This window comes from Erythranthe guttata, chromosome 3 (genome assembly GCF_056151865.1).
Source record: "Erythranthe guttata isolate IM_541 chromosome 3, IM_541, whole genome shotgun sequence".
NCBI classification, from domain to species: domain Eukaryota; kingdom Viridiplantae; phylum Streptophyta; class Magnoliopsida; order Lamiales; family Phrymaceae; genus Erythranthe; species Erythranthe guttata.
Window position 1 is genome coordinate 644,512 of NC_142535.1, and position 68,747 is coordinate 713,258.

Sequence of the window (68,747 nt, forward strand, 5' to 3'; positions counted from 1 at the left end):
AAACTAGGAAAACGAGAAAATTACCAAAAAAAAAAAGGAAAAACCTAATCAAACTAGGAAAACGAGAAAATTACCAAAAAAAAAAAAAAGGCGAAAAAATTAAAAATAAAATAACTCCTAAACCTAATAGAATACCGAAAGTTGGAAACAACCCAACTTGCGGAATTCAAATCCTAATCAAACTAGAATTCCGACTCCGCCACCTCTGCATCACGTAGGGTGCGAGAAGAAAAAGAAAATGGCAGAGTTTGCAATTGATGATGCTCAAACACGGACCGTATGAAACATCAGACACGGACCGTATGAAACAAATAATGTATTAAATTAAAGCAGTTTGCACATAATCTTGTTCAATTTTATTCTTCTCCAACAAAAATCGGACAATGTTCACATAGAGAAACCTTCATATTCGGAGACGAAAATGACTACAAAAACATAATTCAAGATTTTATCTCGGAGTTTACTATTCTATTAAATAAAGAAGATAAAAAAAAAATTCATAATCATCCGAATCGATCACATTATGCTATGTACATGATTCAACATGCTAAGTATGAAACAACTTAATAAAAATACAAGACAGCCAATTCGAACAGTCAACATCTATCGTGTATAAACGCTTATGTTTTTTTTTTCGTTTATTCAAACTCGACTCCGATAAACAAAGATCAAAATTTCTCAGATGATTTTGCAACCTAACATAACTTATTCAAATAATTTACTCAGGTTTTTTCTCTCTGTTTTTATTCCCATACACCAATCCAGTTTCCTGCAATAAATATTCAGACCAAATAAATAAATAAATAAAATCCCCAAATTTCATAAAATCCAAAATTTCGCCGGAGAATATGAAAATTCAGAATACCTGAGGATCGGGAATCGGTTTTCTCTTCTCAACGTAGCGATAACGGTCGGATTCCGCCGCCAACGCCGCCTTTTCCTGAAAATCCGGCATAGAAAATCAAATTCAGAAGAAGAAGAAGAAAAATCAAAATAAACACAAATTGAAGACGAGTGTTTTGCCTGTTGTTCTCTCCGGAGCTGCTGAGAAGGTCGGATCCATAGGTAATAAGCTAGGGTTCCGGCGACGACCCAGGAAGCTAAACTGCTGCTGCCCCTCAGACCGCCCATTGAATTGCCGACAAAGGACCTCGCATTTCCGAAAGCTCTGCTCCAACCGCCGCTTGACATTTGAGCTGAAATTCAAAATTCGATTGTAAAGTCAGATTAGGTTTTGAGGGAATTGGGGATTTGGTGAGAACATCAAATCTGCAGTTGAATTTATTGGTGACCAATTTACAGTTTTGAGAGTTGGAGGTGAGAATAATCGAATCGCACTCTCCTTGGGAACGAGGTTAAAAAATAATCCACTGTGGTTAAATTAACCTGTACCTCTTTGACGTTTGACGTGGCACAATATTATTGGTCCACAACATTGGACTTTTAATTTCTGGTTTATGTACCAAAAGGCCAAAACTATGTACGTGTACTCGTGGGTAAAACAAAAAAGAATTGAGTTTGTTTTTTTTGGGATGAAGTTGGAACAAAATTTTCAATTTTCGTCGGTTCTGATCCAAGAAATTTCGATTTTGAAACAATTTTTTTCATTTCGATTTCCAAAATTCCGGTTTCCGGTTTTTTATTTATTGTAATTTAAATTATATATAAAATATTTGGAATTTTCAATTTTCGATCGGATTTAATTTTCGAAATTACCTCCGAAAATTCCCTTTTTTCCCAAAAAATATATTTTTTAATATGTTATTCTATTTTACTACTAGTTTAAATAAATTAAGTATTTACGTACATTCTTGGTCATGTTGGAAAGGCAAAGTAATCAGTCTAGATTCGTTGTGGGTTACTTTTCAGAAGGTGAGCTTGTCGGATTTTGGGCCTGGATTCGTGAATACGCCTACAAAAAAGAGGAAATCCGGGCTTAGACCAGAGTTAGCACTCCGACTATCAAGTCAATAACTTCCTAGATAAGATATTGCCAAGAAGATACGGTATCCAAATATACGATGTGTGTAGATGATTTTGTACCTCACCTACCTTTTTGTTCAATGCCCCTATTTATACTAGAAGGGACGGGCGTCAAATACTTTTCCAATTCAATTTATCTGTCCAATCGCTGTAATAAAATATCACGGACTTCATATTACCTTCAATGCAATTTAATCCGTCCTTTCGTTGGAGGCTGTACCTGTAAAAGGCAGGGGACTCGGATGACATTTCGCTGACTGTCAGTAAATTAGACATGCATTAAATACCTTCACGTGTGGTCGGCAGCGACTCGGCGAGTGGGCTTTATACGGCCAAGCGAGAGGGGGCTTTACATCTTCCGCCCCTCGCCAGACGAGGTGTCAGCTTCTTAGGCTTTTCTTCCTTAGTGGGCCTTTGGGGACCCCTGGCCCTGCTTGGATCATTTGGGCTGGAATTGACCTTAATGGTCCTTTGGACTTAATCAGGCCCGTTGGGCGAGAATGGGCCGGATCACAAAATATTTCATTATTATTTCTCACGTACAAAAACATCTACTAGGCTATGTTTGGTAAGCTTTTGGGCTTTCGTTTACATTTTATTCTGGAGAAAGATGTTTTGGGAGAAAAATTTAGAAATAAAATAAAGTTTGTTTGTGTTTTGAGAGGAGACAATTTGTACTGTAGCAAGTCAAATCATGTCTGAAAGGTGTTGGGAAAATGTATTTTGGAAGAAGAATTTAAAAGATAAAGTGATTTGATTTTGTATTTTAGTGAAGACAATTTTTACTGTAGCGGTCAAATCATGTTTGTTAGAGAGAGAAATATTTGAATTTGTTTTGGGGAAAGTTTTTGAAAATGGTGTAGAAAGATAATTATCATTTTGGGGAAAATGTAAAAAGAATTCGAATACGTTACCAAACATAGCCCTAGTTGCTTCTTAGTTTTAACTTCTACCATTTCGAGAATTTAGAATTTTACGGTTTTGAAATGAAAATAGATGTCTATAAAGTGCAATTGAAATCATTACGGGCATTTTTGAAATATTATAATTTATCATATGAGTGCCTAATGCAATTGAAAATAGTATATGTATTTTTAAAATGTTAAAATTTTATCACGCGAGTAGTTTTAGTTTTATAATTTTATGAAACATGGTGTTCTTACTTTTTAAATTTTATAAAATTTTGCAAATTTTTTTAAAACTCGTTTAAACTCGATTAAGGGGGTGTTTGCAAACGCTTTTGCAAACAACTTATGAGCTTTTCTTGCCTCATAATCTATTTTTTGGTGTTTGTGACACAAACTTTTACTTTTGCTTCTCTAAAAATAAGCCATTTTAAGCTATAATCTGAAAAGCAGGCTTGACCCAACTTTTTCGGTTGATGACATTTCTGTAAATAAAAATAAGCTGTTTTAAATATTTTAATTCATTTTTACCCTTTTAATTAATTTAATTAACCCCACGTTTACCCAGCATTCCCCTGTATTCACGTCAAAATATTGTCACATAAAACACCTCCACCTCCACCTTCACCTCCACTCTGTTTCAGCAAGAAATTCACCGACACAATCACAATAGGTATGAACCTTCATCTTTTTTTTTTTCCGTGTTGTAGTTTAAGGATTAATAACATTAATTCTATATATTTGCGAATTACGCACCTGTGTTTTTCCTCAAATATATGTAGCAATTTGGCTTATATGATTTTGGGTTTTCTGATTTCTGTAAGAATATGGCTAAAATCTTGTTCCACTAACTTTGTATTTTGAATATATATTTGAGTTTGTTTTAATTTTAAACATTTGTCCTCATGTATTCTAACATGGGTTTTGCATTTTTTTTTTCATGTACTTACGCAATATGTTGCAATCTTTGTGTTTAGCTATGGAAGTCTGTATGAAAGGGCTTTTAGGAAAAAAAATATAATTTGCTTATCTGTAATCTACACATCAATTTTAGTTTATCCAAATTATGGTCTATTTGATTATAATCATTCTTTAATGTTAATCTTTGATTTTGTTTTATCAGCACAACACAGTGTGTGTCTATGGGTTCTTCATTTAATTATTTTAACATCTCACCTACTGTTTCTGAGAATCTTTCATCGTATAATGACGAAGACTCACATCCGATTAATGTCACTAGCCACAGAGTTCGTGTTGGTAAAAACTCTGACACGGTCAAGGCTAATTGGGATAACAAAACCACAGAGGTATTCATTAGGCTGTGTGTCCAAGAAACCACAGCGGGAAATCGTCCTGGTAGCCACTTTAATAAAATCGGATGGGATAACCTCGTTAAAAAATTCTCGTCTGCTACAAACCGCAACTACACAAGAATCCAACTTAAGAACAAATGGGATACAATGAAAAAGGAATGGGGTCAGTGGAAAGCTATTTTACATGGTGAGTCGGGATTAGGCTGGAATCAAATAAAAGGCACAGTTGATGCAACTCTAGAGTGGTGGCATAAGAAGATACAGGTAGCTTGAATTTTAAAGAAATGTGTTTAGTTTCTTTATTTTATTAAAGTAGTATTTTAAAAATGTTTGGTTTGAATTTCAGGCAAATCCACTCGCAGCCAAATTTCGAGAGAGGGGTCCTTTGTGTCTATATGAGCAAGAGATGTTATTCTCGGATGTGATTGCAACTGGAACAAGTTCATGGACTCCAAGCTCTGGTATATTGCCACCCCATATGCAAGAGGAAAGAGAACAAGAATCTCAAGGTGAACTATTCGAGGATCTTGAAAGTGGATATCCGCAGTCCGAGCCTCCAATATATACACCTACACCTACTGATGAAACAACCGAAATATCGACTGAAGTGCCAAGAGAAGCACCACCAACTAGTTCGATGAGAAAAAGCACTGAATTTCTTAATCGTATCCGTAAAAAAAAAAACTAAGAAGGTCTCTAATGCTGACAAGATCTCAAAGTGTCTGGAAAGAATGGTTGATGCAATGGAATATGACTCATCTCGCCTTAATGGGGATACAAGGCGTCAATACAGTATACAAGAATGTCTCGAGATATTAGAGAATATGCCCGGAATTGATGAAGGTGGTCCTCTGTGGATGTATGCGACTCGCATTTTCTTAAAGCCAGCTATTCGTGAGTTGTTTTTTACCATAAAAAAAGGTGAGATCCGCTTGAAGTGGCTTGAGGAACAAATGGAACGGGACATTAGACGCCGCAATACTTCAACTACATTAGTTAATGGTTCTCATGAAAATGACCATGCATTATCTGGATGAAAGAGAACACTTGATTTAATACTCTAGAATTGGATGTTATTTTTTTCTAATCTACTTTCTTGTTTGTTTGGTTTGTTGCTGTTTGTTGAGAATTGAACTACTTTAGATGTTCATCATATTTGGTTTGTTAAGATTTTTTAAGATTTATTTATTAAATGTCATGGCAGTTGAATTTTTTTTTCTAAGTACTTTCTCTTGTTATTGACAGAATGGATGATACTGATGACGACTCAAACTCAAACATGGATTCACTTTCTAAATCATCAGGTAGCCATGATTTAGATTCTTTAAGCAGTGATGAAGAAACAAAAAGTGTTATATCAACATCTAATAAAACTGGAGCTCAGGTTCTAAATTCTATATGTATCGCGGTCGTATCTTACTATCAAAACTATTTACATAAAACTCCGTGTCACAATAGAGAGTATAGCGGATGGGCTGCTTTGTTGTCTATTTTTAATGGAAATCCTCGACGTTGTAAGGAAAACTTAAGAATGAGAATAGAGACTTTCTTTCTACTTTGTAAGTTATTAGTTGATGAATATGGTCTTGTACCAATGAGAGGAGTTGCAGTTGAGGAACAGGTTGCTACATTCCTTATGCTAGTGGGTCCAAGATGTGGAAATAGACAGTGTCAAGAAATGTTGCAAAGATCTGGATTTACAATAAGTAAATCATTTCACAGGGTCCTAAAAGCATGTACATTGATGTCCATCGACTGGGTTATTCCATTCACAGATAACTCTGTCACTCATAAGTACATTCGAACTAATAAGAGATTTTATCCTCACTTTAAGGTAATTTTTTTTGAAATAACGGTTTAAGTAAATCTTGTTCTTGTTCTTTATTTCTAAGCGACTGATATTCATTTTATTAAGGATTGTATTGGAGCAATTGACGGAACTCACATTAAGGCGGCGCTTCAGAAAGAGCAACAAACTCCTTTTAGTGGAAGAAAAGGAACTCCCACTCAGAATATTATGGCCGTATGTGACTTTGATATGTGTTTCACGTACGTATTGCCAGGTTGGGAGGGAAGTGCGCACGACACCCGAATATTTTATGACACTATCAGAAATCCGGAAAAAAAATTTCCAATGCCACCTCCTGGTTTGATTATTTTCAAGCTCATATTTTTTTATACATTTTAGCTTGTCTGTGTAGTGCATTCATTATATATGAGTCTTCTAATATTTGTGATAGGTAAGTACTATTTGGTTGATGCCGGTTATCCAAATATATCAGGATTTCTTGCACCATACAAAGGTGAGAAGTATCATCTTCCAGATTTTCAACGAGCTATTGCATATACTAATCAGTATGAAGTGTTCAATCACTTGCACTCGTCATTAAGAAGTACAATCGAACGAACATTTGGGTGCTGGAAAGGAAGATTTTATACAATAAAAGATGTGCCCGTCAATATTCCTTGGAAAGACCAAGTTGCGCTTGTCCCGGCTACAATGGCAATCCATAATTTTATTCGTAAAGTCGATGCACTAGATGAGGATTTCTTACAATATGACAATGACCCAAACTATTTGCCAAATGAGAGAAGCATTCCTCAATCTAATGCCAATTTTCATGGACCAGATTTGGGCGTCCGTGATGGTGGAATGGACAAAGTTAGAGACGATATTTGTACTTCTATTGCATTTTCTAATTTCTAGAATTGGATTACATATTCATTAGTGGTTAGGTGTAGTTATGTTTTTATTTTCTTATTGTTCATATTGTTCAGATTTCAGGCTATTATATTTGAATATACAAATCAAAATATTCCCCAACAATTATAAACTATTTGGTAGTAATCCATAGTCGTATAGAAAATCTAAAATAAGAACTTAGCAGAATTCATGATATATATATATATTCTTCTGTTGAAAAAAATAACAGAAAATTGATTATAAATGCATTAATTTATATATTTATTTGTTTATTTATCAGGGTATTTAGTACATTTTATAAATAATAATTTGGAATTTTAAGTTTGTTTGCAAACACTGCAACTTTTAAATTAACTGCTTAAAGTTGATTTTATAGGTGTTTTGCAAACACCCACAACTTTTGCAAATAAGTGATTTTTTAGAGCTTAACTCATAATCACCAACTTCTGATTTTACATAAGCATTTGCAAACACCCCCTAAGTTGCTTATCTAACATAGTTCAAGCACAGTTTTAAAAGCTCGCTAAATAAAATATAAATATTAGAAAAAATATATATTTATTAAAAAATAAACTAATAATGTTTAATATTAAAACAAAAACTGTAAATGTTTATTTATTTGACATATCGTGACATTTATATAAGAGAAAGAAACAAAAAAAAAAATCGTCATTAAAAGACAACATTTGATTTTGTCTTTAATTGTGGTGTTTGTTGGATGTGATTTTTTGGATTTATAGATAATTAATTAATTTCTCCAGTAATTAAACAGAAAAGTAGCAAAGACTGAAATAACCCCAACTCTAAGCAAAATAGCAAAAATAAGCCTCTAAATTATTGTTTGATTCCATGTGATTTGAGTAGTTAATAGTGGGGCTAATCCTCTTTAATTGTGATTATAAAAGTGTGACAATGTGAAGTGATGCCATCAGTAGAGTTAATTATTGTATTATTTTTGAGATATTGCCAAATTATCATGAGCTGGGAATCAATCCATTTATTCAAAATTAATAATCTTTTTTACCATATTAAATTTGAGAAAATGACCATTAAGATGCTCATAATGTTGTGAATTATTATATTATATTTTGTTGGGTCTGTTTTTATTATAATACACAAACATAGGATATAATTGTTTTGAACTTGTACTTATGCATTATAAAAATAATTTGTTTTTTATATTTATGATTGACAGTATTGTATTAAAAATTGTGTTTGCTTTCTTTCTATCTCTAGAATTAATTACACATAAAGATTTTAGACCGCCTCCACCTTGAAAATCGATTAATTAGTCGTCTCGACCAATTTTTAGAACACTACTAAATATATGCTATAAGTTCTCTAGGAGTAGACAATTTTGTATTACTTGGAAAAAAAAAAAAAAAAAGTCTACTCAAAGACTAGGTTAACAAAAAAATTATACAACACATTTTTGGGTGATTTTATATACCATTCCAATTCCATTCCAAATAAATTTTGAAACCGGCACTTCGAAAATCAAAATGAAAATTACGGTTCCAATATGGATATTTTCGAATCAGAATTGGTTGAATTCGAAAATCCCATTCCCATTTCCACCCCTAATTGTGGGGGACTATGGCCTAATTATTTATTATTATAAAAATAATTTTCCTTTAACCACCACTACCACCACACACATGTTATATGAACAAGTAGAGCAAAATTGGTGGCACACTAAAAGGACAAGACTTTTCTTGCTTATTTTCTCCGAGCTGATATTCTAACATACACGTGTATAAATTCGTACGTCATGTGTAAATTGTACACGAATCAAAAGTATAAAATAAAACTACATGTCCGGTGTATTTTACCTGATGTAGCTTTACATAGTTGGACAATAAATAATAGCAAGGACACTAAATTTGTCATTCATTTGGGAAATACATAATTTAAAAAAATAAAAATAAAATAACATACACACACAAACACACAATAGTCATTCTTACCATTGAATCCAAACTCTAAGAAGCCCCACACATAATTAATTACAAAGAGACCACTAAACTTTTTGAACATAAAATTTGACCAGGTTCAATGATAATCTACACAATTTCTCAACCTGTACAAAAAACAAATTGTTGCATTACAAAATATTATAGAAATGCTTTATTGTAATATATTTAAATCGAATACCTGGGAGCTTCTGTCTAAACCCTAGGAACCGATTTTGGTGATGTCTCTGCTCGATCGATTGTATTTCATGTGACTTTTAACGAGCTGTCCGGCCGAAATGGCAGACATTAGTGAGAGCTCTCCTGCCAAAACTGAACCAGCAACAATGGTGGCCAAAAGCCGGGAATTAGAACCAGGTGACTCTTTGTTAGCACCCTTTACTCCGAGAAGGTTTAAACAAGCAGATTGCGATGCCAATTGAGTTCCACCTCCAACGGTTCCAACCTATAACGGAAACAGCAATCGCGTTTTCAGAATGTTGATACGCAATTTACCATACAAAAACATATAAAGGTCTCTCTAGATTAATATAATCATACTTCGTTTTTTTTTTTTTTTGCAAGCGGGAAAATCGGAAATTCGAATGAAGAACTTGTTCCAAATTCGAAAATTTTCGGAAATTTTACAATTTTTAGGTCACCTAAAATATAAAATGCATAATCAGAATTTTCGGAATTATTTCCGTAAATTAAAATCCGAAATGGGAATTTCGGAAACTCGAATGAAAAAACTTGTTCCGAATTTGCAAATTTTCGGAAGGAATTCAAAATTTCCGACCTTTTAGTCATCTAAATATAAAATGCATGATAGTATTGATGTTATAATTTATAATTGTAGTCGGAATTAATTCCCGAAATTAAAATCGAATTCGGAAATTGGAATCTCATATATATATATATATATTCCAAAATTCTAATCAAAGAAAAATCAGAATGAATGTTGTTCCAAATTCAGAAAAAATTCCGGATCGGAATCGGCGGAAACCAGAAATTACGTTCTAATTTCCACCCCTAATACGGATACACAATATACCATACGAAGAAACATAAAGGTCTTGCTTTCTCAACGAACGGGAGTAAATATAACACAATTATCGACAATACGCGAATTATGATGTTGATAAAAATAGTACCTCAATAGACGGCATCGTAACAGAGATATGAAGATCCTTGCCATTATTAACAGGCTCCATCATAGTAATACAGTGAGAGCTTTCGATGTTTTGAGCTGGATCTTGTCCAGTTGCTATAAATACTGCAGAGACTATGTTTGCAGCGTGTGCATTGAAGCCGCCAAGAGCTCCGGCAATTGCGGACCCAGTGAGATTCTTGAGCATGTTCAACTCAACGAGGGCCGGTACGGTGGTTTTCAACACCTTTGCCACCACATCACCGCTAATAACAGCCTCGCATACGACTGATTTTCCACGCCCTTCGATCCAGTTCACTGCAGCTGGTTTCTTATCGGAACAGTAGTTTCCTAAACAACCAAAAAGGACAAAGTTAGTCATAAACGACAAAAGAAAACGGAACGCAAAATATTGATTGCATGCACCGAAAGTCGTTATAGCATGATAATCTTTTTAATATAAGACAAACTGTAGTAACAACAAAACAAAATTGGAATTTTCCGAAAGATTTCTGGAAATTAAAATCCTGATTTATAATCGGCATCTCATAATATATGTTCCAATTGCAATCCAAAAAAATGGAAAATATAATGGAATTAAAAAATATTGTTCTAAAATCGGAAAAATATCGGTTCGAATCGGGGAAATCAGCAATCCAGTTCCAACTTCCACCCCAAAAAATAGGAGTGGAAATTGGACAGATCGTATCGGAATTAGTATTTTCGGAAAAATTGCGAATTTTCTTTTGAAGTAAATAATTAATTCCAATTCCGTTCCCAAAAAAAAAAATCGGCAGGATCAGAAATCAAAATTTCTAAAATTGGAATGTAAAAGCTTATTCCAAATAATAAAAAATGCCTATTGAATCGGCAGGACTCGAAAAGTTCTAATTTTTAGTCAACCAATATATAAAATGCATAACAATATTGATATGATAACTTTAATTTTTTGAGGGAAAAACTCGGAATATTTTTGGAAAAAAATCAGAATTGTTGGAATATTTTCGTAAATTAAAATCGGATCGGAAATCAGCATCTCATATATATTCCAATTCCGATCCAAAAAAAAAATCAGAAAAAGAAAAAACAAAAATGGAGTTTCCGGATTTCAGAATGGAAAATATTGTTCCAAAATCGGAAAAATTCGGATCGTAATCAGCAACATAGCACTCACCGGAAATGCCAATAATATCCATATCGGGGAAATCATTCTCGAGAAAGTCCAACACATTTTGAACTCCCTTAGAAACCATGTTCATCCCCATAGCATCACCTGTGCTGCATCTGAATCTTATGTACAGATTTTTGCCAGCAACTGCACAATTTATACCTTGTAGTCTTGCAAATCTACTTGACCTGAACAATAATTAAATCGATTCAATATTTTATCCGATTTCGATTATAACAATTCAGATTACACCAATCGACATCAGATTAGCTCAAATCCAAACAAATAAGATGACATGCATTGATATAAACTTAACCAGATTGGTCAATTTTCAACTAATTTCAAAATCGCTTACTTGTTGAAAACGACAGACAACGTATCGAAATTGAGAGGATCTTCGAGGAAGAATTTCAATTCGGACGCTCGTTTTGCCGACGAAAACCTAACAACCGGAGCTCTGGTCATGCCGTCTCGGAGAAGCACGCAAGTTGCGCCGCCGGATGCGTAGATCGCCTTGCAGCCTCTGTTGGTGCTCGCCACCAAGCAACCTTCGGTGGTGGCCATAGGCACGGAGAATTCGCATTGGTTCAGCAAAAGGGGGCCAACAATCCCCACCGGAATCTGCACATACCCCACCGGCATCTCGCAGCACTGCCCTAAAATTGAGTCGTAATCGAATCCTTCCAAAGGCAAACCCTCGACGGACCTCCCCGCCAGCCGCTGCACCGCCTCGCGGCGGATTTTGGCCGCCTTGTAGCAGTCGCCGAGCCTCGATTCCAGAGAGTACGACGGGATTTCGCCGGAGACGACGCATTTCACGAGATCCTCGTCGTCTGGAGGAAGTTCTGCCGCCGTAGGGGGTTTCTCCGGCGGCGGAGGAGAACAGTGGATGCTCCGATCTTCGTGGAGGACGAACTGGTGGTGGTCGTCGTCGGTTTCGGATTTACAGATGAACGATTGGACGAAATCAATGCCGAAGAAGCCGATGAGGTAGATGAAGGAGGCGACGAGGCAGATGATTCCGGCGAGTTCGGAGAGAGTGAGGACGTGGAGGAGCGGGGTGGAGTTACGGATCTTGTCGCGCCACCGGTTGAGGAGGAAGTATGCCACGGAGAAGAAGAGCGTGAAGAAAATGCCGTTGGTTAGGTACAGAGGCAGCGGGAGTGCGTCGGAGGCTTTAGGAGACGACGATCGGCAATCGACGGCGGCGGCGGCGGAGGCGGAGGCGGAGGAGCCTTTAGTGTGTGAGGGTTTGACTGGCCTCCGGCGGACTTCCATAACTGCGGCGGCGGAGAGAGAAAGAGGGGTAAAAACTGAAAAAAAAAAATGGAAAATAAAAATGGAGAAGGGGCGGAGGAGCGATGGTTGCGGGGGTTTGTTTGAATTCTTTATAGTGAGAGAGTGGCGGAGCATCAAATAAGTGCTGCCATTTTCGTTTTTGTCTTTTTTTGCTAATATTTCTCCTCCAATTGCGTTCTATTGCAATTACCGTAAATTACACCTACACCCCTAAAGTGTGCTAAAATAACTTTAAGGTCCCTTTGGTATTGGTAGTCAATATTTCAAGTTGTGAGGACCGATATGCACTATTTTGTTTCTCGCGGGGGGGGGGGGGGGGGGGGGTTAATGCTACCATAGATAAAAATTTATAAATTTTCTATAGAATTTAAGAAATGTTAGAAGAGTCATAGCATCCCTTAAATCCATGTTGGCTCCACCACGGCCTGAAAGGCTGAAACTAATAGACTGTTATAATTCTAATGGAATAATTTATTCAATGCATTATAAAGTTAGGGTTTCTAACAATGTTTCAGGGGGCGATTGTAATTACTAATACTATATGGATATTTATGTTATTTTAGCAGACTACAGGGGTGTAGGTGCAATTTACCCTTATGATTATATATAATTTCCTTTTTCTTCTAGAAACAAATATGCCTAGTGGTGGTGCTCTTCCCTAATTAGAGAAATAAAGAGAAAATTGCTTCCAAATATAACTACAATTGAGAAATTATTACTTACATTATCACAAATGATTTTGTTAATTTGCTTAACTGTTAGGAATTTACTTACTTCATTTGTTTGTAATTTTTCATTTTTGTCATTATTATATTGGTTGAATTTAGCTCTCGAACGATAGTTTGCAAACTATAAAAGAGTTGTTATGTAGCACGGAAATTGAAATGGTTATATAGGGAAACAGGAACAACATATCTAAAAAATGAGGACACGGGAACTTGGGAGAAACGTGTAAACATTAAAAGTATAGGCGTATAATTATAAATATATTATATAGTCATATATAATTTTTATTTATATGTAAATCCTTTGATGTATTTGGATACAAATATTTTCAAAACAAATATTATGTTCAACTATCGATTTGCAATTGATCATTAAATCATGTAAATAACTAGGGAGTCAATAAAAATACTTGAAATTTTGCTCTTCAAACATGTTTCTAAGTTTTTAAAAATTACAAAATAGTTCATAAGGTATCCGGTCCGGCAGGTGTCCTTGAATGTCGGACATGAAACATGTCCGAAGCACACAAACGTTAAAAAGTTAAAATTTTCGTATTACATAGAAAATATGTAAACCAAGTAGTTATAAGTTGCAGTCTCCCTTCCTTAAAAAAAACCACCAATAGAGCATTCTTGCTAATTAGAATAATTTTGAGGTTAATTTTTTTTTTTTTTTTGAAGTTAATTAATTAGTAAAATTAAAAGAAATTCAAATGGGTCAACAAGCCTATTTAGGCGAATATAAATTTATTTTTTTAATCTCAATTTGAACTACTTTTATGTTGTGTTGTATTTTATATCCACTTAGATTAGAGATCATTATTGAAGAGGGTTGGAAATTATTAATATAGAATAAGAGATTAGATTATTTAGAGTGATTTGTTGGCAAGATTAATAGAATAATTGCAAGTCTTAAACGTAATCACCCTTTGATTAGCATAGGTAGCTCATTCACTCCAAAATTTACATGCTATACTATGGGCCTATGGCTCATTCAATTTATTGGTCAACACAACATTTTTAATTAAGCCCACTACCTAAATCTCAAGAAAAAAAAAAGTTTTAGGAGATTCATTTATCATATTTTAGACACATTACATTTTTGTTAATGTAATTTTATTCAAAATTTATAAATATTTACATGTATTATTGTCACTTAACTTGTTTTGCATTATCTAATACTCACACCATTTCTTTTTAAGTGTCACTTTAGCCATAATTTTATTTTTCATATTAAGTGTCACTTTAGAATTTCAAGATAAGACAATTTTTTTGTTCAATTTTACCCTACAATTAATGAGAGATTAATGAACTTATAAATAAAGATTTAAAGCCACAAAATGGCTAATTTTGTAAAATATGAATTATTTTCCCTGAAATCAAGAATGTGTATTAACTTTTTAATTGGTGTGCATTAACCTTAAATGACACTTATTTTGAAACTGCGGGAGCGGGAGTAACATATTTAAGTTTTGTTCTGATTGAACAATACAAAATGCAATTGAATAAATAGCATAAGTTAGTAACAAATTTGATTAACAAAATTTGTTCTATTGTACCTCAAATCTTCATGAAAAACGTAAATAATGTGTAACTAAATGTGACTATCAATCGAAATAATAGAGAAAACGTGTTTTATGTAATGTCACACCCGATAAAATACATTGGGCGATTATTAACCGACAATTACACACACTGACGTGAACGTTTGTTTAGCACCAGAAAAAATTGACAATTTTATCCCATCCTCATTGGCAAAGGGCATCTCCGGACACATTAATCACAAGAAAGATGACGTGTCAACAAACGAAAAAAACAATAAACATTTGACCCAAAGAAAATTGGAAAAAAAAAAAAAAAAAAAAACGAATATTAACAATAACATGTGTTGCAAATTGATGAAGTCATAAAGTTAGTTTGATTGTAACATTTCACCAGGTGGTCTCGTCTTCGCATGCACGTGTTTATTCCCTGCCCTAAAATCCACGTCACTTCCGACACACCCAAATTATATTATATTATACATATTAAATAAATAAATAAACACACGCGTACAATACACGTAACTCCACTCGCTGAACTTCTTAGAGCAACTCCAATGGTAAAGTATCAAAATCGATCATCAAATATTAATTTGATACTCGTTTTATTATTTTGATACTCATTTACTCCAACCGCAAGCATTAAATGAATCATCTAATTTTAAATATAAGCATAAATATATTTAATAATGACACGTGTCAATTTTTAATTGGTTTGTTGGGTAGTTAATGTTTTGATACCTCTTTTTCCAGGATGCATTTTTGCATCTCGGGAAGTTGAATATCAAAATAACTACCAATTTAATTCCCCCATTGGAGATGAAAATTTATGTTTTGGAGCATCAAACTAGAAGTTATTCCATTTAATTCCCCATTTAATTTCTCCACTGGAGTTGCTCTTATAATATAGTATATTTTTGTAATTATGTTTAATATATTTTATTTTTTTAATGTTTCATATTAATCGGTGCATGTGTCACTACTTTCAAAAATACTAATAAATTTTGTTTTGTGCATTAACTCTTCAAAGATAAAATATGATTTGTAATTTTCAAATTTATTTCCTATTAAAAATTGAATGATTTTCTTCTTTTTTTTATAAATTATACTTTTTTGTTGAGCTTACAAGGTACGAAATAACATAAAAACAGATTTATTTGCAAAAAAAGATTATGGACCTTCTATTCTATATTCCAAATTATTTATTTTTTGACCGGAATTGATAAGAAATATTTCAACTCGATTCATTCGATTTGATCCTAATGTAGTTGTATACCAACAAAGGTAACTATTCCGATTTAATCGAAGTTACAGATTCGAGTAACTTCGATTAAATAAACTTGTAGAAAAGAGCACATGTTTTTTTTAGTATAGTGTGACGGGACATCAATTTGAATTCGGTTTTGATTGTGATCGAAAATTGGACTAATTGGAACCAAAATCGGAATGCAATCGAATCGAATTTTTCATCCCCAAGTCAAAATGGATTTGATTTCCCGATATTGTAATTTCCACGTGTCTGATTTCCGCACAGGCATATCGCGCGCACACACAGATAGAGAGAGAGAGAGAGTGACGTCATTGATGACGCAAGCGTACGAAGCCACCTGGAAAATAAAATGATCGGAGGCGGTGCATCGTATATATGCGGTGGTGGTGGCAGAATTAATCGGCTGTATTATTTTTTCAATTGAAGGAATTACAAAAAAATGGCAGGAAAAAATAGCAGCGTAGTATGTGTAACAGGCGCCGGTGGGTACGTGGCTTCATGGTTGATCAAGCTTCTCCTTTCTCAGGGCTACACCGTCAATGGCACCGTCAGAAACCCTGGTCTCTCTCTCTCTCTCTCTCTCTCTCTCTCTCTCTCTCTCTCTCTCTCTCTCTCTCTCTCATTTTAGTATTCAGTTTTAGTAATTGTTTGATGATTATTCTGCAATATTTGATTTTTGTTTAATAATTGGGGATTGAGTAGGCCAGTACGGATGGAAATTGGAACGAAATTTTTTGATTTTGGAACAATACTATTTTCCAATTTTCCCTTTTGTTTGGATTAGGGTTCCGATTTCCAATCTGATTTTAATTTCGAATATATTTCCAAAAAATTCGATCCGAAAAATTACACTTAATAGTGTCAATATTATTATGTATTTTTATGTTATAGGTGAATATAGAAATGACATTTCTGATTTTCACCGATTCCGATTTTGGAATGACTTTTTTCATTTCTATTTCCGAAATTCAAATTTGGGATTTTTTTCGAAATTTTCGGAATGGAGTTTGAATTGGTTTTTTGCTTCCGGAAAATTGATTTTTTTGCGGAAGTGTAAATTCCGATCCGATCTGTCTGAATTCCACCTATACGTGTGGTTATTGTTTGATTTGAAGGTTTAATTGTTGTACTTTTGCTACCAACTATAAGTTTCCTTGTTTTTTTTTTTTTTTTTTTTTTTTTTTGCAGGAGATGAAAAAAATGTTCATTTGAAAAAACTCGAAAATTCAACCGAAAGGCTGAAAATCGTAAAGGCAGATTTACTCGATTTCAACTCCGTTTTTGCGGCTGTTAAAGGATGTGACGGAGTGTTCCATGTTGCGAGTCCCGTTCCTCCAGGCTCCGTTCCAAATCCAGAGGCATGTTTAATCAACTCTCGACTTCAATCTCAAATTGTATTAATTAATAGTTTAGAGTTTGTTAATTAATTTTGATTTTCCGGGGAAAGTTTATGAATTTGAGGCTTGTTTTAAGTTAGCAAACATTGCAGTCAAAATCGGGATTTTGAGAAAAAAATCAGAAGTAGATTGTAACTTCGTAATGGTGAAATCGTGATTAATAAGTCAAATACGAAACAACTTTTCTGACATAAATAAACATTTCTCGACATAAGTAAAGCATGTGTGATTGGTATTTAGTCATTCGTCTTTGTTGTTCGTTGCATCATAGTAATCTAATTATTCATTATTTTAATTTTAATTTTTTTTATTTTTTTAATGATCATGTGAATACTGGTACAGGTGGAATTGGTTAAGCCTGCTCTAGAAGGTACTATTAATGTACTCAAAGCATGCTCCGAGGCGAAAGTGAAACGAGTGGTAATCGTTTCATCAGTTGCTGCAGTTTTCATGAACCCAAAATGGCCCAAGGATCGAGTAATGGACGAGACTTGTTGGTCGGACATTGAATACTGCAAGGCCAATAACGTAATTTTGGTCGCCCCTTTAAAATTAAATTTCATTTACAAGATTTTTTATTGCTTTTTTAGAACAAGCTTGATTTTTCTTACACATACATGCATACAGCAATGGTACTGTGTTTCGAAGACAGTGGCAGAAGCCGAAGCTTGGGAATATGCAAATAAAACGGGGCTTAATGTCGTCACTTTGTGTCCAACGCTCGTTTTGGGACCTATGTTGCAGCATGGAACAAACGCTAGCAGTTTGGCTCTCGTTAAGATATTGAGAGGTCTATTTTGTTCCGTATAAGGATTAGATTCATCGATCAGAAAATACCATATAAGTCGACTTCGTTTGAAAATTCGGTTGTCTGAATTGTTTTCCAAAAGAGTCTGAATTGACTTACGATATAATATAACGTCTCTTTCTTAATTGATTAATCACGCAGAAGGATATGAGGAAACGGAAAACAACCTCCGGAAAATAGTAGATGTGCGCGATGTAGCCGAGGCCTTGAAATTAGTATATGAAAAACCCGAAGCTGAGGGTAGATACATATGCACAGCCCACACGATCAAGAATCGGGATTTAGTTCAAACTCTCAAGGAAATCTATCCGAACTATAACTATCCCAAGAGGTAGTAATTTTTCCTTCAAAGTAGTAATTTCTCCGTTTTTTCTCGTTTCTTCAAAATAATCTCGTTTCTTGTTGATTTGCAGCTTCAAAGATGGGGGAAATATGTCAGAAGTGAGTTCAGAGAAGCTGCAAAGGCTTGGCTGGAAGTATAGGCCATTGAAAGAAACTCTTGTGGACTCTGTTGAGAACTACAAACAGGCTGGACTTTTGCACAATTGAATACATCACTCGATTCTCATCACTCGAATCTTTGTTTTCGCTTCGTTTTTTAATCAGTATCCCCACTGAGGCACGTTCGAGGTGTTACATCGTAATCCGATTTCCGTGTTACATTTGTTTTTATGTTTTTAAAAATGAATAAAATACCATCATAGAAGTGTTCTACATGTAAAATAAATTATAGAATTTCTATTATATATATAAGGCCATCTGGAAAAGGAAAAAAAAAATCACAATCATTTGCCAAAACAAATAAATGAAAATTACACTTATTACCAACAAAAATGAGACAAACTTTTCTCTGTATATGTTATGTCCTGACAAGAACATATATCTCTACCTACAGACAAACTAATTTGTGTAATGAAAATCAACCTGTGCTCAGACAGCCTCTTTAACCACAGCTTTGCGTTTGGGGCGTCCACACCTCCTTACATCGTCACCCTTTAGTAGCTCCAAAGCTTTCTCTAAGGTTACGTCATTTGGCTTCATATTCTGTAACCATTAATCGGATTGCAAATAATCAGGTTTTCGAGTCGTAAAAGATTTTTTTTTTTTATAAAACCCAAAACGAAATATAAATAATGCGAGTGATAAAACATGAATGGACTTTTAACCTTGGGTACTGAAGCAATTGTGCGTCTGTGTCTAATGGTATATCCGACGTTGGCAAGCTTTAAAACTACCGGTTGGTCATCGTCTGGATGGTTTCCCTGATAATTAAAAGATAAAAAAAGAAAAAAGTAAATTAAAAAATAAAATAAAATAAAATAAAGAACGTATGTATCTATAAGATCGGTTTGATGATGTGAAGTTAAATATAGGAAAAAAAGGCACATTGCACTGAAAATCAAAACATACCAAGGTCAATGGATACTTGAGTAATTCCAAGGCATCTTCCAATGTGATGGAGTCTGCATTCTTTATCTAGTGTAATAAAACATGAATATTGGATAAGTGACGCGAGAAACGAACATATTGCAAGCACCATAATTCCATTACTAAATTGAAGAGTTTGTACTGCCTAAGAATTATGGCATATGGGTAGTGAGAAAAGAAACATTGAGAAATTTAAAATTGGAATGTAAGATACATAAGTATCAATGATAAAAGTTCCAGTTTATCGAGAGGTTTCCAGAACTTTTTTTTTTTTTTTTGACTAGGTGACTTCAACCAGGGAATCAGACAATCAATGTGGCCTTATGTTTCCTATATATATGTAATATATACACACACACACGGAGAAAAAACGGGTTATTGAACCATAACCACTAAAAACAAATACATACTTGTTTCGCCGAGGCTCGCTTAGGTAAGTGCCCCTTCCTATCTTCACCAAGCTGCACATAGTGTCCGTATGGGCCACACTTCAGAAGAACCTAAGAAGGTGGTGAAAAAAAAAAACAAAACAAACATTAACAAGAAAAAAATCAGAATGATCGATGAACATAACAGTTATTAGAATACAATCCACAAACACAATCGTATTATCAGATGAAAACCTTCTCGTTTGATCCTGGATTTAGACCAAGCAGCTTCGGCTCCTGCACGTTGTTCTTCTGATTTTCAGGAGTGATTTCTTCATCATCTTCGCCGTAGAGTGTTTTAGCAATGTACCTGCACAGATGTCAATAACATAATTCACAAACCATACATAAAACGAAACCCACAGAGGCATTACGAATGAAGTCAAATACTCACTTGCACTTTGGGTGTTGATCACAGCCAATAAAGTACCCTGCACCGAACCTGCTAACTTTGAAAACCAATGTTCCTTCTCCACAACTTGGGCAAGTTTTATTTCCATCGCGAAGCGACGCGAACAAGAAATTGCCAAATGTTTTCTCCAACATCTTCTCCACCTGATGGATATGCACACTGCCAGCGCACTCGCAGTACTTGCTAAATCTAGTCCAATAATCTTTTAAAAGGCCTTTCCATTCAGTTAATCCAGCCGAAACATTATCGAGTTCGGTCTCCATATCAGCAGTGAAACTATAATCCGTCACCTCAGAAAAATAGTGAGAGAGGAAAGCCGAAACCATCCGCCCACGAAATTCTGGATACAGTGTCCTGCTTTTAACTGTTATGTAATTTCTGTCTTTTAGCACCTTAATAGTGGTTGCATAAGTAGAAGGTCTTCCTATGCCAAGTTCCTCCAGCTTCTTCACTAACGATCCCTCGGAGTATCGAGGTGGATGCTGCGTAGAATGTTGATCGAGTTCTACTTCAGTCACGCACAATGGCTGCCCACATTTCAAAGAACTCAAAACCTCGTATGTTTCACTGCGGTGATTCTCTTCATCCTCGATATTTCTGTCTCTGAATGTTTCTTGGTCTTCATAAGCCGCTTGAAAGCCTTTAAATTCCACTCTCGAGCATGTTGAACGGAAAACAATGGACTGGTTAGCATTGCCAATATCACATTGTATATGCTCAATTACAGCAGGTTCCATCTGACATGCAGTCGTACGACACCATATGAGAGTGTACAACTTGAGGGACTCTTCATCGAGCACCGCAGCAAGCATTGATGGAAGTCTTCGGATATCGGTGGGTCTAATGGCTTCATGAGCCTCCTGAGCATTTTTCACCTTCTTAAAATATTTGCGTTTACTCTTTGCTGCAAAATCCTGGCCATACTTCTCCACGATAAAGGATTGGATATCCTTACTTGCTTCGTCTGATAAGTGCAAGCCGTCAGTTCTCATGTAAGTTATTAGTCCAGTAGACTTGCCGTCGGATAATTGGACTCCCTCGTAAAGCTTCTGTGCAACTTTCATTGTATGTGACGCTGCAAAATTCAATTTGTTTGCAGCATCTTGCTGAAGAGTTGACGTTATGTACGGCATTGGTGGATTTCTCCGACTTTTGCTAGTTTTAGAACCGGTGACCTCAAACTTGGACATGTTAATCTTTTCTTCAATATCTTTTGCCTCTGTACTAGAGCTAATCGACAACTGACTCAGCTTTTTGGAATCGAAATGGGTTAAATGTGAGGCGATAGAAGTGTTCTTGGCTGAATTTGAATCGTTCTTCTGGAATTGAACATCGATTGACCAATACTCCTGAGCTTTGAATTCGTCGATTTCTTTTTCTCTATCACATATAAGAGCTAAAGCAGCTGATTGGACACGCCCAGCGGACTGGCAACCAGGTAATTTCCTCCATAATAAAGGAGAAACATTGAAACCAATCAGATAATCAAGTGCACGCCGTGCGAGATAAGCATGCACCAAGTCTGCATCGATCTCTCGTGGGGACTGCAGAGCAGTTTTAATGGATGATTCGGTTATTTCGTTGAAAACAACTCTTGCAACAGTAACATCATCGCGCAAAGCATCCTGTTGCTGCAACATTTCGAGTATGTGCCAAGCAATTGCCTCTCCTTCACGATCAGGGTCTGAGGCAAGAATAAGATTTTCTGCTCTGGAAACAAGAGAGGAGATCAGACAATAAACAAACCAACTGACAAACAAAATTATTCAGAGAGATAATTCAGTGAAACTGCATGTGCAGAAATCTAATTTGAGCCTTAAAAATACTTTCAAAACCAGGCCCAAGACTCGAAACAAAAAAAGTGAGTTACAATATAGCAGTAAAGCAAAAGATTTAAAAAAAATATAAGTAGAATGAGAAAGAAGTTAATAATACTATAGCAAAGTAGGCGTCGTAATCGGAGAACTCATATTGGAATTTGCACTTTCAAAAAAATTCCATTTTTTTTGGAAGTGAAAAACTAATTCCAACTCCGTTCCAAAAAATATTCGGAAATATCGGAAATCGGACTTTTGGAAATTGAAATGAAAAAGAATGTTCGAAAGTTGGAAATTTTCAGATTGGAACCAGCAAAATTTGGAAATTTCCATTTCTTTAGTCACCTATAGTATAATAACATAATAATATTGATGTTACAAGCGTAATCTTCAGAAATTTTCTAGTAGTTTTCTAGTTTTATTCCAAAAAAGAATCTGAAATTGGAACTTTCAGAATTCGGAATGAAAAATATTGTTCCAAAATTGGAGATATTCGGACAGAGAGCTACATACCCACAAAGTGCAACCTTAATACTCTTAAGATGAGACCACGCAGCGGATGGGACTTCCCACACCATACTGAAATCATCGTCAGGTCGTACAGATCCTGATCTTGCAGCCAAATCTCTAACATGGCCATAACTTGCTACAACCTCGTACATTTCACCAAGATATCCTTGAATCACTTTAGCCTTTGTAGCAGATTCCACCACTACCACAGATTTAGCAATAGGTGGATATAATTGATTCCAAACCTTTGGGCCTTGAGACTTAGTTTTAACGACCACGTGTGACTCTTGGCTCGGTACTTTGACATCTGATTGTACAATAAGTTCCTCGTTAGATTTCAGAGGAGAACGTGATTTTGTATTTGCTTTTCCCTTTTTAGTTGCTTTCTTCTTGACAATCTTGATTGGAATATTACTATCAACCACTTCTGTTGTACTTGAAGTCGAATTAACCTGCAACCAATAGTTAGTTAAAATAACAACACAGTAACTAAAAATCCAATTAGACTAAAAGGTATGCATGCTTCTAACCTCTAACGAAATAGGAGTTTTCTTGCTTTTGTTATTCTTAGTCTCCTTTGCTTGAGAAATCTTTACGGGGTTAATTGGCATGTCCGATGTGTCATCAGCAACAGCACTTTGAGTTTGCTTTTTCTTGCTCCTAGATTGAGGCTTCGCTTTCTCTTTGCCTTTTGGTGTTTGTATATTTTTGCCGACTAAAGATTTCTCACTATCCTTAACAATTTGACCGTTTAAAGGGGACAAAATGACATCATCAAAAGCTGCTGCTTTACCATCGGAGCTGCTGCTTGGCAATTCCTCAGTCGGAGCTGCATTTCCTTTGTGGGCAGCAAGACCCTTTGGCCACTTCCTCTGCTTATTAAATATTTTGAATAAACTGTTCTTCTCACTGCCCCCACTTTCTTTCGTAACAATATTATTTTGGGCACTTGCATTTGGCATCTGCGAAAATGCTCTGCTACTACTACTGTAATAATTCGAGCACATTCCACTTAACATCCCGTAATGAGAAGCATTTACGGGTACTTTAAACGCAGAAAAAGAGGGATGCGTATTAGCGAAACTTCTTAGTGGATGAATCTTCTTTTCTGGCTTGTTTCTGAGAGCACAAGATAGCCTAACACTCGGAGGAAAATTAAAATTAACGGATTTCTCAGCATTCGAAGACGAACACTTTAAACAGACCCGACGATAGTTTCTCAACGATCGATTCTGCAACTAAACAGACAACAAACACAAAATCAAAACTAATAAAAAAGAACAGAAATTTTCAAAAATAAGCTTAAATAAAGTACAAATTAAACAATTGAAATTCCTAAATACAGTATCGGAGTCCAAATTATGCACTTCCAATCTGAATTAAACTTGAACAAATTGGATAGAAATTCCCAATCAAAATCAAACGAAAAGACCTTAATTGTTTTATTCTGCATTTATCATTTCAGAATTTCATTCTACAATGGAGTAAGGAAAAAATGAACCACAATCTAGGGTTTGATAATCAGCAGCAAATTGGAATCTGACCTGAAAGACTTGGCCGTGTGACCACGTCATGCCGATAACCTTAACTACCATCGCATGCTTGATTTGCAAATCCATTATGCAGAAGAGAGAGAAAGAGGAGAGAGAGAGACTGAGCAGAGATAAGTGATGGTCGGAAACCTAGGCGGCTAATTGGTGGTTCATTTATTCAGCTTTACTTCCGGCCGCCGAGAGTAGGAAATTCTGTGGTAATGGGGTAAGGGGTTTGGGTGGGGGAGGGGTTTATGCTTTCTTTTTTTAATTATAAATAAATATATTTATTTTTCTTAAATTTTTAACAATGGAGTTTATTTTAAATTTTGACAAAACTTTCAACTTTAAGAACTTTTACAAATAGATTATGAATTTTATTTTTATTAAAAAGAGAATAAAAATATTTACTACCAATAAGGTTTTCCAAAACAAAGGTTAATTATTTCTCTTTCTAATATTATATTTATAACATATATTTTATTATTTTTGACATAAATAATGAAGAATTTATGACATTTTTATTCATTATTTATGTCATTTTTAATTAATCTTATATATAAAAGAAAGAGACGCTGGACAATTCTAAAAAATCATAATGGTATTTCTGTAATTATTTATTTTTAATATTTTTTCTCTACAATTTTTTAACTACCCTCATGGTATTTCTGTAATTATTTATTTTTAATATTTTTTCTCTACTAATTTCTAACTATAATTTTTAATAATTATCAAAATTAAAACTAACCCTTGAAAATTTTTACCTTATTGATGTAATTATTTATTTTTAATATTTTTTTTATATTAATTTTTTAAGTATAATTTTCAACAATTATTGATCTCCTAATTTTCATCAATATATCTCAAATTTTAAGAGATAAAACTAGAAATTCAATATGAATTATATTACATTATTAAATTTTACTATATTAGTGTACTATATTTTCTTATAATTTCACTATTTAAATAATATTTCGTGCATCTACGAGAGGAAAATGCTAGTAATAAATTTGGAATTAGAAGAATTTATGTCATTTTTTTCCAATTAACAAAAAATCGAAATTGAAACCTAAGCAAGTGATAAAACCTACACAACTCTCCCAACCCACGAGAACGGCTATAAACACTTCCCGTGCCTACTCTCGCCGCCGCCGCCGCCGGTCCGCTCCTCAATTTCTCTTCCCGCCGCCGCCCTGCTTCGTGCGTAGATAAATTTGTATTCGGTACGTCCTTCTCGCTAATCACCTATTCATTATTTCAAAATTCGTTCTGATTTGTGTGGTATGGTGGATTTATTGTGTGGTATCTAGGTCTAATATATTTCCTCCAATCTGTTATAATTTTCATATACTGGAGTTTTCATTGCTAATTTGTTCTCAGAGTCGAAGTTAGTTTTAAATTTCGTTGTAAAATCAAATTTCACCCCTTTTTCATTTTCGCCCATAGTTTATGCAAACAGTTCTGTTTAGCTATGGATTCATATTTTCAATTCAATTGTGTTTAAAATACTGCTCTCAAAACCTTGTCTTAGTTCTGTTAAAAGATTAATCGATTTTGTGTGTGTGTGTGTGTGTGTGTGTGTGTGTGTGTGTGTGATGACTAGTCTGTGCTGGACTTGTTGGATATAAGGGGGCAATATCACATAGAATATTTAAGTTCTCTTGAATAAATCGAATACAAATATACGAGCAAACAATCTGTTTGGCATTTATTCGTATTATTCAAGTGTGTTAAAGCACTACACATGAATACCTTCTTCATTAAAAAAAACAGAGAAGATGAAGGAGACTTTGCTTCCATCGTCAATTAAAAACAAAGAGAAAAGATCAGCAGTCCATGCGAAGTTGAAGCAGCAAAAGAAGGTAGAGAAGAAGAGGAACCAAAAAGTTCGCGAAGCTGCGGAAAAGAAAGCCTTGGAGCTGGGAGAGGACCCACCCCCCAAGAAAACCCCTCGGACAATCGAGAACACTCGGGAATTGGACGAAACTGTATGCAAACCCGACGACGAGGAGCTATTCGCTGGAAACGATGCCGATGAATTCAGCTCCATCTTGAAACAAGAATGCATACCTAAGATATTGATTACCACCTCCCGATTCCATTCATCTGTATGGTTTTACTCGCAAGTTTTGATTTTTTTTTTAACATGATCTCGTTTTTTTTCCTTTGCTAATGATGGTATTTTATGGTGTACTTCAGAGAGGACCCGATTTTATTGAAGATTTGCGCTCTATCATTCCCAATGCTCATTACTACAAGAGAGGAACATATGACCTCAAAAAGGTTTCTGAATTTCTCTCCCTTTTATTTTCTACCCCGTCACCAATCAATTAGATTTGAGTTTGTGTTTACAGTTTGTGTGGCATAGTGTGTGATTCTTTGTAATTTTTTATGTGAATGCAGATTGTTGAATATGCAAAAAAGAAGGATTTCACATCGGTCATAGTTGTCCACACCAACCGACGGGAACCAGGTCAACCCCTGCTCTGATCTCGACTCGCACATTAATAATTGTTCCGCTATGCTTGAAGTTTAAGATGTTAGAGTGGTGACGGTTGATTCAATTAAAATAAGTGCTTATTTTTTTATTTTTTTAATTAAATCTTGATCAGTAATTGATAGAAATCGGGTAGGGTTTTGAGGGCATATTAAGATGAATCAACTTGCAGATTCCGTATCATCCTGGATTTTCGATTTTTGTTAATCTTTGTAAGTCGATGCAGATGCTCTGTTGATTATTGGGATACCGAATGGTCCTACTGCTCACTTCAAACTTTCGAAGCTTGTTTTGCGAAAAGACATTAAGGTAGGATGATTTTTTTTTTACATTTAGTCCCTCATCATTCTCTCGATTTCAATACAGCCCTTGTTAGATCTGTATTTCTCATTTTCATCACCACTTGCAGAATCATGGAAATCCGACCAGTCACCAGCCTGAGTTAGTTTTGAATAATTTCACCACACGTTTGGGGCATCGTGTAGGCAGGTAATTTTTACTGTAAATTAATTAATGAAGTTGTGAAAGATGAAAATACAAGGCTAAATCACACACCCTGTATGAATTATTCAGTACATTAGTTTCCTTTTCTTGTTGCTTTCCAACGTTTTCTGCGATATTATTTTCTTTCTTGGCTGTGGGATGATGAATCTTCGATAAATAAAAAAATTACTAAGGTTTGGTAGTATGCTGGCTTGATTTGAAGTTCTAATTCTAGTATGATTTTCAACCCTCTTGCAATATGGGACACGTTTCAGTTCTATATCTATAACATTTGTTCACGCGTCTCTTGTTGCTGTTTCATTTCTCTATATTCGAATGTTTCGAATAAAAGTTGACATTGTATTTTTTTTTTTGTCTAAATTAGGCTAATACAGTCTCTATTTCCGCAAGACCCTCATTTCAATGGCCGAAGAGTTGTTACCTTCCACAATCAACGCGATTTTGTATTTTTCCGCCATCACCGGTGTGTATCTTGTTCGTGCATATTGCTCTGTAGTTTCGTAACTTATGATTTAAATATCTTAATTTTTTTCCTTATATTTATTATTGCATGTAAAAGTTACATTTTCGAAACAAAAGAAAGCAAAACGCCGGAAGGTAAAGACAAAAAAGAAAACAAGGCTGCTCGTCCGGGGAAAGTTGTTGCCAGGCTTCAGGTTTGTAATACAAATCCCCTGGGCCCCACCTTCGACATAGTTATTTGCTTCTCTTGCCTTTTTTCTTACATATTCATTATGAAATCTTGGTCGAAACTCGGTTGCACAAACTGCAAACGATGGCAATTATGTAAATATCAACCTTGCAGGAATGTGGACCCCGCTTCACCCTGAAGCTAACAAGTCTTCAGTATGGAACATTCGATACACAAGGAGGTGAATATGAATGGGTACACAAGGTAAAATATATATATTTTTTTATCTCTACTAAAATTCATTAATTTGCTCAAAGTATTATTACTTTTTCTCGATCAAGTGGCTTATATTTTATTCGTTGCGCCCACAGCCTGAAATGGATACCAGCCGAAGGAGGTTTTTCTTGTGATAAACTCGGAGATGCGATTCTTCGGAAATTTTGAAAAGCTATGTGGAAGTCTAATGAAGTTGAGGGTACTAAGTAAAACATGAAATTGCATCCAACAATTTGTGCTATTAGCTTTGTTTTCTTCATTTTGAACTGTTGTAGTTTTTGAACTCGAGCTTTATGTTATATGATTTCAGAGAATTTACTATATTTGTTTTAAATATTAAAATTACGTTACAAGTTAAAAAAAAAAAAAGTAGGGAAGATGCAGAATTTGTCACGGCATAAAATCATTAGCATTGGTGTATTGCATCCATAAATGAAAAGAAAATAAAAGCTCATTAATTATTAAATAGGAAATAATCGAATTGGATTAACACCAAATTTATTGATTTATTGGCAAAATATACCAAATAATAAACTATAGATTACGACCATGTTGAGAGGTAATGTCAAATTATGAAATAATCAGAAGAGGTAAGGTTAAATTATGAAAAAATCTTTCATGTTTGTGTAATTACAGCTATCCCTTAATTACGAATCTTTCTTACACGTTCACCTTTACGATGTCAAATTTAGTGGAATATTCTCCGGTTCGTATCTGTTTTACCACATTCTAGCTCTACATTTTAGAACAAGATGATTAAAAAAATTGGAGTTATTAGCACATACCCCCCCCCACCCCCCCCCCCCTGCGTATCGCTAATTGTAGAAAAATTCCCTACGTTATAAAAAAATTAGCGATAAGCCCTCTATGTTACGTTTTACAAGCACACAGTTCATCACATCAAAATTGATTTTTTTACTTAAATGAAATGACAAAATTGCCCCTACTATTTTTTTAAAAAATATTTTAAGTTAAATAAACTAAATAATCATTTTTTTAATATTAAATATAACAGAAAATTATGAAACTTTTATTTTGGGTCTTACAAAAATTATGGGGTGAATTTATAATTTTATAAATTTATGTTTTAAAGGGTATTTTAGTCTTTTAGGTCAAAAAAACATACCCCAAATCGCGCGCGGGTGCAACACACATCAGCTCGTAGCGGCTTTATTGGCTTTGACTAATTTTTATAGGGGTGTTTTTGCTAATATTTTTAACACAATGGTTTTCATAATAATTAGAGATTACACGGGGCGATTCTTGCAAAAATCTCTTATATTATGTGTTTCCTTGCTCGTAAATATCAGATTGTGGTGCATCATAAACTGCATTTATGTACAAAACGAGTACAAAGTAGAGAACATTTCACGAAATGTGAAAGATTATACTGAATTTGACAACACAAGGGTGAACGTGTAAGAATATTCATAATTGATGGATATTGTAATTACCCATACACGAGGGAGTTTTTCGTAATTTAACCTTACCTAAAGGATGAGAGTAATTTACCTAAATAATATAGGGATAATTAGTGAAAACCCCCCACATCATTTACATATATTAGGGTGGGTTTAACCCCTTTTTCATAATTAGTGAAACCCCCCTCATGTATTAAATTCGAATTTTTATGAATAATTTCATAATTGACATTTACATATTCACCCTTGTGTAATTAATTTATTTTAAACACGTGATTTGAAGAAAATCTTTGAAATTAAATTAATAATCCTAATTATAATATTAATTATTATAAATAAAGAAACCTTGCCAACTGTATAACATCAAATCCTCTAAATCACTACAACAATGGCGGACGCATTGTGGTTGTAAGGTACGCGCACACAGAAAACTCCTTTCCGCTCCGTTCAAATGGCCGGCGAAGGCGCCACCGGCTCGGCCCTCCGCCTCATCTCCGACGTCGTTCGGATCTCCGGATCCGGGTTCTCGGGCTTCTTTAAGAAAGATTGTACGGACACGGCGAGAAGAGTCTCGCTTTTGGCCCATTTGGTTGAAGAAATTAGGGATTCGAAGAGATTTCAATTAAATTGTGAAGTCGGAGCCTCTTCTTCTCTCTCCACTCCTTATTTTGCGGATCTAACGCTAGCTCTTGAGGATGCTAAAAGGCTCCTTCTTGCTGCTAACAATTTTGATAACTCCAAATTTCCTTCTGTAAGTGTATATTGATTATTGCATTGCCTAGGGTTTCATTTTTTCTCTACCTCTTTTGTTCGCGCGTGTGATTCATGTTCTGTTCCGAGTTAATTTCTCTATGTGGGTTGAATTTTGGTGTTGGATTTTGTAGATGAATTTTGAGATGGGATTTTGTTGTTTTGTGAATCTGCGATTAAGATTAGTTACAATTTTTTATTTAGGTAATTGTGCTGCTTTGATACGATCTTGATTTTTGGAATTGGGAATTGTTCAATAGTTGTTCTGGAATGCAGATGAAACTCATTGTTTGTTTTTCAAACTGAATTTATGATCTGTATAATGTAAATTAAGACATACGAATATCGAACTGAAATGATGTTATATGTAGATGATATTTTATCAGAGATTCATATCTGCCTTATTGCCTAAAGTTTGATGTTCGATTTTTTCTTTCTTCGTTATCGATTGAAGGATGAGGCCACAAAGAAAATCTTCTTCCAATTCCAAACCGTAACGTGGAAATTGGAAAAAAGCACTGGCCATATCTTACCTTACGACGATTTCAAAATATCAGAAGAAGTTCAAGAACAGGTCAGTGTTCCGAGCATATTTTTATCCGGTTAATTGTACCGTGATTCACTTCTGAAATAATACCCTTTTTACAGGTCGAATTAGTGAGGTCCCAATTGAAACGTGCCACCGAAAGATATGGTGTGCCCACGCCTTCTATCTTATTACACAGGGCATTGTCTAATCCATTAGTAGTTGGATTAAACAGTTCGAATATATGATTTAAGTAGTTGGACTATTGTTTTGCAGTAACCAATTTGTTTAATATTATAGTTGATTTTTTTATAGTCGTTTAATTATAGTTGTTTATGCAGTAGGTAATAATAGTTGTTTAATGCATATTCAGTAAGTAATTATAGTCGTTTAATTATAGTTGTTTATGCAGTACGTAATAACAGTTGTTTAATGCATATTCCATATTAACTGTGTTTTTCATTTAAATATTATGTTTGTTGTAGATGGATAACAGTGTGAAATACGGTGGTTTGGTTGCTTTGAAGCGATCTTCTGGACTTACTTTGTTTGTGCGATGTTTTCAACATATGGTGTTCAGTGTACAAATTATTCAACTATTTTTTTTTTAGATAATAGTTGTAAGTGAAATACTTATTTTGTAGATTGTTGTGAATTAATTCAAACTTCATAAATAGTTAAACAAAAATATAACCACATAAATATTACAAATCAGACATGGTGTCATTTGCATTTATTTGTAAGTGAAATACTTTTTTTACAAAACGACTATTTAATTATTTGTAAGTGACAAATAGTTACATTTGCATTTATTTATAAGTGAACTATTATTATACAAAACGACTGTTTACTAAACAATCACAGATAAACACCAAAAACTAATATAGTTCACTAAACTAAGCAGTTTATTTTAGTGTCTAAAAACTAATATAGTTCAATAGTTTCAAAACAGATGACTTACCATAAACAAAGGTACAAAACCTTTCACTGCTTCTGCCACATTATCTTGTACATACTTCATTAGCAAATCAACAACCAGTTTTCCCCAATTGTACTCTTTTAATTGATCGATGTCGTCGCACAGCTTGAACATCCACGCACTGGCCACATCCCCAGAAATTGTGAATAAAAGACTGGACAATATATGTACTATTACTATACGTACGGTGTCTTCAATATCCTCTTCAATATTGCTTCCAATAATTTTCATCAACTCTTTTTTCAGTATTTTTGGCGAAACCTTTGTGTAGCGTTGGAATATCCTCCTTCCTAGTAGAGATTGTTGAACACTACATCGTTTTGAATATTTCACCCGGGTCCCAGATTTGATTCCAAATATCAAGTCAAACTCGTTTGGATGCATTTTGAGAGTTTTGCCTGCTATTTCAAATGCACCTCGCTTTTTGTCATACGTTAGTAGTAGTTGTATACTACCATCTTGTGCCCCCCTTACTGAGGATGGAAGTACTTGTTTTTTCGCAAATGGTAATACGAAATGGTAGAAGGGCGTTCGTTTTAGGCAATTAAGGTGTGCTTTCGTTAGGTGAACGTTCCTGAAGAATAACCACGTTGCCCAAAGGTTTGATCGAAACTGTCTAACCCAAGTACCCTCTGTCTTTCTCTTTTTTACTATCCTTTTAGTACCCTCTGTTACACAAATTAGGAATAACATTAATTAAACTATCAAACTAGGCATCTTTAGAAAAACAGTTTTGCAAAATAGTCAATTTACAGATTGTATATGAACAAAATACTGCACTATTACCTAAATAGTCTATTAACAGAGAACAAAAACAGTTTACTAATAATTCCAGAACATTCAAGACACCCAAGCAAATAGGCTATTTGGAATCACAATGGCATGTGCTTTTTTTGACCGAGCAAGTACTACATACAAATGCACACTAATTCCATCAAGAATAACAGATTAATAACAATCTTAATGAACTATTTAAACAACCATCTACAATATAGCCATATAATATACAATTACATAATTGTCCAAGTAATTGATTACAAAATAGTATGCCTGCAGTATACTCAAACACGAATTGCACTTTTTTTATTCAAAGTGATATGTTCAAAATATATACCAGCAAACCTACAATGAAAGATTGAACTATTTCTATTTTCGCTAATTGCGACTACTTAAAAATTTCAAAAACAGTCTATTAACAGTTAACACAAATAGTTTATTTACAAAGTAGTCAATTTACAGAATAGTCTATCTAGACATAATAGTCTATTTTCTCAGAATTGTCTATGTCTATTTGCCCACGATTAAAATTGTATTAAATCCACATAAATATACTTCAAATACTCCCTTTACACCCAATTAAAATTGTATTACTTTCCTCATGATTTTTATTAGTCAACGATTCGTAGTGACCTATTTACAAAATAGTCTATTAACAGAGAACAAAAACAGTTTACTAATAATTCCAGAACATTCAAGACACCCAAGCAAATAGGCTATTGCGACTACTTAAAAATTTCAAAAACAGTCTGTTAACAGTTAACACAAATAGTCTATTTACAAACTAGTCAATTTACAGAATAGTCTATCTAGACAGAATAGTCTATTTTCTCAGAATTGTCTATGTCTATTTGCCCACGATTAAAATTGTATTAAATCCACATAAATATACTTCAAATACTCTCTTTACACCCAATTAAAATTGTATTACTTTCCTCATAATTTTTATTAGTCAACGATTCGTAGTGACCTATTTACAAAATAGTCTATTTACAAACAACAGAAATAGTCGAATAAATACATACGAATAGACTATTTTGTATTTCACATGGTGTTATGCAAATTTTCGACTGAACAAGTCATACAAACAAATCCCACAAATTACAGCAGGAATACAAATTAATTACCTGCGTCGGTTAGCCGAATGTCGTTCAATGCTTTCGTCCTGCGTTCTCCTGTTCACAAAAATAAAATGTAAAACAAACACATTTGTAGGCTGTGTTTTTTGGTATAATCGAAAAGAGGATATAAACGAACTAGACTATTTCAAGGGGATACTTACTGCTCCCAGGCCTTGCTTTATTTCCCGATTGCGCTGCGTTGGTGTCCATAGCTTCAAGAATTTCACCTTTTTGGGAAATTTTGTCGCTCTTTTTCCTTTTTTTTATTAACACAGTGCACGATACAATATGGGTGTATCGCTGATTTTGGTGGGTGGGTGAGTTTAAGAATTTGGCTGCGATTCAATTTCTCTACTCACAGGTTTCGTTGCCGGCGTAGTCGTCTAGCAGATTTAGGTTTTACCGTGGAAGTTATGGAAAGATTATGGAGAGCGAGATTTGGGGATAAAATCTCACAATTTTCAGCAGTTTATTTCCCAGATTTCTCGTGATTATTTTATCAGACATTACGTGGCTCAAATAAGGCTATTTTCGGGATTAATTAAAATAGTGGGTTTCCCACCAATATTGAAAATATGGCTGGATCCCCCATTATTAAAAAAACACTAGAGGGGGTTATGACTAATAGTCCCAATAATATAATGTCATTGGGCTGGATTATTTGATTTTGTTTCTCCAAAAGTAACGTTTTCTTTTTTATTTTTTTTAATATTTTGAAACAAAATGAAATTCCACAAATTTGGCCCATTATTTATTTATTATGATTCAACCAGATAAATACCACTTTGAACACCCACACGCGCGTGTAGGAAATTGCTTCCACTCTCTAGAATCTCAACTCCAGATTCACGTTATAGGTAAAACATCAACTAAGAAAACGACGCGTCGTCACAACGCGCGTCTGGAAACGGCTTCCACGTTTATTTATTTTTTCTTTTCTTTTCGTGAAACCTAAAAAAAAAAACAGAAATAATAAAGGCTATATATAATAATAATATATATATATACATATATATTTTATCATATATACATAAAAAAAAAAAAAAAAACATTTCTCCGCAAAAACCCTATTTTTTGTTTCTCTAATTTACAATCCCTACCAATTTTCCTTTTTCTTCCCCCACCTTCTCGACCTTCTCAATTCGCTCTTCTGTACAGAAAATTTATTGGTGAGTTGTTTCTGATTTTTCTCTATTTTTCGTGATTTTCTCTCTCTTTAATTTTTTTATTCTATTTTTCTAATTAGCGCCTCAATTTTGTAATTAAAAATTAAATTGGTGAATTTTCCAGAATAATTTTGATGTTTTACGCTCGATCCCTTGGTAAAAATACAGAGAATTCTCTGAATTTTGTAGTGCGAAAATGAAATGCTGTTGGTTTTTGTACAGCTCTCCACTTCACTGTATTATTATTATTTTTTATTTATTCATTTTCGTGTTGCTAATTATAGATTTTTCAATTTTCCCGTTACTGAATTGAACTTTTAATTAATTAAATAAATAAATAAAATCAATTTTTTTTTTTCGAAATTTGAAATTCTGGGGTTTTGTTTTTTCAGAAATGAAATTGAGAAGCTACTTCTTTAGATACTGGTGAAGATCTGCGAATAATTTATTTTCCCTTTTTGTTTTCTCATGGTGCTCAGGTAATTTCCGAAAACCCTCGAGGGTAATTTCGGTATTGTAATATGTCTGGTGCATCTGAAACGACGGCGGCGGCGGCGGCGATGGCAAACCGTGAGCCGTTCAACGTAACCGCCGCGGCTTCACAAACTCAGATGGAACATCAAATGCGCATGCCCTACGCCGGCGACGGCGCCTCCGGGTTCATGCAGATGGGCTCTTCGCCGCCGCCGTACCAATCCATCCCCTCCGGCGGCATGGTGGTGAACCACGTCGGAAACTCGAGTGAGCAGAAGCGGAGGAGAGGGCGGCCGAGGAAGTACGCACCAGATGGCAACATCGCCTTCTCCATGGCTTCTTCGCCTCAACAGCAGCAGCCACAGGGTTTCTCTCAGACGGCGGCGCCGCCTCATCTACCCTCTCAGGCGGCGGCGGCGGCGGCGGATGGATCTGGCTCACCGAGTGGTAAGAAGGTCAGAGGCAGACCTCGTGGCTCGAGAAATAAAAAGCAGCAAAAGGAAGCTTTAGGTACAGTAAGCGATCTTTTGTCAATTAAAAAAAGATTGCTTTTTTATTTTATATTATTCATATTAACTGGTCTGTCTGATTCTGGTTTGATTTATTTATATATTTATTTATTTTTATTTTATTAATATTGGAAATGAACTAAAAATAGGTGTTGATTTCATGGTTTATATGAAATACTATTTTATAAAGTCTTATCTGTACATTGGCAGAGGGATACTATATATGTATGTATGGTGGAACCTTTGTGTCTAAATTTGGACAACTCCTTATTTATTTGTTTTCTAATTGCATCATTGCTATTAAGTAAACACTATTTTTTTTTTAATTTATCAATATTCTAATTATTGCTATGATTAAAAATGGTTTGATTGCAGGTTCAACTGGTATCGGATTCATACCGTACGTTCTCAATGTGAATGCAGGAGAGGTCAATATTTTTAAATCTTGTTCTTTTATGTTAAGTCAACTGTCGATGGAACTTGGTTCGTTATTTTGGTTACGATTAGCAATATCTGTTATCCCTTTATGTTACTTAAACATGAAAGATAAATCGGAACTAGGAACGAATCTTTACGACTTAGTTTATAAAATGTTGTTCTTTAACTCTAACTGATTTAGGTGGTTAAGGGGCCAGTTCTTCGAAATGGTGGTCACTGCTGATTAGTTTGTCCTGTTAACAATCTGTTCCGGTAATACGATCGATCTGGAATTTATTTTAATAACTTAAATTGATTAAAATTAATTTTAAATAAGATTATAAATGCTGAAGTTTTGACAATAATGGATTTAAGAACTTAAAAAGTTTTGAACTTTAATTTGCAAATATGTTTTAAATTTAATTTATTTTGATAAAGATATTGTTGATGAAAGAAAATTAAATTTCACAAATTGAAGGGAACAAAAAGTACATAAAAGGGGTTGAAATGAAATTAAAATTATGATGGCTTTTGTGACCGCCGAAATATCTGGTTAAAAAAAATTCTGTTTTATGTCAAATTTGCTGGCTCATGAATTTCAACATTTACGACCCTTAACCAGCTCTTAAACCAACTGTATGGTATGTTGTTGACCTGGCATGTTGACCGTGGTCTCTTGCTCGGACTTCACTTGAGCAAGTGAGCTACGAGAGACAGCATTGCTTACATGATTCTGCTTATACTAAATATAATCGACAGGATAAAATATTCAATGATTTTTGCTGTCCGTGTGAATAAAATGTCATATCATCTACATGTTAATAACAAATCTTATCGTCTTTCCTGTTTTATGACGTTGTTTATCACGGCTGTCACGTGGTACATCTAACTAAGCCTAAATACCTTCGACCATATTAATTGGTTATATCCTATTTGGTAAATTGATTGCTATAATTTTTTCCTTATAATCTTTATTATCTGTGTTTCTGGTCTATTAATTCATTATCTGCAGGCCCTCGTTTTTTTCCCCTTGAATTTTAGGTTATCAGAGTCTTTATTAGCTAATTGACAAATATAATGTACCCTTTTTCGTTTGAGAGATTTCACGAATATTGCACCTTTAGTAGGTAGGTATCTGTTATCATTTATTTCAACGCTGATGTATCACATTGAATCGTACAACATTTTATATGAATATAACATTGAGATTGGAGCTTGTGCTACACTGTTTCTCCACTTTCTCCGAAAACCGGAAAGTGGGGTTCTATCAATTTTTTGGTCCTTCTCGACTACTACATGAAAAAGGAGTGGAATATGATAAATTCAGTGATTTGTAATTTTAGCTAAATTAATTTTGCAGGATGTCTCTTCGAAAATAATGGCTGTTTTTCAGAACGGACCAAGGGCTGTGTGTATCCTATCTGCCAACGGTACCATATCGACTGTGACACTCAGCCAGGCTGCAACATCTGGCGGAACCGTTACTTATGAGGTATGTGGGTGTATTTTATATATATATATTCCTTTTTCGCTTTCTTTGCTTCATTTAAGGATAAATCTAATCTCTATTTTGTTTTGGATTTTCCAAATTTAAAATCTATCTGATAACCAAAGATATAATAATGGGGTATAAAAGATTTCAACTTTCTTGGAGTTGGTTTGGTAGCTAATCTATTTTCTTGCACCCGTAATAAATTTATGTATAATCCGATTGTCTGAATATGTGATGTGGATTACCACGTATATCAGATGTTTGTTCATGAAATTGGACTCTATTATCGGCAAGTTCTTAAATTTTATTTGCACGTTTATGAATTTAGGCCACGTTTCATTTGCAATGCGATGGATTATAAGGAATCTTATAATATGGAATAATGAATGAATCGAGTTGCTCTTGAAATTAACTTGATTACAATTATATACATTGTGATATGTAGGGCCGGTTTGATATATTATCGCTTTCTGGCTCGTTCATGCTATCTCAAGTTGGCGGCCAGAAAAGAAGGACAGGTGGCTTAAGTGTCTCGTTAGCTGGTCCAGATGGCAGTGTCTTAGGTGGTTCTGTCGCTGGTTTACTTATCGCAGCTACCCCAACCCAGGTTAGCTTGTCCGATAAAATATCATTAAAACGCGTGCAATACTATTTATTGATAAATCCGTGTTAGAATTTTCATTTTTCCGATGTAATAATTGCAGGTAATAGTAGGAAGCTTTCTGCCAGACGGGCACAAAGAAGGGGGGAGGAAGAAGGGGGCATCATCAGTTCCGGCGAGAGTGAACACTGGTGGCAGTGGCGGTGGTGATGGGGGTGGCGGCAGCAGCTCTTTTTCACGAGGAACGCAGAGTGAGTCATCCGATGGGGGCCCGTTAAGCCCGTTAAATATGACGGGTGGTCATCCTTTTAACGAAATAACCCCACAAGCCATGTCATCCATGCCTTGGAAATAAATAAATAGTTTCTTCCTATAAAAAGAAAAAAAAGGTACTAGTTGCTATGTAATATTATTATTATTATTAAATTATAATTTTTTTTTCGGAGGAAAAAGGGAAAGACCCAATGGCTGCATTTTCGTGCCACCGTAGTCGAGTTAGGTTCTTCGTTAACCGATCTTTTTTTTTTTTCCGTTTCTACTGCGGCTGTTGCGGTTTGTTTGTTTGTATAAAGTTGGTGGTTAGTTCTTTTTGATTTATTTCTTCTCTTTAACCTATTTATTTTTGCTTCATCTTTATTTATTATAAATTCGCATCGTAATTTCTAATCGTATACGTATATGTATCCGTGCGTGCTTTAGTTTTTACATACTTATAAAAATTGACAGTGAACTTTCGAAAAGTGAGCATTTCAACAAAATATGACGCTAAACTTGTAAATGTTGGCAATGAACTTTTGCATGAAAATTGGTAGTGAAGTTAAAATTTTGAAAATTCCAATTTTGAATTTCCGGTTTTTTCTAATTTCGATCCAATTTCAATTTATGAAATTAATTTCAAAATTTTGATTTTTTTTTTGAAAATATACTAATAATATCAAAATTATTGTGTATTTTGCACTTTTGGTTACTAAAAATAGGAATTTTTCGAATTTGGTCGATTATGATTTGAAAATTTCCGATTTTGGAACAAGCTTTTAAATTTCAATTTCCGAAATTTCGATTTTAATTTTTAGGGAACAAAATTGGAACTGCTTTTCACTTCCGAAAAAAAAAAAATGGAATCTTTTTTTTCGGAAACACTAATTCCTATACCATCCGTCCGATTTCCACCCCTAGTTGAAATTATCATTTATAGAAAAAGAAAAGAAATAGATAAAACTTTGTAAGTGAGCCCCAAATTATATTTATTTAATAGTAATTGGAAAAAGAAAAAAAAAAGAAAAGAAAAAAAAGAAAATAGAAAGAAGACCAATACAATACAAGTGTCGTTTCTATTACATGCCTTAAAACACAGCTCTTCTTGTTTACCTCTCTCTCCCGAAGAATCAACCAATACGCTAATTCGGTAAGAACTCTCTCTCTTCAACCTAATTATCTTCACCCAAATCAGTATTTTTTTTTTGTTAAATTTTATTTCTTTACTTCAATTTTTAAAACCCCCCTTCTTTTTAATTTTATTTTTAATTAGCTTTTGTGTGGATTAATATTGGTTAGCCCGTTTGGTTGTTATTAATTTCTGATCGAAGCTAATTTTATTTTTTGTTCTGGTTGAGGTGGTGCCGTTTCTTGAACGCCCATGTGTGTTAGAATTTTAATTTGGAACTATTTATTTCGGTTTTTGGGTTTTCGGGTTTTTGGTTTCGGTTTCGGTTTTCAATGTTTAGATAGTTAAATTTGTTGTAGCTATAATGTGGCTCAGAGTGTAGCCAGTTCAAGTTGGTTGAATTTGTGATTTTAAGAAAATAAAAAATAAAATATAAAAATTACTTCTTTACGGTAAAGATTAAATGATAATCGCAGCCGAGCGAATGAGTTGATTAGCTCGAGTTTAAAAGATTCCGACTCGTCGCTTTATTTTGTAGCAGTTCTAGATGTCTAGCAAATGCATTTTACTCATCCATGATTGCAATCATGAATAACTAATTAAGCAGTTTTGTAGTTACGATTCCGATATTACGGTGACCGAGTTCGAAAATTCTATACGAAGTCGTAAAGAAAATTGCCCCATCTTAATTAATTTCCGATGTTATCTCTAAGTCGACTTAATTTATTACATCGCAGTTGGCAAAAAATCGAGCATTAATCTGGGACGATGGATAGCTTAGATCCAGCAAAGGTAAAGAAAATCACATGGAAAAGAAGCAAAACACAAGTCGAAAATGTGAATCACGAGGCGGAGGGTGAGAAAAGGCCTCGTTGCGATGATTCTCTACAGGTGTCCACACCTCCGATAGCATGCAACCTCGCGCAGTCGTACGTGATGCCCATGCTACCCATGCCGAAAATGGACGAGTGGTGTTTGAAGAAATCTATTTGCTTCGGTGGGACTGCGTGTAGAGGAGTAACCGGCCCCCCCGTAGGAGTTGTCGATATTGGCGTTAGCAAAAACGCGTATTATTTTTGCATTGCTCTACCTGGAGTCAAGAAAGATCCCGGTAATTTAAATACCCTATGTTTTTAAAATTTATTCGCTTCCTTATTTATCGTGTATGTGTTACTTAATGAGACGAGATATATTTATATATATTTTTTTAGAACTGTCGAAATGAAGAAACTTGAGATAGTTACGGAGAGTTTATTGCATTCAGCACCCATCTGTTGAATCGACTTGCTAAAAGACTCCTCGTGTTATAGATATTAGCAAAACCGCCCTAGGATGCATTTGTTTTAGCACACAACCCCCTAAATGATGCTTTTTTAGGGGTTAGTTTGCTAATAAAATTGAATCGTTTTGGGGGGATTTTGCTAGTATTTATAACACGGGGAGTTATTTAGCAATTAGAGTATACACAGGGGTGCTGGATGCAATTAACCCTACTTTCGGATGCTCAAAGCTTTCGAATGTGCATTATGTATGCGACTTATAATTTAGTGCATCCGAAATATTGCTCCAAATTATATTCACAAATTAAATTTTTTCTTTTTTCGTTTTTAATCAGGTGAATTCAGCTGTGAAATACGAAGGGAGGGGAAGGTGTATATCCAAGGTGTGACAACGACAGGTGGCAATACGGTGTCGAAATACTCTCGAGTATTTGTAATGAAAATGCAGCAGCAATGTCCACCTGGACCATTCACACTCTTGTTCAGCTTGCCGGGCCCCGTTGATCCTAGGTTGTTTTCTCCCACCTTCAGATCCGACGGTATTTTTGAAGGTGTCGTTGCTAAATACGATCACTAGTTCCGTTTCGTGTGTGGTGAATATGTACATAATCGATCAGCTTGCTTGCCGTGCGCACGTATTTTGTCGTTACTTAGCTAGCTCGTTTTTATTTTCACGTAATTTTCTCAGATGAAACTTATGCGTTTTTTTTGAAATCGTAGCTAGCTAGAATTTTGACAATGTACTTCAAAGACATAAATGTAACCTCCTTAATTCAGTCTAAATCTAATTTTGTTAGATTAATCTTTTATTAAGCTCTATAAACTAAACTGTGTATCTCTGTATATAACTTAACGCTCTAACGAAACTCTAAATATGTTCAATTCTATAACAAATTAAAAAAAAAAAAAATAGAATTAACAAATTATCTAAATTATAATTGTCAAAATAACCGTGTTCTTCGTGAATCCACGTTGGAAGGACATCATACCAAAGTCGTACAATTAGGACCTCGATATGGTTTTATTCTTTTTATTGTATCGGAGGTTATGTTCTTTTTTGCTTTTTTTTCGGGCTTCTTCTCATTCTTCTTTTGCACCTACGGTAGAGATCGGAGGTATTTGGCCCCCAAAAGGGATTGGGGTTTTAGATCCTTGGGAAATCCCTTTTCTTAATACCCTTATTCCCCCCTCATCCGGAGCTGCCGTAACTTGGGCTCATCATGCTATACTCGCAGGGAAGGAAAAACGAGCAATTTACGCTTTAGTAGCTACCGTTTTCTTGATCATATGTGGTATTCGCCAATATCTTGATCATATGTGTAATAGAATGGAATGTCCGGATTCTTAGGGTGCCCGTCGGAGTTGGAGTTCGGGTCCCACATTACTGCAAACGCTATGGCGCTCGAAGAGTTGGTGATTGAAATTTCGGCCGAACGACCAAGATATTGGCGGTTACCACATATGATCAAGATATTTTGTATGCGAACAGGCTGTGCGGATATTTTGAATTTGCTATAAATCCCTCGGACAGCTTAGACAGAAAATAGACAGTTTAGACTTAAAATAGACAGCTTAGTTGGAAAGTTTAAATTGAAAATAGACAGTCTAGACTAAAATTGGACAGCTTAATTGGAGAATTTAAATTGAAAATAGACATCTTAGGCCGAAAACCAATGAAAATAACATGTTTCCAATATGTGGTTGACGAAAATTAGACGGTCGGCGACAGAGGACTAGTAGGGATGGGCAAAAATGCCACTTTTGGGAGTGGGTGTGGTTTTGAGGCCGGATGAATTGGAGGGGAATAAAAAAATTTCGTTCTAAAATGACTATTTTCAGTCTACTGTCCGAGGGACTTATAGCAAAATGTGAAAATATGAATGTCCTGATGTGAAAGAGTATTAGCGCCCAGAGGTGTTTAGCGAATCGCCTCTACAATTTACAGCCTTGTGTGAAGAAAGTGAAAGGTTTTACTAATTAATATACGCGTTTATAATATGCTACACTGGGTGAAATACACCGGGTAGATCTTTACCATTTAAAAACACACAAATACGCAAACACACATTCACATTGGTGTGTGTAGATCAACGATAAAAATCCTTCCAGTGTAACCTTCACCGGATGCAACATAGAAATAACCCTAATGACGGCTCAATTTCGAAAAGAAACCCTATTGAAAGACGACTTTCTCAATTAATTATGTTAGGTCTTTTTTATTTATTTTTCATTTTAAATATTTAGGCTTATAAATATGGAATCACATCATATTTCTCGTTATCTAATTACAAAGTCTTATTGATTTTTTTCTTTCTTCTAATTTGACTCCATTAATTTCACCCAGTAATGAAAATTAAAGAGGAAATCAGATAATATAAGTGACATAATTACATTATTCCTTATAAATTTAATAGTATATGGAAAATCTATAATTGTATGAATCTTACAATTACTGATTTAACAAATATTTTTTGATAAATCTGATATGAATTGTTTATTTTTACTTATAAAAATTCAATCATCTCCACCTATTCTACACAAACCTAAACTCTCTTCAAGAATTACGGAGAAAAGCTTTAGAATCATGAAAAGCTCGGTTCGTCTCGTCGTTCTTCTATTTCTAGTTCTACTTTGTAGAGGTGATATATTTTTTTTTACATCGATTTTAACATTGACAAATTAGATTTTTTTTCTTAAAAAATAAATGTCTATTTGTTTCTTATAATGCATATAAATGCCAACGATTTTCTCTTTCTGCAGGCGAGAACGCAAAGAAAAACCGTTGTTCCGAAGAAATTTTTCTGCGAAGTTCTAAAGAAGTGTGTAGTATAAGCCTTTGCAAAAAACTATGCCAAAAGGCGCTAGAGGGAAGCGTTGTCTTACGAGCATACTGTACTTTGAGTGATACTTGTAATTGTGTTTATCGTTGCTAAAAACATCGGCCAACACTTTTTCGTATTGTATTGCCATGAAATTCGAATAAATTAGAGACCTTATTTAAACATAATTATCGAGTAGCATCTATATATATATATGTATGCCTGAAATCGAAGAGGAAATTCGATCTTTGATATCGATAAACAAATCAAACAAAAATGCTTTACTAAGTAATTAAGTTCTGAAAAAGTTACTCCCTCCATTTAATTTTAAGTGTCGTTTAAGCTGGATGCACAGTAATTAAGAAAATTATTAAATAGATTTATGGGAGCGTGAATTAACATAATATATAGAATAAATTAAGATTACTGATGATGAAGCGCACAAGGGGAAGAAAAAAAACCCGAGTTCAATAACTCGTTGCATAATGCTTGACCAACGCAATTTACCTCTCTCATGTGGTTTACAAGTTATTGTACGAGAACGAATTCAAATACCAATGGACATGTACAATCAACGAACGTATACATCAACAACCGACGATTTCGGGCTTATTTTTCATACAACGTTTCCGATCCGACATAGAAAAATAAAAAAACACGAAAAAAGAAAAAGGAAAATCTAAAACGCATAAATATAAATTCTAATTAGCAACAAGTAATTAAATACAACATTTTTTTTCATTTTCTTTTGATGATCACTTCAATTTTCTATCGACGGCATCAGCCTGTTTAGGAGAAAATCGATTTCCGTCGACGGAGGTGAAGATGGTGGTGGCACCGCCACCCTTTGGGCTGAGCTGCCACTCGACGGCACCGTGACCCATAAGATTATATTCCCCCAAATCGGTGTGCTTCAAATATGGGCTGCTCTCCAATGGCAACTGCTGCATTTTTGTTTCTCTCTCTTCTTTTTCTTGATAATCTTCTCTCCTCAGCTGTTGTTGCCCTTCCATTTTCTTACTTTGTTTTTCTTCGGATAAAACTCATTTAACTATGGTTTTTTTTTTTATGACAATTTTTGTATAGTGGTACATGTGAAAATTTAATATTCATCAAATTAAGTAAAAAAAAAGTGTCAACATTTAGTTATTGTTGGCCGCATTCATCGATCCTACAACGTCGTACCACCTTTGACAATGGAAAGTAGATAATCAATAATTATAATAAGGGCAAATTACGGCCACCCCTGAGATATGGTCAAATTACGAAAAAAACTCTTTTTGTTAGGGTAATTACAGCCATCCCCTCTTTTTAAATTTGTTTACATAAAATTCATGTAATTCGATTATTACCGAACCAAATCGTATATTCAGCTCGGAAAACGGTACGAAATATTGGCGTACCGAAATTTCGGTTCGATTTTACCGACTTAATATCCCTAAATTTACGTCTGGAGGGGTATTTTCGTAAGATAATATATAGTTGAGGGGGTATCTGTAATTACCCAAACTGAAAGGGGGTTTTCATAATTTAACCATAACTCAAGATTATCTATTGTTATTACGAGTTAATTGCAAAATTATAAGCAATCATTTATTGTAAATATACGTCACATGTATATAGTACATGTGATTCGTCCGAATAGGTTGATAGATCTTTTGGATCCGGATGTGTTGATGGATTTACTGGATTCTGCAAATAAGAACACAAAAAGGGAAAATCGGGCTGATGCCGAAGTTAGCACTCCGACGGCTAAGTCAGTATGTTTCTGATTTGAGAAATATTAAAGAAGAAATTGTCTATATTTTTGGTATGAGAGATCATATATTCAGTTGAATTAATCTCTTACTATTTATAGAAAGAACTTGTGAGAACGGACTCCAAATACGGACTCCAGTTCCATTTTTGTTGTCACGTCAAGAATATTTCAGACTTCCAATGACTATTAAATTAAACTGACATGTCTTCTTGATGAACAGTGTTGTAGGCTGCTTATTCCCTAGACTGCATATTCTCTGACAACTTTTGACATTTGGGGAGGGGCATATAAATATATGTTAATTGGCTCAGATATCAAACTATATCTTGTAACTCTCGCCCTTGCCTTCTCGTTATTAGAGCGACCCACCTCTCGCCCCTGCGATCGACTCTCAGGTAGGCTCCTTAGATAGGCCCAGACCATTGATTTACCAAATCATCTAGTCTGTATATTCTCTGCTATTCCTGACATTGGAGAAGACGTGCATTAAATGTGAGTCGGCGGCACTGATCTTCTTCATAAATCGTATCCACTGTTCCCATCCTCCTCTCTCGCGTGGGAACTCCTCCTTTCCTCTCGACAGAAAACGGACTCCCGCGAGATTTCAATTATTGGGCCTTACCGGGCCTTCTTTTAATGGGCCAAGGCCACTTTTACCGAATCAACTAGCCCCCTGCTCGCGGGGACATATCTAAAGTCTCTCGCGAGTATGTTTCCTTTCCTCGATCCCAAAAGATTTGGCAAATTAAAAATATATCTATTTCCCTTGACTTTCAGTCTTCTTATATTTATTATTTACTATTTTTTTTTTTTTTTTATGCCGGTTACACTTCCCAAAGTTGCGGCCCTTCACCCGAGGAGACACCCGTCTTTTCGACTTAAATGCGACGGTTGTATTGCCCTGGATAACTGTGCAGCCGTCGTTTCATGTCACTCCCTCCCTCGTTATAAATACTCCCTTCTTCTTCATTTCTTCATTTTTCTCTCCTCTGCCCTTTCTTCCCCTTTTCCGGCATTTGTTTCTTCCCCCTCCGACGATTATTCCGGCTCTCTTTTTCTCCAGGTACACTTACTCCTCTTCTTTTTTGCTTTCTTTTTGCTTTCCTTTTATTCACCTTTTCCCTTCAAATACCCATGGCCTCCTCTTCCTCTTCGTCTGGAGAGGCTCCTCCTCCTCCCTCCGTGGTTGGTTCCTCACGCGCCGCCATGCCCAAGAAGAAAAAGAAAATAGTAACCTCCAAGGTGCGGGGTAAACCCTCCTCTCGCAAGGCCGGGGCATATAAATATATGTTAATTGGCTCAGATATCAAACTATATCTTGTAACTCTCGCCCTTGCCTTCTCGTTATTAGAGCGACCCACCTCTCGCCCCTGCGATCGACTCTCAGGTAGGCTCCTTAGATAGGCCCAGACCATTGATTTACCAAATCATCTAGTCTGTATATTCTCTGCTATTCCTGACATTGGAGAAGACGTGCATTAAATGTGAGTCGGCGGCACTGATCTTCTTCATAAATCGTATCCACTGTTCCCATCCTCCTCTCTCGCGTGGGAACTCCTCCTTTCCTCTCGACAGAAAACGGACTCCCGCGAGATTTCAATTATTGGGCCTTACCGGGCCTTCTTTTAATGGGCCAAGGCCACTTTTACCGAATCAACTAGCCCCCTGCTCGCGGGGACATATCTAAAGTCTCTCGCGAGTATGTTTCCTTTCCTCGATCCCAAAAGATTTGGCAAATTAAAAATATATCTATTTCCCTTGACTTTCAGTCTTCTTATATTTATTATTTACTATTTTTTTTTTTTTTTATGCCGGTTACACTTCCCAAAGTTGCGGCCCTTCACCCGAGGAGACACCCGTCTTTTCGACTTAAATGCGACGGTTGTATTGCCCTGGATAACTGTGCAGCCGTCGTTTCATGTCACTCCCTCCCTCGTTATAAATACTCCCTTCTTCTTCATTTCTTCATTTTTCTCTCCTCTGCCCTTTCTTCCCCTTTTCCGGCATTTGTTTCTTCCCCCTCCGACGATTATTCCGGCTCTCTTTTTCTCCAGGTACACTTACTCCTCTTCTTTTTTGCTTTCTTTTTGCTTTCCTTTTATTCACCTTTTCCCTTCAAATACCCATGGCCTCCTCTTCCTCTTCGTCTGGAGAGGCTCCTCCTCCTCCCTCCGTGGTTGGTTCCTCACGCGCCGCCATGCCCAAGAAGAAAAAGAAAATAGTAACCTCCAAGGTGCGGGGTAAACCCTCCTCTCGCAAGGCCGGGGCATATAAATATATGTTAATTGGCTCAGATATCAAACTATATCTTGTAACTCTCGCCCTTGCCTTCTCGTTATTAGAGCGACCCACCTCTCGCCCCTGCGATCGACTCTCAGGTAGGCTCCATTGATTTACCAAATCATCTAGTTTGTATATTCTCTGCTATTCCTGACATTGGAGAAGACGTGCATTAAATGTGAGTCGGCGGCACTGATCTTCTTCATAAATCGTATCCACTGTTCCCATCCTCCTCTCTCGCGTGGGAACTCCTCCTTTCCTCTCGACAGAAAACGGACTCCCGCGAGATTTCAATTATTGGGCCTTACCGGGCCTTCTTTTAATGGGCCAAGGCCACTTTTACCGAATCAACTAGCCCCCTGCTCGCGGGGACATATCTAAAGTCTCTCGCGAGTATGTTTCCTTTCCTCGATCCCAAAATATTTGGCAAATTAAAAATATATCTATTTCCCTTGACTTTCAGTCTTCTTATATTTATTATTTACTATTTTTTTTTTTTTTTTTTTATGCCGGTTACACTTCCCAAAGTTGCGGCCCTTCACCCGAGGAGACACCCGTCTTTTCGACTTAAATGCGACGGTTGTATTGCCCTGGATAACTGTGCAGCCGTCGTTTCATGTCACTCCCTCCCTCGTTATAAATACTCCCTTCTTCTTCATTTCTTCATTTTTCTCTCCTCTGCCCTTTCTTCCCCTTTTCCGGCATTTGTTTCTTCCCCCTCCGACGATTATTCCGGCTCTCTTTTTCTCCAGGTACACTTACTCCTCTTCTTTTTTGCTTTCTTTTTGCTTTCCTTTTATTCACCTTTTCCCTTCAAATACCCATGGCCTCCTCTTCCTCTTCGTCTGGAGAGGCTCCTCCTCCTCCCTCCGTGGTTGGTTCCTCACGCGCCGCCATGCCCAAGAAGAAAAAGAAAATAGTAACCTCCAAGGTGCGGGGTAAACCCTCCTCTCCCAACCGGTGATCTTTTCCATTCAGCGTTCGTTATAAACCACTCCCCCTCGGGTAGGGGTGGGCATTCGGGTCGGGTCGGGTTATTCGGGTCGGGTTATTCGGGTTTTTTGCAAAAAAAATATTACCCGAACCCGACCCGAAATAACCGGGTACCCGGCAACCGGGTACCCGGTTATTTCGGGTCGGGTTCGGGTTTTGCTATTTTTCTCTACTTTTTTTTTCTTAAATTTTTTTTTTTATGTTTTTGTATTTTTTATTTATTTCCTCTGTAGATAAAGGCAAGAAAATCAAAATTCTCATTACCTTCACCACCACCACCACCACTTATCTAAATTAAAATACAGAGATTCAATAATCTCCCAACGAAGACGATGAACACGCTGAGGGTTCATCTTCACTTCAACCACGCCAATCCCACAGGCCACAACCCATCATGTAGAAAGATCCCCCGACCTAAAACCCACAACCCACTTCCCAAGATCAGATTTTTAGGCGGAGAATCGCCGCCGCCGCCGTCGCTTACTACAACCTCGAAAACAGAACATTCAAGAATGGTGATTCTGGGAGCTGTGTCTTTAGGGGTGGCGCTCTTCGTAATGGGTTTCGACGACCACCTAAAAGCGTTGGCTTTTCTACCAGAAGGTCCGTCCGTTAATGGAGGATTTTTGGGTTATATATAATTATTAAATATATAATTTTTTTTTTTTAACCGGGTACCCGATCGGGTACCCGGCTAGAATTACTAATACCCGGACCCGACCCGGTTTGGAAGTACCGGGTACCCGAACCCGGAAAAAACGCGGTTAACTCAAAAATTACCCGATCCGGTCGGGTAATACCTGACCGGGTCGGGTAATACCTGACCGGGTCGGGTCATACCCGAATAACCCGACCCGAATGCCCACCCCTACCCTCGGGCTTTTTCCATTTAACCTCTCGCCCGAGATTGGGACTTTTTAGCGGGTTGTCCAACAAAGTTCAAAATTGGCCTCAAAGATTCTTTTTTGTTCGCCCCCCTTTTCCAGAGGTTTTTCCAACCTCCTTTCTGTTAGATTCCCCGGCACCTATGGCCGTGTCAGAGGGATGTAAGCCGTTCCTCGCTCATTTGGCCGCACGCGCCCCTCCTGAGCGATGGGACGTTGAAAAATTGATCGCCACTCCCCCTCTTTTTACTCGCTCCGGCCTTTGGGCCCTGTCTTGCCCCGACTCTCGCTCTCTTGGTACTTTTATTCCCCATTTATTTACTGAATGACATAGTTGTACTGCTCGTTTTCTTGATTGTTCTTTATGCAGGCGAGATGATGCGAGAGGCTATGAAGGCGGCCTTAGCCAAACAACGCGCACAATCTTCCTCTCGCCAAATCTCGTAATCCACGAGTCATGCACCTTCCACCCGCCAACCTTCTCCAGACAGAGCCGTGACGAGTGCGGCTCCAGGCGCTTCCTCCATCCCTCCGCGGCCTGCGACATGGGAGCCTATCATCGAGTTGGGCAGCGAGAATACTGCCCAGGGTGTGCCCGACCTCTCGATTTCTGCCGAGAGGACTCCGTTGGGCTTGGGGGGTCCAAAATCTATGCGCATCCCGGAGAATGAAGGAACTTCTCTCGCTTCAAAACGCTCTCGAATCCGGGAGGGTGGCTTCCTGTCTTCTTACCACCCTGATATTCCCATGGAAGACCTGTTCCTGCACTTTGATCAGCTGAGGTGTGCCGAGGATGCTCAGGCTCTTGAGCGGCTGTCTCCTGAGCAAAAGAATGCTCGTCTATTATTTCATGCTTCTCAGGTGAAACCATACTTTCTATATGGTTTTATCGAGACGACTTGCTTCATTAGAATATTTTTCTCGTATGTTTTTGCTCTTATACCTTGTGATTTTTCTTAGATGAACGTGCTTCTAGCTCACGGCTTTGGTGCAGACGAGACCTCTCGTCAAACTGAAATCACCCGTCTCAAGAAAGAGATTAACGAGAAATCCTTGGAGGTGCTCCAATTGAGAGATTATGCTCGCCAGCTAAAACAAGCTAAGGAGACTTCAGACGAGAAGGTTCAGACGGAGGCCCAGAAATATAGAGAAATGAAGGCCTCCTTAGAGAGCAAAGTCCGGAGGCTAGAAGCAGAGAAAGAACACACAATGGCCGTGGCTCGCGAGACCACGAAGAATATGGAGATAGAATGCATCCGCGCAGTGGCGCACGAGAGGGCAAAAGGATTGTACGATACTCTCTGCTCACCAAGCGGGCAGCATTTTTTAGACAAGTATCGTGAGGCCTTAATCAACAAACTATCCCCTTTCGATGCATTTTGCCTCGAAAGCGGCCTCCATCGGCGTCGGTTATTTCGAACGCGGGATTCGCCTGTATGCAGAGAGGAACGGCTATCCCGATCCTACTGAAGTCATATGCTACTTGCTCGATTAGCTCGGTGACGAGATTCCCGGATGGGAGGGCAACCCCGAAGAACCACTCGATCATGATTGGTGGTCTCGGGTCCTTGAAGAGATGCTTGCCTCTCTTAACCGTTATGCCTCTCACGCTCCTTCGACAGTGGCTCAAATGGACTCGGGCCATCTCCTCACCTCTGATCTTCCTTCTGGCTCAGCCCCCGCTCTCGCAGCTTCCGCATCAACACTACTTGCCGAGCCCCCAGCTGCCGCTGATACCGATGCCCCCGCGTCTTGATGTCTTTGGCAAATATTACTATTATTTTGTTATTTTTCTCTTTTCAAAACACTTGCATTTGTCCTATGTTTTGTTATTATTTTATCTCGCCTTAAACTCTCGTACTTTAATTCTATTTTAGTTACTTCCCTTCGGGGGTATATTAATATTTTTAAACCGCATCTGTTCGAGCGAGATTCTCGCATATTTTATTTATGGGTACTTGCATCCTCTTGTTTTGCTTTTATCGAGAGCTTTGAGTTTGTGTTTGTTTAATTATGTCCTTTAGGATCCATTATCCTTAGATTCTTTTTTTTTCAATTAGTTCTTTCTATATTCATGGTCCTCAAATTCTTTCAAGGATCCTTTCCGAATTTGGGCTCTCGCAATATTCATGCTTCTTGAATTCTATCGAGAATCTTATAAGGCTTGTGTTCTCGCAGCTTCCATCTTCCTCGAATTCTATCGAGGTGGTCCTCAAATTCTTTCAAGGATCCTTTCCGAATTTGGGCTCTCGCAATATTCATGCTTCTTGAATTCTATCGAGAATCTTATAGAGCTTGTGTTCTCGCAGCTTCTATCTTCCTCGAATTCTATCGAGGAATTCTCTGAGCTTGTGCTCTTTATTTTCATGGCTCTCGACTTCTGTCGAGGACCCTTTCACTGGACTCATGTCCTGATATGTTTCAATTTATGCAAGTATATCAAAAAGAGGCCCTTTCATGTCGTTGTTACGAGGAAAACTGTTCGCCCCTCGTTATGCGGGACAAACTACAATACGAGCCCTATATCTACAAAATATAAGTTTCAAAATACGGGATGTTCTATCATACCTCCCGTTTTACACATAATATTTTTTCAAATGGCAAACGTTCCAAGCACGCGCCACCTGTTTTCCTGACATATCTACTAGCATATAAGCTCCTCCGGTGAGAACTCTTTCCACTTTATATGGCCCCTCCCATTTCTCCATCAGCTTACCCACCTGTTTTAATGCATCAGCTTGCCTAAGGACCAAGTCCCCCACCCGGAATGATCTCGCCTTTACCATTCTGTCGTACACAACCTTGATCCTCGCTTTATTGATCTCCATTATGAGCCTCGCATCCTCCTGCTTCTCCAATATTAGATCTAAATTTTCTCGTAAGCGCTGACTATTAGCCGTTCGTTGGAAGTTCATAATTCTACTCGACGGCATTCCTATCTCGACAGGTGCCACTGCCTCTGAACCGTATACTAGCGAAAAGGGGCTGTCCCCAGTTGCTTCCTTTTGCGCTGTTCGGTACGCCCATAGGACAGCGTGTAATTCCTCCACCCAATTTCCTTTGGCACCCTCTAACCGCTTTTTGATCCCTTCGAGTATTATTCGGTTAATCACCTCTACTTGGCCATTCGCCTGCGGGTGTGCTACAGCGGCAAACCGTTGCTTTATTCCTAAACCCTCGCACCATTCGCGTATCTTTTTGGAGTTGAACTGCGTGCCGTTGTCCGAGATGATATTTTTTGGTAACCCATAACGACAACAGATATTCTGCCATAAGAACTTCATAATTTCTGTATCTGTGATCTTTGCTACTGCCGCGGCCTCGACCCATTTGCTGAAATAATCTACCGCAACTACCAATAATTTTCTTTGACCACTAGCGAGTGGTAGCGGTCCGACGATATCGATCCCCCACTGTGCGAACGGATGTGGTGCGGTGATGACCGTCATATCCTCTCCTGGAACATGGATTAATGGCCCGTGTTTTTGGCATTTATCACATTTTTGGACATACTGCATCGCGTCTTTCTTCAAGGTTGGCCAGAAATATCCGCTCCTCAGAACCCGTGTAATTAGGGCCCTTTCTCCCGCATGATCGCCACAACAACCTTCATGGATCTCTCGCAGTACGTACTGTCCCTCTTGTAAGCTGAGACACCGCAGATGCGGTCTTGTGTATCCTCTTTTGTACATAATATCTCCATCGAGACAAAAATGCTTTGCTCGCTGACTCAATCTAGCTATATCTCTCGAACTCCCCTGATTCTTGTCCAACAGGTAATTCTTTATTTCCGTGCGCCAATCTTGTACCTCCGTCACCCCCCATATTTCGTGACCAACACTCAAAGATGGCTCCCCTATTATTATCTGAACTTTTCGCGACTCGCAGCCTACATCCAAGCTTCCTACTTTGGCCAAGAAATCTGCTCTCGCATTCTCTTCTCTCGGAATCCGCCTCAGGTCTACCCCTTCGAATTCCTCCATAAGGACTCGCGCTCTCTCGCAATAGCTGTTCATCCTTTTGTCTTTGGTCTCGAATTCTCCTTTTATCTGCTGGACTATTAACTGAGAATATGAAAACAGGGTCACTCTTCTCGCACCCACTATTGCGGCCAGTTTCAGACCATGTATCACTGCCTCATATTCTGCTTCATTATTGGAAGCTCGGAAGGGTAACTTGATCGCGTATTCTGCTTCCTCATTCTCGCCTACTTTGTGCAATATGACTCCTGATCCACTCCCCATTGAGTTAGAAGCACCATCCACGAATATCCTCCACTCTGCCACCTCATTGTCCCTTGTGGTTTCTTGTAGGAAATCCGCCAGAGCTTGGCCTTTGATTGCCACACGGGACTCATATTCTATGTCGAACTGTCCGAGCTCCACTGCCCATTTCACCATTCTTCCCGAGACATCAATCCTTCCTAGCACCGTCCGCATCGGGTGGTTGGTTCGAACGACTATAGTATGCGAGAGGAAATAAGGTCTGAGTTTTCTAGCTGTAGTTACTAACGCTAGACCATTTTTTTCAATTTCGGTGTACCGCTCTTCCGGCCTTCGCAGAAGCCTACTCGCATAATACACCGGACTTGTTTTCCCTCCTCCTCTCGAATCAGCACCGAGCTCACTGAATATTTGCCTACGGACAAATATACGTACAATTTTTCTCCCGCCTTTGGTTTGGTCAATAATGGCAACCGCGCGAGCATTGCTTTTAATTGGGCAAAAGCGACCTCCGATTCTTCTGTCCACCTGAACTCGGAGTGCTTTCTTAATATTTTGAAGAAGGGGTAACTCGCCTCACCGGACCTAGATATAAATCTGCTTAAAGCTGTGATCCTTCCTGCCACCGTCTGAACCTCTTTAATGCTCCTTGGCGCCCTCATGTTGATGACCGCTTGTACCTTTTCTGGGTTCACCTCTACTCCCCTTTTGGTGACCATATAACCGAGGAATTTGCCTGTTCGGACACCGAAAGCACATTTATCTGGATTGAGCTTCATTCCGTATTGTCGCAAAGTATGGAAAGTTTCTTCAAGGTCCTCCAAATGCGTTCTTGCTTCTCTGCTTTTCACGAGCATGTCATCCACATATATTTCCATGTTTCTTCCCAGCTGTGTTCGGAACATCCGATCCATTAACCGCTGATAAGTTGCTCCCGCATTCTTCAGGCCGAAGGGCATTACCGTATAACAGTAAGTGCCTGTTGATGTGATAAAGCTTACTTTAGCTTGATCCTCTCGATCCAAGGGTATCTGGTGGTACCCTTGGGATGCGTCCATCACACTGAGCATCTCGCACCCTGCCGTTGAGTCTACAAGTTGGTCAATCCGAGGGAGAGGATAATAATCTTTAGGGCACGCCTTGTTGAGATCCCTGAAGTCAATACACATTCTCCATTTGCCAGCTCCCTTCTTTACTAGGACAGCATTGAACAGCCAGGTGGGGAATCGTATTTCCCGGATTTGTCCTGCTACTAGCAACTTTTGTACTTCCTCTTGAATTATTCTGTCTTTTTCTGCTCCAAAATGTCTTCTCTTCTGTTTGACCGGCTTGACCCCTGTCTTGACATTCAATTTATGAACAACCAATCGACTGTCGATTCCCACCAAATCTTTTGCTGAGAATGCGAACACATCCTGGTTATTGCGCAGAAATTCTATTAATTGTTCTGCCATCGCGGTATCCATGTCTCTCCCGATTCTGGTTGTACGAGTGGCATCTTTAGCGCATAGCTGCTCAGTCATCAACTCCCCCATGGGTCGCACGTGACTGTCCTCCTTCTCGGGGTCGATTTTGGGACGAGGCTCATCCTTTTCCATCATGACCGCTCGCCCGCTATGAATGGTATTTATCCTCCGCGTTCGTCTTAATGCATCGTAATAGCACCTTCTCGCGGTCTCTTGATCTCCTCGCACCTCTCCGATCTGATCTCCCATCGGGAATTTTAACTTCATATGGTAAGTAGATACCACGGCTCGGAATAAGTTCATGGACGGTCGACCGAATATCATGTTGTATGTGGAAGGAACATCCAATACTAGGAAATTTATTGACCTAGTAGCTCGCACGGGCTCCGTACCCAATGATATAGGCAGGCACACCTCTCCCAGGGCCTGAACCGTCTCGCCCGAGAATCCCATTAAGCTGGTCTCCACGTATTTCAGCTCAAAATTCATATTCATTTGCTTGAAACAACTGTAGAAAATGACGTCTGCCGAGCTCCCCGTGTCGACTAGTATCCGCGCAATATCGAAGTTGGCCACCATGGCTGTGATTACTAAGGCGTCAGTGTGCGGTTGTTGTATCCCCTCTTCGCCTACCCGTCCAAACATGATGGGAGGGACCTGCGACACCCTTTGCATTTCCGAGAGCTGTGACTCCATCTCGTATAATACTTGTAAGTTCGCTCGACTCGCCAGGTCGGCAGCCTCGACCTCTCCGAAAAGTTCTTCAGTTTTCCTTAATTGTCTTAGATGGGCCCTCCGAGCCCTATTTGAATCACCTCCCGAAGGTCCTCCGTGTATCATGTGGATGAAACCTCCAGCTGAGGGTTGGTCCTTCCTATCGCCAGTCTTACCTCGAACATTCTCTGATCGGTCAGCAACAGGCCGAATATGTGGAGCCGACGTGCCCACGGGAGACTGTCCGGTTTTGACAAATTCGGGCAAGTTTTTCGCCCGAATCAGCCTTTCTATCTCGTCTCTAAGATGCTGACATTCGTTCGTTGTATGTCCTTAATCATTATGAAAACGACAAAAACTTCCCGCGACCGGATTCTTCTTGGGAATCTCGGAATAAGTGCGAGGCCATTTCAGCTTGGGATAGTTCTCGATAGCCATCAAGATCTCGACAGGAGGCGCGACCAGTGAAACATATTTCTCGAATCGAGGGCCTACTCTTCTTTCTACCAATCCCTCCTTTTTGGCTGGAGGGGTAGGTCTTTGCACTTTCTCTTCTCGCATTTCCTTTCTTTTGTCCATTCATTTGTCTACGACCTTGCCTTGCTCGGCCTCCTCAGCATTCATATATCGCTCCGCCTTTCTTAATAAATCATTAAATGAAAGAGGCGGCTTTTTGGATATAGAGGTAAAGAAATCTCCAAGTCGTAATCCTTGGGCTAAGGCATTGATCAGGACCTCCTCCGAAGTTATTGGCACCTCTAAAGTGGCTGTTATGAAGCGCTTAATGAAACTTCTTAGATGCTCTCCCTCTCGCTGTTTGACCGCGAAGAGGGTCAAAGTACTCCTCTTCTGTTTTTTGGAGCTCGCAAAATAATCGAGGAAAACAGAGGCAAGTTGATCAAAACTACCTATTGAGGCGGGTCGGAGCTGACTGAACCAGGCTTGAGCGGGTCCCGCCAAAGTAGTAGTGAACACCATGCATTTTACTCCTTCCGAAAAGCGATGTAGGTCTGAAGTGTTGTTAAATCTGCATAGATGCTCGCTAGGATCCGTGGTCCCCAGGTATTCGTACGTGACAGGTCGGAATGAACCGGGAAGTTCATCATTCAATATTTGTGCAGTGAACGGGCTCTTCTTGGTCTGAACATGCTCTCGCGACTCCTCCTGAGCGAGTGCTGCGTTCAGTGACTCTCGCTCTAGAACAGGCTCCTCATCGGGCCTGTCTATGTATCTCAAGCGTCTTTTCGTGGGCGGCAACCCCTCTTGCTCTCTTCTTTCAATTGGCGACCCACCTTGAACTACTGTTGTAAGGAGAGCCTGGAGTGATTCCATGGTTATAGTTATCGTGGGTCTGGCAGTTGCAGGATCCGGAGTGTGTAAAACCTCTACCTGACGGGCAGATGTACTTCCCAGGTAAGGTCCTTCCTTGTAATTCAGGACAAGGTGCTGGGCTAATTTCGGATTCTGTCGGATCAGGCTGCCCGACTCTTTCGATCGGGGTATCCATCTTCAGATGTATTTTGGTTTTGGGAGAAAGAGAAAATGATTCTGGAAGGAAGAAAATGATGTTTTTGAAAGGGTTTTCGGGCTATTTATATTTAAAACGTTCCCACAGACGGCGCCATTTGATTCGTCCGAATAGGTTGATAGATCTTTTGGATCCGGATGTGTTGATGGATTTACTGGATTCTGCAAATAAGAACACAAAAAGGGAAAACCGGGTTGATGCCTGAGTTAGCACTCCGACGGCCAAGTCAGTATGTTTCTGATTTGAGAAATATTAAAGAAGAAATTGTCTATATTTTTGGTCTGAGAGATCATATATTCAGTTGAATTAATCTCTTACTATTTATAGAAAGAACTTGTGAGAACGGACTCCAAATACGGACTCCAGTTCCATTTTTGTTGTCACGTCAAGAATATTTCAGACTTCCAATGACTATTAAATTAAACTTACATGTCTTCTTGATGAACAGTGTTGTAGGCTGCTTATTCCCTAGACTGCATATTCTCTGACAACTTTTGACATTTGGGGAGGGGCATTTAAATATATGTTAATTGGCTCAGATATCAAACTATATCTTGTAACTCTCGCCCTTGCCTTCTCGTTATTAGAGCGACCCACCTCTCGCCCCTGCGATCGACTCTCAGGTAGGCTCCTTAGATAGGCCCAGACCATTGATTTACCAAATCATCTAGTCTGTATATTCTCTGCTATTCCTGACATTGGAGAAGACGTGCATTAAATGTGAGTCGGCGACACTGATCTTCTTCATAAATCGTATCCACTGTTCCCATCCTCCTCTCTCGCGTGGGAACTCCTCCTTTCCTCTCGACAGAAAACGGACTCCCGCGAGATTTCAATTATTGGGCCTTACCGGGCCTTCTTTTAATGGGCCAAGGCCACTTTTACCGAATCAACATGTATAAAATTAGTCATAGACAATAGAATTAAATTATCCTTTTTTAAAAATAAAAAAATAAAAGATAAAAATAAAAATGATAATAAATGCGAGTTAAATTGAGGTCCATAAAATATAGATCCGTTAGATAGATAATATATGGAAGCAATTGGTCTTTGTCATGTAATATGACTAACGAGCAAACCGAACTCAAATGAATAGTCTTAAATTGTTATGCATTAATTAGAGAGAGCTACCACCTCAAAAAAAATTGGCAGTAAAAAGAAAAAAAATAAAAAAATTACTTGATTATGTCACAATTACCATTTTAATTTTAATTTTTAAAAGAATGTGACAACATCTCAAGTATGCATATAATTACAATCTTTCAAGTCTAGCAAGCTGGATTGTAAACAAATTGGGCACATGAAACTGTCATCCTGTTAAGACAACATGTCTTGGGACCAACTCTGCCTACTCTCTCTCTCTCTCTCTCTACACACACTCTCTCTCTCTCTCTCACACACACACACACACACACACACACACACACACACACACACATAGAAACATGTATTCTCACTCCAGACAAATTTTGTGAGTTATATAATTCATGTGTAAACATGCCAAAATGCACAAAATAAATCATAAGACTGAAAAAAAAGGGCGCACACAACTTGTTCCCACTAGGCTTTTCCCAACCTCTTTTGTGTACATAAATATTTTACCAAACTCTACTGCTTTTTCTTTTGTAGGTAGAATTAACTCTACTGCACTACATCTTATCATGTCTTTCTCTCTCCCTCTCTCTCTCTCTCACACACACACACACACACACAAAAAAAAAAAAAAAAACTAGAAATGTAAGGAAAGACAATACAACAACGTTATGCCCTTATCCTTCACAAATTCAACCATAACCACATCCTTGGCTCACAATCCACCACCTAAATTCCCTCCATCATCATCATCATCATCATCATCATCCACATAACTTCCTTTCAAACATTCACACACACATACACACACAAAACTAACTTCAAACATTCATCACAAACCAAAATTCCCAAATTCTTGCAAAAAACAAAATAGAAGAAAATCATGGGCTCAAAATCCAACACTCAAATCCTCGAAGAACTCGAAGCACTCAGCGGTACACTCTACCAATCCCAAACAGCCGCCAATCCCGCCCGACGAACCGCGTCTCTCGTCCTCCCACGAAACACAATCCCTCCCATTATTCCACCTTCCTCCGCCGACGAGATTAAAGATGACGTCATAGCCCTCAATCCAAAACCGAGATCCCGTCGAATGTCCTTATCTCCGTGGCGTTCTAGGCCGCAAAAACCCGAATACACCGAAGAAGAAAACGATTATCGCAACAAAGAGCCACAAAACCCCACCAAGAGCAACAAGTGGAGTGACGAACAAACATCATCATCTTCGGACAAAAAGGGGATATGGGGGTGGAAGCCCCTCCGAGCGCTCACACACATCGCCATGCAAAAGCTGAGTTGCCTATTCTCCGTTGAAGTTGTAACGGTACAAGGCCTCCCCGCCTCAATGAACGGGCTCCGCCTCTCCGTCTGCGTCCGGAAGAAGGAGAATCGCGACGGGGCCGTCCAGACGATGCCGTCACGTGTCTCTCAAGGCGCCGCCGACTTCGAGGAGACCCTCTTCGTCAGGTGCCACGTGTACTTCACCCCCTCGAGCGGCGGAGGCCGCACGAAATTCGAACCCCGTCCGTTTCTTATATACGTACTCGCGGTGGATGCGGAGGAGCTTGATTTTGGGAGAAGCTCAGTTGATTTGAGTGGGCTAATTCAAGAATCCATTGAGAAGAACTTCGAAGGTACGAGGATTAAGACATGGGACACGAGTTTTCGTCTCTCCGGTAAGGCGAAGGGAGGGGAGCTTGTAATAAAATTGGGGTTTCAGATTATGGACAAAGATGGAGGGATTGGATTGTATAGTCAAGCTTCGGAGGGGCAGAAATCGGGTGGTGGTAATAAAAGTCGAAACTTTTCGCCTTCTATTGTCGCTCGAAAGCAATCAAAATCGTCTTTTAGTGTTGCTAGTCCGAGGTTAACTAGTCGAGCCGAAGCTTGGACACCTTCACAGAAGGGAGTAAATGAATCGTCTTTAGATGATCATATGGATGATTTGAATCTTGATGAACCAGCTCCACCACCACAGCCTATAAAATCTCCTCCTCCCCCACAAGAGACGAAAATCGAAGAAGTCGATTTTCCGGATTTCGATATAGAGGACAAAGGAGTCGAAATTGATCAGAACAAAGACGAAGAAGAAGAGGAGCGATATTCGGAAGAGAATTCGGACAAGAGATCAGTTTCCAGTGAGGTTGTTAAGGAAGTTGTGCAAGATCAATCCCACATTATCACACGGTTATCGGAGCTTGATTCGATTGCGCAGCAGATTAAAGCTCTCGAATCTATGATGGGGTCAGAAAACGGAAAGGGATCCAAAATAACAGATGAAGAAGAAACAGGCTCACAAACACTAGATGCTGATGAAGATAAAGTAACCAGAGAGTTTCTCCAACTTCTTGAAGATGGAGAAGAAGATAATAACAAACTCAAGGACGATCAAATCTCTCTATCGAAGCTCAAAAACTACGACGAACAATCCGAAGAAACAGAATCCGAGGTTTTCATACCTGATCTCGGCAAGGGATTAGGCTGCGTAGTTCAAACAAGAAACGGCGGCTACTTAGCTGCGATGAACCCACTCAACACCGTCGGGTCGAGAAAGGAAACGCCGAAACTCGCAATGCAGATGTCCAAGCCGGTGATTATCCAATCGAACAAAACGGGATTCGAGCTATTCCAAATATTGGCAGCCATTGGAGTTCAGGAATTGACCTCGGAGATTTCGTCACTAATGCCGATAGACGAACTCATGGGAAAAACAGCAGAGCAAATAGCCTTTGAAGGAATCGCTTCAGCCATAATCCAGGGGAGGAACAAAGAAGGCGCAAGCTCAACCGCCGCCCGCACAGTTGCTTCAGTCAAATCAATAGCGAACGCTATGAATAACGGGAGAAAGGAGAGGGTTTCGAGCGGGATATGGAGTGTGAGCGAAGACCCACTGTCAATTGAAGACATCCTCGCATTCTCGATGCAGAAAATCGAGAGTATGGCGATCGACGCCCTAAAAATCCAAGCGGATATCGCGGAAGAAGAAGCCCCATTCGACGTTTCTCCAAACCCTAGCGGCGAAAATAACAGCAACAACAATCTGTTGGCTTCTGCAGTTGCAATTGAGGATTGGGCGAAATCGAACAGCGGATATTCCGATTCGGAAATCGTGACGGTGGCGGTGGTGGTGCAGCTGCGAGATCCGATGAGGCAGTACGAGGCTGTGGGAGGGCCTATGGTAGCTATGATACACGCGCACGAGAGTGAGAAGGATTGTTACGATGAAGATGAAGAGAAGAAGTACAGAGTGGGGAGTTTGCAAGTGGGGAGTGTTAAAGTAAGGGGTAATTCGGGAATTAAGAATTTGTGGGATAATGAGAAGCAGAAGCTCACCGCGCTGCAATGGCTGCTGGCTTTCGGAATGGGGAAGGCGGGGAAGAAGGGTAAACGGGTCGCGGTAAACGGGCCGGATCTTATGTGGAGCGTTTCGTCCCGGGTTATGGCGGATATGTGGCTTAAACCGATTCGAAACCCGGATGTCAAGTTCAACAAGTAGGCCGTCCTTCTTTTTTTTTTTTTTTTTTTAAATCTCTTGTCAATTTTTTTTTATATATATATTTTTAAATAAATTCATATTTGCTACATAAGGATTGTGGTGGGAGAATGTAATAATAAAAATAATATTGTTTTTGTATACAAGATTTGTTCATGGTGTTGTTCAATTTGGTTTAGATTGCAAAAGTTGGTTTAATTTATTTTATTATTGTTAGGGTAAATTACAATCACCCCCGAGGTATGGTCAAATTACAAAAAAAAACCCTCTTGTTCAATTATAAATTCTTTTACATGTCCACCCTTGCGGTTTCAAATTTCGTGGAATTTTCGAGATTATATGGATTACTATCACTTTTGTACCCGTTTTATCATATTCGAACTCAACATTTTAAAGCAAGATGATCATAATATGTGTTTTTAAGCTTGTATATATCAGATTGTGGTGCATCAGAAACTGTATTTTTACACAAAACGAGTACAAACTAGAGCACACTTCACGAAATCTAGATGATTATGTTGAATTTGATACCATAAGGGTGGAGATGTAAGAAAAAAATTATAGTTGAGGGGTAGATGTAATTATCTAAACAAGAGGGATTTTTTCGTAAATTGACTATACCTTTAGGGTGGTTGTAATTTACCCTTATTTTTATTGAATGTTTAATGTGAAAATACTACAAAATGTTATCTCAATTTTGTTCTGATTGACTTTGAAAATGTTGAAAACAATATAAAATGATGTTAGTATAATTAGGAATCTCTTATTATAAAGTTATATTTAAATCATGAGTTTAGTTAGATTGTAATTAACTAGCTATTATCTTTATGAAAGAAGAAATACACAAATTAAATTTATTATGATATTTTTTAAAGTACTCTGATATGGTTTTTTTTGATGTTTCTCCATCTTTCGTTTAGTTATAATGAGACGAAAAACGCTATAAATCAACGTTTTTTTTTCTTCGTTTTTTTTTGTCATGAAAAAATCATACCACTGTTTGTTAGCACGTATCTACCGACATGTTCGGTTTTTAAAATTAAAAAAACCGGTATTACCGGTACGTGTTTGGCTTATTGCAAAAATCGAGCCGTACCGACTCGCGGACACCCCTGTGTAGAGTTTCTCTAAAGGCGCAGCTATTTGCAATACCAAAAAATTCTAAATGGAAGACCACCTACGTGTAAATACTATTTTACCCTCAATGAAGCACAAACACACAAACACACAAAAGTCCACATTTAATTGATATTCAATGTGCGTGTGTAATAAGACTATACACACAAAACATCATCTATTTCAACCCCACAACTTTATCTCCTACAAACATCCTCAATTTAAATAAGATAAAAGAGTCAGTTGCCATGAGATTTTTACTAAGGCAAACGAAATCAAAATAACACTAACAGTACAAGAAAGAAAAATCACATATATAAAAAAAAAAGGGTAAAACTAACTAGGGTGGGATGGGTTGAACCATGTTGGGGCGGGGTCGATACTTGAAATGCGTCGGAGATCTGTCGTATGGTAGCATGGAGAGAAAGTCTTTTTTTCGTAATCGAAGATTCCTATATCGTGGCCTCCGGATCCGTACACTTCATCTTCACCTTCATTGATTTGATGTAGAGTGAGTTCCTTTGTGTCGGTGAAATAGATCGAATTGGGATTCACATTCTTCTTCTTCTTGATCGGTATTCCGTCGTCGTTTTCTTCTTCGATGACAAATCCATGTCCCGTAGAACCGACGAAGAACGCCATACCCTCCAACGTACCGTTCATGTACTTCAATTCTCCTTTCTCTTTATTCTTTTCATCAACAATTAATTCGTGAACTTCGAAACCGTACGTAAGGTACGGGCCATTTCCGGGTTTGTAACGCCAGTACGTGCGATGTGGATCTTTAGGTCTGATTCTTTCCATTACGATACGCCGCACGAGAAAAAGACGATCGGACTTCTCCGCAAACACAAGGTACTTGAACGAGCAGCAAGTATCTCGTTTCATCGCGTGCTCTTCCGGCGATCGGGCGGACCAAGGGTAGTTATCCTCGTTGTATTCCATTTCATCGTTTCCCTTCTTCCAAATAAGTGTAGGAGAAGCGCCCCGAAGATCCCAACACTCGAAGTTGTCGTACTTTGTCGCGCAGAACAATAGATTTTTTTTCTTGGAAAACACAAAGTCCTCGTAAACCCTAGGAATCTTAGTAAACCCGGACTTGTCGTTTATCGGCTCGTTTTGGTGAAAAAGATCGCCGATGGGAGTCCACTCGTTACTGTGTCGTCCGAGGCAGCATACGGCCAGCCTATGTTCGGGACCGAAAGACATAATTGCCCGACAGCTGTCGTCTTCGTCGTCGGGAGAGCATGAAAGAATGACCTTTCTCGGTCGGTTATATTCGCTGCTGTAAAAAGGCAATGTATCGACTGGCGGGAGATTTACGGAGAGACGAGAGACGGGATTGTAGAGGATGACATCGAAGCTATAATTCCACTTGTTGTATTTGTGGCGCCACATGTACAAAGCTAGCCACCCGTGCGAAGATCCGACCAATGTACCATCTTTCCCTTTTTTGCTGAAACGTTCGACTTTATCATCACCGAGATTGTAGAAGTTGTTGAACATTTTGTGGTAACAGTCTTTAATCAACAGCCATGGCGCAGCCGCCGCCGCCGCATGCTCAGATGACGACGATGATATTCGTCGGACTGATGGCCCACCACCACAAATCCAATTCCGAAAAATGGAGCGCCCGAGTATCAAACACCCCATTTTTAGCTTCTAAAACAAGACGAGTGTAATTTTCTCAAGAAAACAATAAAATACAAAAGAGAGAAAACAATTCAAAACAATATTGAAAACAATAAAAAAATAAATAAAAACCAAAATCCACCAACAATCAAGAACTAGTATTCTTACACATAAAATATTTTTCTAAAATAACAAGAAATAATATTAACATGACATCCATAGCAGAATCATAAGCCCATTCAATAATTTAAAAAATAAAAAATAAAAACAAATATCAGGAACTACACCAAGGTGATCCAGAAAAGAAAGAAAAAATTTCGACGAAAACAAAATTGAAAAAACTGAATTACCTTTAGATTTGATAACTCAGCGATGCCTTGCATCGACGTCGTCACCAAGTGTCGCCGGCGGTTTACGCCGTCACACCTAATCCTCTGCCACCCGGCATCCGCGGCGCTTCTTCTTCCTCTTCTTTGTCGGCGCCTGAACTGACGAGAGAGTTAGAGAGAGGGAGAGATGAAGAGTTAGAGAGAGAGATATGAAGAGAGGGAGAGTGAGAAGGGGAGACCGAACGTTTAAAAGGTGGGTTAGGGCATATTGCAAGTAAAAGGGGAGAATAGGTATTTCATGCTGGTCAGTGGTCTAACAAATTAAGATCATAATTTGAGTTTTTGACTAAGAAAACAAATTATTAAACCTGTTCGTATATATTTTCAAAATTAGGGGTTATTCTTTATTTTATTTTAAATCTTATCTTATAAAATTTTGAATTTATTTACAATTTTTAATGACTAAAACGTATTAATTTTGATTTACTTTTTATATTTATCATTGATATTATTCACTTTGGTTTTAATTAAAAATTTTACGCATGCTCATTCATTTCTAATTTTAAAGAAGAATAAAAAGAAAGTGCAAGATTTTACTCTTCACTTTTGGAATGGTATCGACGGATCCCATGCGACACATGGGCATAGTTATTAGTTATATATAAAACTAAGATACACAAATAAATTTTTTTAATTGAGGACAGTAAGTCTTATATTTATATATTAATTGCAAAAAAACCCATGCTTACTATAAACACCCATATATAATTTAAGGGTTTTTGTGCATAAGTCCCTAACCAAACATCTTTATTATTCTAGGTTTAGGGGCTATATTTCTTTCACCAGCAAGCCCATGCCTTTAATATTTATTATAAATAAATGATAAATTCATGTATATGACAAAATAACCCCCAACCCTTTACACTCAATTCTTAATTGTAATCTCAATTTAATCAATTTTGACTACGAAAGACTTGATTTTTCAAAAACTTTTTTTTTGCCGCCGGATTCCGGCGTTGTCTTTTTGATTTTTTTTTTCTTTTTTCAGGTCTTTTTTTCCACTACCAGTCTTCGGCGTTGAACTTTTTTTTTTTCTTCATTTACGCCCGCCGCCCATCATCTATGATTGAGTTGCGGAAACTTCTGGATTGGTATCCTACATCTGCACCAAATTCTTTATGGTTAAAAAATCTCTTTCTAGTTACTCTGAAACACTATCTGGCGGGATTAAATGTATGACAGGTTCCCGATATTGTAATCATCGTTGATCAGCACGAAGAATATACGGCCCTGCGAGAGTGTATCACTTTGAGAATTCCAACAATTTGTTTAATCGATACGAATAGTGACCCTGCTTTTGCAGATATTTCGATTCCAGCGAACGATGACGCTATATCTTCAATCCGCTTAATTCTTAACAAATTAGTCTTCGCAATTTGTGAGGGCCGTTCTAGCTATATAAGAAATCCTTGATTAATAATAAGATAAATCACTTTTCTTTCAAAAATCCGATAGATTTATGGAATGGTTGATTTTTTTATTTATGAATTTTTTTTAAATAGATAAAAATAACTAGGATATTATGCGATTGGTTAGTATTCCAAATATAAGTTGGTATTCTAAATATCCGATTCAAGACTTTTTTTTTCTTTTTTTTTCCGCCGCCGGATTCCGGCGTTGATTTTTTTAGTGTTTTTTAGTTTTTTTTTCTTTTACGCCCGCCACTAAACGTTGACCGTAATTGTGCTGTCATTAACGATAATTATACTGTCACTGATAGTACATTAACGTAATTGTACTCTTATTGACAGTAAATTAATGTAATATTATTTTTATTTTTATTTATTGTTTTTTTTATTACTTTTGTTTGATTTGTTGACAAGTCAACGTAATTATACTATTGTCGTTGACAATAAAATAACTGTAAACACAATAATATTACCGTCAACCACATCAATATTATTATTTTTTTGGGTTTTTTGTTTTGTTTGAGTTATTCACGGAGTAACGTAATAATATTACTGTTTATTATTGTAATATTACTGTCAACCACATCAATATTATTAGTTTTTTGGGTTTTTTTGTTTTGTTTGAGTTATTCACGGAGTACGTAATAAAATAACTGTCTATTTGTAATATTATTGTGGTTGACGGTAATATTACTGTTGTTATAGTAATATTACTGACTCACAGTAATATCAATTCTTTTGGTTTTTATTATGTTTACATTTGTTGAACGGTCAACATATTAATATTACTCTATTACACAATAATAATGAATTTTGTTGTGTTAATATTACTGTGTGCTAGAGATTAATATAACAATATTATTGTTTTAAACTGTATTATAGTTAATTTTATTGTGTTTAACAGTGATATAGTTAATATTACTGTCAATCACAGCAATATTGCTATTTAAACGAGGAAAAAAGATTTTAAAGAAAAAAAAGAAGTCAACGGCGGTGACGGACGAAATTGTCCATTAAAATGTGTTTTGGGTCAAAATTAAATAATTTGTCAGAGAATAGACCGTGTGTTGGTGAACACGGATTCCATACAAGTTTTCCGGCAGTGAAGGTGGTTTATCTTGAGCGTGTGGTATCCAATCATGCTCCTCTTTGTATATGGTTCGAGCAGGTGCCATCACTGGGTCCTCGGAGGTTCATTTTTCAGCGCATGTGGACCGACCACGCCACCTATCAAGAGGTTGTTAGAAAGGCATGGAATATTCCAATACTTGGACTGCCATCTTATGTTTTCCAGCATAAGTTATATAATGTACGTAAGGTATTGAAGACCTGGAATTGGGAGATATTTGGAGATCTTCATAGGAATATCAAGGACTGCCAAGATAATATTCAAGGTTTCGAAAATTCATTGCAGCAGGGCTGTTGTGACTTGCTTGAGGACCAATTGTTGGCAGCAAAAAAACGGCTCTTGCAACTTGAAGAATGGGAAGCCGAGATGCTTAGCTCTAAGGCTCGTCTTACCTGGGAGAAAGACGGGGACCGTAACACCGTTTTTTTCCATGCAAGCCTCAAAGACCGTCGTACGAAATCCTTGACGCAGGTTGCTCGTGAGGATGGTTCAATTACTACAAATCTTCAAGAAATAGGTCAAATTGCTGGAAATTATTTCGCTCAACTTTTTAGTGCCTCAGAGTACTATTTGAATGAGGAGCTTTTTCAAGGCGTTCCCCAACGGGTGAACGATTCAGTTAACGAAGAGTTTTGTCAGGTACCCGATTTGAACAAAATATTTGAGGCAATTAA

General features: G+C 37.4%; 11 protein-coding genes across 13 annotated transcripts; 6 read left to right on the forward strand and 5 right to left on the reverse strand.

Moving 5' to 3' along the window:
* Positions 1-386: 386 nt before the first annotated feature.
* LOC105953637 (subtilisin-like protease) lies at positions 387-1,332 on the reverse strand. The gene is made up of 3 exons (XM_012977311.2): positions 1,024-1,332; positions 866-940; positions 387-769 (listed from the first exon to the last, which is right to left on the reverse strand). The coding sequence occupies exons 1-3, from the start codon at positions 1,189-1,191 to the stop codon at positions 719-721; spliced, it is 294 nt and encodes a 97-aa protein (XP_012832765.2). The 5' UTR covers positions 1,192-1,332; the 3' UTR covers positions 387-718.
* A 2,121-nt stretch (positions 1,333-3,453) lies between these two features.
* On the forward strand, positions 3,454-5,399 carry LOC148771448 (L10-interacting MYB domain-containing protein-like). The gene is made up of 4 exons (XM_088815338.1): positions 3,454-3,561; positions 4,012-4,465; positions 4,548-4,843; positions 4,875-5,399. The coding sequence occupies exons 2-4, from the start codon at positions 4,031-4,033 to the stop codon at positions 5,236-5,238; spliced, it is 1,095 nt and encodes a 364-aa protein (XP_088671464.1). The 5' UTR covers positions 3,454-3,561; positions 4,012-4,030; the 3' UTR covers positions 5,239-5,399.
* A 3,306-nt stretch (positions 5,400-8,705) lies between these two features.
* LOC105953664 (3-hydroxy-3-methylglutaryl coenzyme A reductase 1) lies at positions 8,706-12,610 on the reverse strand. Its single transcript, XM_012977343.2, has 5 exons — positions 11,531-12,610; positions 11,182-11,363; positions 10,012-10,358; positions 9,060-9,323; positions 8,706-8,985 (listed from the first exon to the last, which is right to left on the reverse strand). Exons 1-4 carry the CDS (start codon positions 12,586-12,588, stop codon positions 9,081-9,083), a joined length of 1,830 nt encoding a protein of 609 aa, XP_012832797.2. The 5' UTR covers positions 12,589-12,610; the 3' UTR covers positions 8,706-8,985; positions 9,060-9,080.
* A 3,516-nt stretch (positions 12,611-16,126) lies between these two features.
* LOC105953663 (cinnamoyl-CoA reductase 1) lies at positions 16,127-18,942 on the forward strand. The gene is made up of 6 exons (XM_012977341.2): positions 16,127-16,570; positions 17,199-17,368; positions 17,750-17,935; positions 18,035-18,197; positions 18,357-18,546; positions 18,629-18,942. The coding sequence occupies exons 1-6, from the start codon at positions 16,450-16,452 to the stop codon at positions 18,762-18,764; spliced, it is 966 nt and encodes a 321-aa protein (XP_012832795.2). The 5' UTR covers positions 16,127-16,449; the 3' UTR covers positions 18,765-18,942.
* Positions 18,943-24,640, reverse strand: LOC105953662 (DNA topoisomerase, type IA, core). 2 transcript variants are annotated; one of them, XM_012977339.2, is made up of 9 exons: positions 24,355-24,640; positions 23,341-24,048; positions 22,814-23,262; positions 20,466-22,193; positions 20,267-20,381; positions 20,054-20,143; positions 19,626-19,691; positions 19,382-19,477; positions 18,943-19,259 (listed from the first exon to the last, which is right to left on the reverse strand). In XM_012977339.2, exons 1-9 carry the CDS (start codon positions 24,427-24,429, stop codon positions 19,146-19,148), a joined length of 3,441 nt encoding a protein of 1,146 aa, XP_012832793.2. In that variant the 5' UTR covers positions 24,430-24,640; the 3' UTR covers positions 18,943-19,145. The 2 variants fall into 2 exon arrangements, with proteins under 2 accessions (XP_012832793.2, XP_012832794.2); XM_012977340.2 differs by having other exon boundaries at positions 23,341-24,042; positions 24,355-24,583.
* Positions 24,641-25,411: 771 nt separating this feature from the next.
* MEE49 (Ribosomal RNA processing Brix domain protein) lies at positions 25,412-28,571 on the forward strand. The gene is made up of 9 exons (XM_088815339.1): positions 25,412-26,450; positions 26,542-26,625; positions 26,746-26,815; positions 27,066-27,148; positions 27,249-27,328; positions 27,708-27,806; positions 27,903-27,999; positions 28,149-28,238; positions 28,346-28,571. The coding sequence occupies exons 1-9, from the start codon at positions 26,121-26,123 to the stop codon at positions 28,382-28,384; spliced, it is 972 nt and encodes a 323-aa protein (XP_088671465.1). The 5' UTR covers positions 25,412-26,120; the 3' UTR covers positions 28,385-28,571.
* A 6,261-nt stretch (positions 28,572-34,832) lies between these two features.
* Positions 34,833-38,904, forward strand: LOC105953660 (AT-hook motif nuclear-localized protein 10). 2 transcript variants are annotated; one of them, XM_012977337.2, is made up of 6 exons: positions 34,833-34,993; positions 35,470-35,974; positions 36,349-36,401; positions 37,751-37,882; positions 38,328-38,489; positions 38,587-38,904. In XM_012977337.2, the coding sequence occupies exons 2-6, from the start codon at positions 35,512-35,514 to the stop codon at positions 38,836-38,838; spliced, it is 1,062 nt and encodes a 353-aa protein (XP_012832791.2). In that variant the 5' UTR covers positions 34,833-34,993; positions 35,470-35,511; the 3' UTR covers positions 38,839-38,904. The 2 variants fall into 2 exon arrangements, with proteins under 2 accessions (XP_012832791.2, XP_088671466.1); XM_088815340.1 differs by lacking the exon at positions 34,833-34,993 and having other exon boundaries at positions 35,176-35,974.
* An 895-nt stretch (positions 38,905-39,799) lies between these two features.
* LOC105953636 (increased DNA methylation 3) lies at positions 39,800-41,949 on the forward strand. The gene is made up of 3 exons (XM_012977310.2): positions 39,800-39,888; positions 40,605-40,978; positions 41,483-41,949. The coding sequence occupies exons 2-3, from the start codon at positions 40,636-40,638 to the stop codon at positions 41,722-41,724; spliced, it is 585 nt and encodes a 194-aa protein (XP_012832764.2). The 5' UTR covers positions 39,800-39,888; positions 40,605-40,635; the 3' UTR covers positions 41,725-41,949.
* A 14,915-nt stretch (positions 41,950-56,864) lies between these two features.
* Positions 56,865-57,617, reverse strand: LOC148771449 (uncharacterized). Its single transcript, XM_088815989.1, has one exon. The coding sequence runs from the start codon at positions 57,615-57,617 to the stop codon at positions 56,865-56,867; it is 753 nt and encodes a 250-aa protein (XP_088672115.1).
* A 1,183-nt stretch (positions 57,618-58,800) lies between these two features.
* On the forward strand, positions 58,801-62,605 carry PMI1 (plastid movement impaired1). The gene has a single exon (XM_012977336.2). The coding sequence runs from the start codon at positions 59,789-59,791 to the stop codon at positions 62,399-62,401; it is 2,613 nt and encodes an 870-aa protein (XP_012832790.2). The 5' UTR covers positions 58,801-59,788; the 3' UTR covers positions 62,402-62,605.
* Positions 62,606-63,643: 1,038 nt separating this feature from the next.
* On the reverse strand, positions 63,644-65,700 carry LOC105953635 (uncharacterized). Its single transcript, XM_012977308.2, has 2 exons — positions 65,497-65,700; positions 63,644-65,176 (listed from the first exon to the last, which is right to left on the reverse strand). The coding sequence occupies exons 1-2, from the start codon at positions 65,527-65,529 to the stop codon at positions 63,851-63,853; spliced, it is 1,359 nt and encodes a 452-aa protein (XP_012832762.2). The 5' UTR covers positions 65,530-65,700; the 3' UTR covers positions 63,644-63,850.
* Between the last annotated feature and the right edge of the window lie 3,047 nt (positions 65,701-68,747).

Bases quoted from the DNA above. Each gene is read 5' to 3' on its own strand.
- LOC105953637 (XM_012977311.2), bottom strand. From the start codon at position 1,191: ATGTCAAGCGGCGGTTGGAGCAGAGCTTTCGGAAATGCGAGGTCCTTT. The intron at 941-1,023 runs GCAAAACACTCG...CCGGATTTTCAG, and splicing joins AGCTCCGGAGAGAACAACAG to GAAAAGGCGGCGTTGGCGGC. The intron at 770-865 runs GTATTCTGAATT...TATTTATTGCAG, and splicing joins AACCGATTCCCGATCCTCAG to GAAACTGGATTGGTGTATGG.
- LOC148771448 (XM_088815338.1), top strand. From the start codon at position 4,031: ATGGGTTCTTCATTTAATTATTTTAACATCTCACCTACTGTTTCTGAG. The intron at 4,466-4,547 runs GTAGCTTGAATT...TTTGAATTTCAG, and splicing joins GGTGGCATAAGAAGATACAG to GCAAATCCACTCGCAGCCAA. The intron at 4,844-4,874 runs AAAAAGCACTGA...AATCGTATCCGT, and splicing joins CCACCAACTAGTTCGATGAG to AAAAAAAAAAACTAAGAAGG.
- LOC105953664 (XM_012977343.2), bottom strand. From the start codon at position 12,588: ATGCTCCGCCACTCTCTCACTATAAAGAATTCAAACAAACCCCCGCAA. The intron at 11,364-11,530 runs GTAAGCGATTTT...ATTATTGTTCAG, and splicing joins TTGTCTGTCGTTTTCAACAA to GTCAAGTAGATTTGCAAGAC. The intron at 9,324-10,011 runs GTACTATTTTTA...TTTCCGTTATAG, and splicing joins TTACGATGCCGTCTATTGAG to GTTGGAACCGTTGGAGGTGG.
- LOC105953663 (XM_012977341.2), top strand. From the start codon at position 16,450: ATGGCAGGAAAAAATAGCAGCGTAGTATGTGTAACAGGCGCCGGTGGG. The intron at 17,936-18,034 runs GTAATTTTGGTC...ACATGCATACAG, and splicing joins AATACTGCAAGGCCAATAAC to CAATGGTACTGTGTTTCGAA. The intron at 18,198-18,356 runs GTCTATTTTGTT...TTAATCACGCAG, and splicing joins TCTCGTTAAGATATTGAGAG to AAGGATATGAGGAAACGGAA.
- LOC105953662 (XM_012977339.2), bottom strand. From the start codon at position 24,429: ATGGATTTGCAAATCAAGCATGCGATGGTAGTTAAGGTTATCGGCATG. The intron at 24,049-24,354 runs GTCAGATTCCAA...TTGTCTGTTTAG, and splicing joins CACACGGCCAAGTCTTTCAG to TTGCAGAATCGATCGTTGAG. The intron at 19,260-19,381 runs GTTAAAAGTCCA...TAATGGTTACAG, and splicing joins CAATTGCTTCAGTACCCAAG to AATATGAAGCCAAATGACGT.
- MEE49 (XM_088815339.1), top strand. From the start codon at position 26,121: ATGAAGGAGACTTTGCTTCCATCGTCAATTAAAAACAAAGAGAAAAGA. The intron at 27,807-27,902 runs GTGTGTATCTTG...TGCATGTAAAAG, and splicing joins GTATTTTTCCGCCATCACCG to TTACATTTTCGAAACAAAAG. The intron at 28,000-28,148 runs GTTTGTAATACA...TCAACCTTGCAG, and splicing joins AAGTTGTTGCCAGGCTTCAG to GAATGTGGACCCCGCTTCAC.
- LOC105953660 (XM_012977337.2), top strand. From the start codon at position 35,512: ATGTCTGGTGCATCTGAAACGACGGCGGCGGCGGCGGCGATGGCAAAC. The intron at 36,402-37,750 runs GTCAATATTTTT...TTAATTTTGCAG, and splicing joins TCAATGTGAATGCAGGAGAG to GATGTCTCTTCGAAAATAAT. The intron at 38,490-38,586 runs GTTAGCTTGTCC...TAATAATTGCAG, and splicing joins TCGCAGCTACCCCAACCCAG to GTAATAGTAGGAAGCTTTCT.
- LOC105953636 (XM_012977310.2), top strand. From the start codon at position 40,636: ATGGATAGCTTAGATCCAGCAAAGGTAAAGAAAATCACATGGAAAAGA. The intron at 40,979-41,482 runs GTAATTTAAATA...GTTTTTAATCAG, and splicing joins TGGAGTCAAGAAAGATCCCG to GTGAATTCAGCTGTGAAATA.
- LOC148771449 (XM_088815989.1), bottom strand. From the start codon at position 57,617: ATGGAATCACTCCAGGCTCTCCTTACAACAGTAGTTCAAGGTGGGTCG.
- PMI1 (XM_012977336.2), top strand. From the start codon at position 59,789: ATGGGCTCAAAATCCAACACTCAAATCCTCGAAGAACTCGAAGCACTC.
- LOC105953635 (XM_012977308.2), bottom strand. From the start codon at position 65,529: ATGCAAGGCATCGCTGAGTTATCAAATCTAAAG. The intron at 65,177-65,496 runs GTAATTCAGTTT...GTCTTGTTTTAG, and splicing joins CTGAGTTATCAAATCTAAAG to AAGCTAAAAATGGGGTGTTT.